We start from the raw sequence: 60948 nt of genomic DNA on the forward strand, positions 1-60948 counted from the left end.
TAAATGTTAGAATATATAGGAAGAGTGATATGAGCTTTGTTGCCTGTTCTGAATAAGAAACAAGGACTAAACTTTGTATGCATGCACATCACTTCAGCATTGTTTTCTTCCTTGGGCGAAGGGAAGGTAGTTTTGTTGATGAATTACCCTTGTCAACTGCTTAATACCATGGTATGCACCCAGTGACTTCTCAATTTATATTAGTTGATACTCATGAAGTTATGATCAGTAAATATATATTTTAAATGCAACATGTTTTTCTGCTTACTCTGGGTGTTTAGACTGCATAGATTTTTAGAAGGTCAGTTGTGAGAGAAGTTCAGTTATTTCTCAATTTTATATTGCATTTAAAGGGAACATAATCCATGACTCTCTTAAAGGTAATTTCCAAAACTCACACTTGAGGGAATTTATTATGCCTTGTGTTTGTTTAAACATGGTCTTCACTGTCTTTCACTTCGTGTTTATTTTTCTCATGAAAATTTCAATCTTGAGTGCTGAGTTTAATAAATCAATTGTTTAATAAAACTGGGATATTGGATGACTAGTGGAAGGCCTCCATTGCTGCAGCCAGAGAAAGAGAGCACTTGCCTTCTCACATGTGACTAAGGACCGCATGCCACACAAAGAGAATTGACTGCAAACCTTAGCTCTATAAATGGGAATCCCTAGTCATGTGTAATGTTTTGGAATAGATACCCCGGCTAAACAGTTCCTCATATGTCACTTTTCTTTTATTGGGAAATCCAAGTTCACATGTGTGGAATCACATTGTCTGATGTGTTGTTATGCATGTCGGATAACAGAGTATAAAAGTTCCATATTTCAGGTAAAATGTCACCAACTTGGGCTCACACTGATACTAACCAACTGTCCATGTATCAACGCCAATATCTGGAACCTAAGAGGGGAAAATATAAAGAAACTTTCATATAACCAGGCAGAAAACATTTGCAGAACCAGAGATGGGACCTCTTAGTAGAAGGTGAGATAAAAACAATAGAGACTACAGTCTATGGGTCAGAAGTCTTGGGATTGAATATTAGAGGTAGGCTGAAGGAAATGAAATTTTTTCTGATTTAGTCGGACATCAGGGCAAAGTAAATAGATGTTTTTATATCTTGTGACAGCTGTTAGACTCCTATATTGATAATGATGCTAGAATACACAGGTGAAGAAACACATTTATTGTCAATTCTATTGATAGTGTTCAGACCCTCTATATTTTTACTGATTACTTTTTAGATAGTTCTACCAATTTTTGAGAAGGCCATTAAAATCTACAATCATCAATATAGATTTGCCCATTTTTTTCTTTAATTTCTGTCAATTTTAGTTTTATGAACTTTGAATTTCTCTTACTAGCTATATACCCATTTATAATTATGTCTTTCTTATAAATTAGCTCATTCATTATTTTGAATTATTTTTAAAATATCTGATAATAATCTTTGTCTTAATATTTTTCACTTTAACTGATTTTAATGTATACACGCAGACCTCCTTAAGCTTACTGTTTGTATGGTATAACTTTTCCCATCTATTTATTCTAATACTAGAGGTCCGATGCACAAAATTCATGCAAGGGGCTCGGCCCTCGCAGCCCCAGCTGCTTTGTGGCCCGCTGCTTGGTGGCCCCTCAGCCCTGCCCACTGGTCATTCCAGGTCTTTCCGGAAGGTCATTCTGCCATTCGGTCTAATTAGCATATTAGCTCTTTATTATATAGGATATCTATGTCTTTATATAAAGCAACTCTGCTAGAGACAAAAAAATAACATCATCTTTTATATGAAAATATCTCTTTTTTATTCTTCATTTTTGAAGACTATTTTTCACAAGAGAATAGAATTCTGGGTTGATTGCTTTTCTTTCAGCACTTTAAAGATGGTTATCCACTCTTTTGGTCTCCATTCTTTTCTATAAAATTCATGTTGATAATTGTTTCTGTATATTTAACATGTGATTTTTTTTCTGATGGCTTTCGAGATTTTTCTCTTTAGCATTGCTTCTCAAAGGTTTATCATGTAATTAGGCATGGCATTCTTTGTATGTATTCTGTTCGACATTTACTGAAACTTTCAGATATGTAAATTAATATTATTCACCCCAGCAATTTGCAGGGTGGAGTGTAAATTACATAGTTAACCTCTGTATGAAGAGCAATCAGAAGGAATGGAGGTTTTAAAAAATGTGTAGATGAGAACTGAGGAGACTGGGAAGGAAGTGATGTATTAGGTAGCTGATTTCAAACATAGAAGGACTATTACATAGAAGAGGAATTAAACTTCTCTGCAGTGCCAGTGGGTAGAACTAAAATATAAAATATACAAGAGGAGCTTTTTTAACTTTGAAAAGAACTTTTCATACATCAAAACTCTTTGAAGACAAGGTAGGCATACCAAATTGAAATGAGTTCCCTCTCACTAGGAGGATAATGGAGAGACATTACAGTTTCTCAGTGAGGATGATGTAGGGGCAATTCAAATATCAGATGCATGGTGGGGTCAATCTCTTATCTTTCCCAAAATATATTCTTATGATAGTTAGGTTTTGAGCCATGTGGAGAATCAGAGAAGGTTTTAAGGAATAGAGAGAAAATGATTGTCAGGAATTATACAAAGGCAGTCTCTGGTACAAATAGTTGAAACAAAATTAAGTGTTTTCATATTCTCTTTTGTTATGAACCAAAATGTATTATTTGTATTCCCTTTGCTAAGTAATGTAAAAATCTTGCCAAATACACTTTGCGTAAAATGAATAACCTGAAACGCAGAAAGACTCTTTCGATGTATGCAGTCCAACTAGTAGAAAACACAGCCAGACCCTGGGACTGCAGCACCTGATGGGGATAGAGCTCCAGGTGCTGTCTGTCTGTGCACAGTGGAATAAGAAGCTGGAACATCTAGGGCTTTCTGTTGCCTTCACATCCGTATCTATTAGCGTGCTTTCAGGAACAAGCAGCAGAATCCACTGAACAATAAAGATACAGAGGTCTCCCCTGTGAATGCCTGAAACCACAGACAGCCCTGAACTCTATTTATTGCTATGTTTTTTCCTATACACACATACCTATGATAAAGTTTAATTTATAATTGGGCACTTCCTATGTATTTATGATGTTGCACATCAAGAAGCCCAGAGTAAAGCAGTTCCAGGTGCGGTAGATCCAGTGGCTAATGCTGTCGGGTATCCAGGTTGAATTCTCTGTGATTCCTTGTGGCTTTTCTCTCATAGCGGCAACCTGGCTGAGCAACACAACCGTGTAAGCGGGCTGAAGCGCTGTATGGATATAGATATGGTTCTCACACCACAATGTCTAAAGGCAAAAACAACAACAAAGTGTACGTACCTGTCTTGTGTTACTTATCAAAACAGAAGAAAACTTTCCTAGGAGCCGCACAGCAGGGTTATGCTACAACGAACAACTCACTGGACCTTGCTTGCCCTGGCACCCTGGCTTGTTTCTTTCCAATGCAGTGTCATCCCCTTGGGCAGGAAGCCAGCTACTAGCTTTGTCTCCAAGCAGGGCACAGGCCACACTTCAGATAAGGCTAAGGAGGATAAGGGACCAAGAACAGACTCCCAGGGCTTTAAGCTTAACGCCACAGAAAACACTGGGTAAAAATTTCCTCCCCGAGAGTTAGAATCAGTGTCTACTCAGGATACAGTCATTTCTGCTATAACCTATTAACACACACATTCCTAGAATCCACTGCACTGTGCAAAATCCTGCAATGAAAACTCGGGGCGTGTGGGGAAAATGGGGCTAGGACGCAACACTCACAAACTTTGCCAGTGACATATGAAAAATAGAGATGAGAACCTGCTAAAAATGGCGACACAGTCTTACACATCAGGGATCCATACACGCTGCGGTAAACTCAGCACCGCACTGGAAGACGGCCCGAAGCGCTGGTCTAAGTGGGCTTTGGAAGGGTTGCAAACACTCCCAGTTGTGTGCAGGGAACAGCAATGCATAGACTTTAGAGTGAGTCATAGAAGAAAGCATCACTTAGAGGATCTGAAGGGGAGCAGCGACATCTCAGCGGAGCGGAGCGGGGAGCCCTCCCCTGCCACTTCCACTTCCTGCCTCACTCCCTTTTCTCTCCCCAGCACTTGTAAGAAGAGCTGCACGCTAACACTGAGAGTGAAGGGCACATGACTGTACCACTGGGGAACCCCTAGGCCATGGGCTCAGTGCCAGTGCCGGCGAGGACCGCTTGTGATGTTCTCAAATCCCCTTTGAAGAAACTTCGCTGCAGGTTTGATTTCAGGTAGCAAACAGGATCTGCAGCAGCCAGTCCTCCCTTTGCCAGTTCTTTCACTGTCGTGTAATCAGCTAACTTTGTAGGTGGGTTTCAATGCCAAGTATGCATGTTCCTTTCATGTGTATTTAATCATGAAATTTAATTTTGCACACTGATTTTTAATGTTTCTTTTAAATAAAAGTGACTAATTTTGTTGTAAAAATAATGAGTTGTTTAAGGGAAAAATTATTACTAGTTAAGATCATGGCTGAGGGTGAGGGTACAAAGGAGACTTTTGGGATTCTAGTAAATATTGTATGTGTAGACAGAGGTGGCAGTTACAGGAGTGTGTTTAACTCTGTGATAATTCATTGAGCTGTATTCTTACAGTTTTGGAGGACATAGCTCAATGTGCTGTCTCTTTATGCATATTTTACGTCAATTAAAAAAATAAAAAGGAGAAGCTTTACCTCCAAAATTCTCCTTCTCTTACTTAAATGTACTTACACAAGTACAAATATATTTGTTTTCTCTTATACAGGAAGAAAGTAACTTTCATTGGGCGTATATTGGAGGCATGAGCTGGGTCTTATTTTCCTCTGGCTAAAGGTGTTTGGATTCCAAACACAAAATTTGAAAGAGACGAAAATCCTTACTTGTCAATCATCTTCTCCCCATAGTCCAACTGTAAACAATAATTTAGAGTCCTTGCTAGTGTGGCTCAGTTGGTCGAGCTTTGTCCCACGCACCAATAGGACGCTGGTTCGATTCCCAGTCAGGGCACATGCCTCGGTTTCCAGCTTCATCCACAGTAGGGGGCATGCAGGAAGCAGCCGATCGATGTTTCTCTCATAGATGTTTCTCTCTCTTTCCTTTTTCTCTAAAATCATTAAAAGCATATTAAAAACAATAATTTGGAAAGGAAAAAATCAGTGAATTAAATAGTATACTTTTTTTCTTTTCTTTTTTTTTTAAATATATATTTTATTGAGTTTTTACAGAGAGGAAGGGAGAGGGACAGAGAGTTAGAAACATCGATGAGAGAGAAACATCGATCAGCTGCCTCCTGCACATCTCCTAATGGGGATGTGCCTGCAACGAAGGTACATGCCCTTTGACCGGAATCGAACCCGGGATCCTTCAGTCCGCAGGCCGACGCTCTATCCACAGAGCCAAACTGGTTAGGGCTAGTATACTTTTTTTCCATGGACAAATAGCAAATACAGAATGGAGAAATCACAACTTCAAAAACTTTGGTAAGAATAGAAAATGTAGACTTCATTAGTCTGTAGAAAAATCAAGATTAAATAGTTAATTCAGATTTCAATAATTTATAATAACAGTGACAAGAATAGCTAATATTTTTGAACATTTACCATATGTCATGTACAGTGTAAATTATGTGTAGCTGCATAACAATATTAACGCAGACTTAGCAAGTTCAAAAAGCACACATGTATAGTCTCAGTTTCTGGGGATCAGAGTCTGGGCATGGTTTAATAAGGTTTTTGGCTTTAGGGTCTCCAAGAACTACAACCAAGGTATCAACCAGGGCTGTGGTGTCATCTGAGGATTAACTGGGGAAGGCTCTGATTTCAAGCTTGCTTGATTCTGGGCATTATTTAGTTCCCTGTATGCCGACAAATTGAGGGCTCAGTTTCCTGCTGGCTGTTGGCCAGAGTTCTTTGCTCTGTGGGCCTTCCCAATATGGCCCCTTGCTTCCTCAAAGCCAGCAAGGAAGAGTTTCCTCTCAAGATGGACATGACAGTCTCATATAATATAATCATATACATATAATCACATCCTCTCATCACCCTTGCTGTATTCAATTGGCCAGAACCAAGTCAGAGGTCCTACCCACACTACAGAGGAGGGTATTGTATGAGGCTGTGAATGCCATGGTGGGCATTTACTCTTCACAATAGCTCTGTAATGTAAGTTCCATAAATGCCTCTATTATACACATGAGGAAATTCTGGTCCTAAGAAGATTAAATACCTTGTCCCTCTATATGTGTTGGAGTTGTGATACAAATAGAGGCACCTAGAAATTAAAGTTACTTGCCTTTATTGGGTTAAGGTTTAATATTCCATAATTAATAAAAATTTTATAATAAAGTATATTACAAAAGTGGAAAATCTTTTTAACTACTTTAGAAAAGATATATTTTAATAGATTATTAATAGATTATTCTTATCTATTCACAAAAGTGGTATATGTTCTCTCACAATTAAAAAAATAAAATTCAGCCTGAAATGATATTTTGTTAGATTATTTGTACTATATTAATGAAAAACACAGATTTCTAGTATTTTATTAACAAATTCATATTGGTTACAAGTGTGTATTTTAATGATACAGTTTCACATATAAAAGATATATTTAAACCAAGAGATTGAACTTAATATCATATTTTTAAAAGGAAAATGAGAGACAGAGAGATGACCTGATTTAAGAGTTTCAGTACTAATTAGCTGTAGGCTACATTTAAAGGGGTGTGATAATACACACTGGAATCATAAGTGAATTTTCACCATGCTAGCCATTTGAGTTCTATGAAATAGAAATTAAATGACAGAAAGAGAGGCCTTAGTAGAATAAATTACACTTGTTGCAAAACACAGTTCACCAAGGTACAACACTCATCAGTGGACAATTAGCAGTATTTTGCTCAAATAACCATTAACAGAAAGTGCTGAACCCTGTGTTAACACTACCTTTCACTGACAGAAAGGATCCATGGGGAACATATTGACAGGACACATGTAGGATTATCTATTTAAATTAGAAAAAAATATTTTATAAATAAATGGCATTACAAAAACAAAACAAAACCCAGCATTATGTTAAGCAGTGAGTAAGAACTTGTCACTGAAAGTAAGTCTCAGATTGGTTAAATGATTTGCTCAGGTGTACAGAGCAAGTAAAAAACACAGCCGGGCTTTAAACCCTGGCGATTGGACCCAGGAAAGCCCTCATCAGCGCTTCTCAACCCGGGCGGTGCCCATCAGAGCCACTGCACGGCCTCGGCAAAATGTGACTGCTTTGGCCACATGTGAGGCTAATTATATTGAAATCCCATGGTCTGGAACTTAGGCTTTTATACAGATTTTTTAAGTACTCCAGGGGATTCTAATGTGCAGTGAGGGTCAAAGAGCCTGGTTTTATGCTACCTATTTTCTTACTCATGCCACGAAATTTTAGTACACTATCAGATTCTCTTAGCTATGTCTCCTTTTCTCCTGTCTTCTTATTTGTTTGTTTTTGAATTTCATAGCTAAAAGGACATAAATATTATGAAGTTGCAGAACCATATTCATTCAGCTTAAGCCACAGACACAAATTGTCATGGCAACCAATCCAACGTAAACAAGAAACAGAATGTGCTTTTTCCTTTTTTAAGCACTACTGTTTAGTTTTGATTAATTTGATTTTACACCCTTTGTGTTCTTTAAAGGACAGATTTTATTTCTCTCGGAGCCCAAATTCATGCCAGTCACATGGATATTTTTTTAACGACAGTGCTCATAGCCTATATAATAAAAGAGTAATATGAAAATTGTCCCCTCAACTGGGAGTTCTTCCAGGAGTTTGACCAATGGGCAGGGCAGGCTGGGGGAAGGTAGGGAGGCCCTGGCCAGTGGCAGGTGCCCAGGGGAAGGGAGGGAGTACAAGTTTTGTACACTGGGCCTCTAGTGTTTTAATAAATGTTTTAATGCTTCACAAAACAAGAACTTATTTAAACTGCCCAAGTCTTTTTTGGATTAAGTACAGTTTAATCATTTGTTGAAATGTCAGCACAAGCTGCAATTTTAGGGCATCTTGAGGTTGTTTAGCTCATTTCTGAGAATTAGATAAAATGATTTTCCTGGCTTTTTGAGAAGAATTTCATGGTCTTATTCAAGAAAACTCTAGGTTTAAATCATGAAAATAGTAATAACTAACTGTCATTGGTGTTGAAGCAACTAAGAACAAAGTTTGCCTTAATTAGTTAACTTCACATAAAAATTAACTAACATATATTAGCAGGTACTGTGCTAGGTTCTTTTACTTATTATCTCATTTATTTCTCACAAATTTTATTCCTGTTTTTCAAAGGTTATTGTTTCTATTTTGTGGAATCATATGCTCTCCTAGCTGGTGCGTGACAGATATATCTAGACAGGGATATTTGGAATAGCATAGGCTATACTTAAATATATATATATATTCTATCTAATAAAGAGGGAATATGCTAATTGACCCTCATGCTGTCACAGAGATGACGGTGCCCACAGCCTATGAGGGAATAAGCTCATTGACTGCCCTGCTCTCAAAGATTGTGGCGCTCACAGCCACAAGATGGCCGGCAGGGGAGGGCAGTTGTGAGCGATCAGGCCAGCAGGGGAGGCCAGTTAGGGGCGACCAGGCCAGCAGGGGAGGATAGTTAGGGGCAACCAGGCCAGCAGGGGAGGGTAGTTGTGGGGGGCCAGGCCTATAGAGGAGGGCAGTTAGGGGTGACCAGGCTGTCAGGGGAGGGCAGTTGGGGGCAACCAGGCTGGCAGGGGAGTAGTTAGGTGTTGATCGGGCTGGCAGGGGATTGATTAGGGAGTGATCAAGCTGGCAGGCAGAAGCAGTTAGGGCAATCAGGCAGGCAGGCAAGTGGTTGGGAGCCAGCAGTCCTGGATTGTGAGAAGGATGTCTGACCGAGCCTAAACCGGCAGTTGGACATCCTCCGAGGGGCCCCAGATTGGAGAGGGTGCAGGCTGAGCTGAGGGACAACCCCCCCCCCCCCCCCAGTGCACAAGTTTTGTGCACCAGGTCTCTAGTATATATATTCAAATGAAAAATGATTCTGAGAACAAGAGCAAGAATTCTGGAAAAGTCTGTTTGAGGAAGTACAATTTAGAAAGTTCAAGAGAAGTAAGGCTAGGAATGCTAACTTTCTGATATTTGGAGATTGTTATGATTTAAATAATTATCTATAACAACATGAAAATCATCCCCAATACCAAATTTGGCCTTGACTTATTTTTGATCATTATGATTCTTTTATTCCAAGGATGTCAAGTTGCACAGACTCAAGCTGAGTTATTCTAAAACTATACCCTAAAAGATATAAAATATTTAGATCTTTAAAAATGGATTTGAATCTTAATTTTCTACATGAAAGGAAAGAGATACCTCATTCTATCTCAGTTTTCCACAATTAACTTGAGAGTCTTGTACAGAATATGACTGAAGTGTGCAGTGGTAATTTTAGAGCATCATTAAGGCAAATTTGGGTAACCAAGTACCATTTTCAGATAAACTAAGTGCAGTTTTCACATTGTAATCCCCAGGATTATGAAGAAAGAAAAAGTGATGTCAAGTTCTGTAAAATCTGCTGAAGTATTTGTTAATGCAGAGGGGAAACGCAATCAGTGAAAAGTGCATTATTTAAAAAGTTTTTAAGCTGAAGAGAAAATAAGATTGACCTAGGTCAGTGATGGCGAACCTATGACACGCGTGTCAGAGGTGACACGCAAACTCATTTTTTTGGTTGATTTTTCTTTGTTAAATGACATTTAAATATATAAAATAAATATCAAAAATATAAGTCTTTGTTTTACTATGGTTGCAAATATCAAAAAATTTCTATATGTGACACGACACCAGAGTTAAGTTAGGGTTTTTCAAAATGCTGACACGCCGAGCTCAAAAGGTTTGCCATCACTGACCTAGGTGAACCCTAATTAAACCCCAATAAAGAAAATAGTTCCATCTGTATTAAAAACAACCTCAGCTCTGCCATCTAATCATGGCTTTTAATATCTAAATCTACAACCTTGTCGTCAATCTGTTTTTCTCAGTATTGCTGAGAGACTGGAGAGATAATTTTGCTTCATATATAATTAGTAGATTTTAATGTTGGTGAAGATAGTTACAACTGACCCTTGAACAACTAGGGTTTGAACTGTGCAGGTCCACTTAAATGGATTTCTTTTTCCAATAAATATCTGTACTATTACTATGTGCTTGATCTACGCCATCTTATTTCATTGACTTTGGTATCTACCAGGTCCTGGAACCAAACCCCTGCAGATACTGAGGGACAAATTAAGTTTTGGAGGACTCAAAAGTTATGCACAAATTTCTGACTGCATGGAGATCGGCTCCCCTAACCATTGTGTTGTTCAGTGTAATATCTAGATGATAGCAACTTGTCCATTTTTATGGGTAATTTTTGTTAAAGGCTGGTCTAAAGTGTAATGACTAACAAGCATCACAAGATAGTGAACTACTAATTGCTCTTGGGTTACATGTCCAAGAAAGTGATGTGTATTAGTTTTTTATTTGCTGCAAGTGACATAAGTTGAACTCACACCAGTTTTAAACTTAGTGAGACATTTTTCTTGACCAGTATATGGGCTATTTGGATGCTATTTTCCATGATACTTTACACAAATATGTATTTGAGCTACAAATGTCAATAAAGACAAGTTGGTTGCTTTGTTCTTTAAATCTTCTGGAACTTATGGTTTCTCTCTACTTGTTTTATAAGTACTCTGAAGAATGTTGAAATAGGCAACTGTAATTGTATATTTTTCTTTTTCATTTTAGTTCTTTCAGTTTTTGCTTCATATATTTTAAAGTCTTTTTGAAGCATATTGGGCACATATGCATTTAGGATTAGCATGACTTCTTGATAAATAGAACTACCTTTGTGTTAGATGTTCCTCTTTGTCTATGTTAATATTCTTTGTTCTGATGTCTGTTTTGTCTGATATTAGTTTTTATTAAATTTTGAAAATTTTCAGACATTATTTCTTCAAATATTGTTGCTGCCTCTCCTTCTCCTTCTGCACAAATGTTACACAACTTGATATTGCTCCATAGGTCACTGAGTCACTATGCAACTTTAGCTTTGTTTATTTTTTAAAATATATTTTTATTGATTTCACAGAGGAAGGGAAATAGAAACATTAATGATGAGAGAGAATCATTGATTGGCTGCCTTCTGCATGCCCCCTCACTGGGGATCAAGCCCGTAACCTGGGCATGTGCCCTTGACTGGAATCGACCCTGGGACCCTTCAGTCTGCAGGCCAATGCTCCAGCCACTGAGCAAAATAGCTAGGGCTAGTTTTATTTTTGTTATTTCTCTTTTTGGCTAGTTTTGGTTGCTTTACCTTCAAATTCACTTTTTTTTGTTTTGTTTTGTTTTCCTGCAGAATATAATTTGCTGGTTATTTCATCTAGTGAAATTTTTATTTCAGATACTGTATTTTTCATATCTAGAAGTTGCCTTTTTTATATATTCCATTTCCCTCTTAATTATGACAATAAGATATTCCCATTTACATCCCTGAGAATGTTCAACATACTTAAAAGATACTTAATGCCCTTGTCTGCTCATTCTATCATATTTGCCATGTCTGTGTCTTCTTCTATTCATTGATTTTCCTCCTGGTTAGGGGCCACATCTTCATCTCCCTCTGTCTCCTTTTGACCCAATGCCAGATACTGTTGAGTGCCTGATTTTGTTGTATGCCTTTGAATAGTGTTATATGAGTGCCTGATTTTGTTGTATGCCTTTGAATAGTGTTATATGAGTGCCTGATTTTGTTGTATGCCTTTGAATAGTGTTATATGAGTGCCTGATTTTGTTGTATACCTTTGAATAGTGTTATAATTTGTTCTGGTAGGCAGCTGAGTAACTTATAGGACAGCTTGATGCATTTAAGGCTTGCTTTTAAAATTTTAAAAGCTTTCCTAACTTGTTTACTAGTAGAGTATCCTCTACCCTAGGCAATTATTATTACCACTTCTAAGACATGACCATTTTGGAATCTCTATTGCAGTGGTTCTCAACCTTCCTAATGCCGCGACCCTTTAATACAGTTCTTCATGTTGTGGTGACCCCCAATTTCATTGTTACAAATTGAACATAATTAAAGCATAGTGATTAATCACAAAAAACAATATGTGTTTTCCGATGGTCTTAGGCGACCCCTGTGAAAGGGTCGTTCCACCCCCAAAGAAGTCGCGACCTACAGGTTGAGAACCGCTGCTCTATTGATTGTTCTAGTGAGTCCTCTAAACTCCGGCTAGTTGGAACGCAAGTCATTCTCAGCCCCTGCAACATGGGCTCTGGAGAATTTTCAGCTGACATTTCTCTGGTAATTGTTCTCTCTAAGGAAGTGGTTCTTTTACTGTTCTCATGAGGTCTCACTATGCACGCACAGGTTGGTGTTTGATCAAAGACTCAAGAGACCCCTTTGCAGATTTTGTAACTCTTTCACTGCGAAGCTCCCTTTTTACCGATATTCTGTCCCATAAATTCTTGACCTCCCCAAACTCCGATCACGGTTTCCTCATCTCAATGAGGCCAGGGGACCATGCTTAGAATTTCCCGCCATCTGCTGCACTCTGGAAGCTTTCTCTGAGAAGAAAGCTGGAGGAATCCTAGTGCTCACTCATTCTGTTACTTGCCATCAAGGACCCCAGTCTTGCACTGTCTGTTTTCTAATCTATAAGTATAGTTGTTTTCTACATTTTGTTCAATTTTCTAATTGTTCACAGCAGGAGGGTAAATTCCAAACTCTGTTGCTTCCGCATAGAAATGGAAATGCTGCTCTCAGTAACATTTTCTCAATGTTTTTCTTTAATTCTTTATAAGCCCTGCATTTGCAAATTAGGGACTATTTTTCGCCCTTCTAACACAAAGGGTGCTCACGTCCACTTGTCATAAAAAATGGAATTAATTTATTTGGATTTTTTCATCCTCATACTTCCTAAATGGCTGGCACGTTTCATTTTTCACTAATTTGTGTGGAATTCTTTCTGTTGTTTTGTAAGAAACAATGAAATCTTTATCCTTCTGACTAGATTATTTTTAATATTCCAGGGGGAAAATGGGATATCCTAAATCTTCTTTTAAGTATGGGAACTTCAATCCACATGTTTGATTTTTCATGAGTATATTTTCTTCTCAAAACGTTAAGCTTCATTTCATAGTTACTCTGAGAATATTAGAAATTGTCCATTTTTATGCAAAATTAGAAAACTGGATTATAAATATTTGCTTGAATATTAACATTTTGTCCTTATATTTGACATTTTGAATTATGTGATACGATAGATAGATAGATAGATAGATAGATAGATAGATAGATAGATGATAGATAGGTGTCTGGACAGATGGATAGATAGATTCTCTGTGATAATGACATCTATAAATTTGAACTAATACTTTATGGTAATTTAAATAAATAAGCAACCTAATAGTGCTGAGATTTATCAAAATTGTGAGCCATTTTTAATAAAGTTAAGAACATAAATTTGCCGAAACCGGTTTGGCTCAGTGGCTAGAGCGTTGGCCTGCAGACTGAAAGGTCCCAGGTTCGATTCCAGTAAAGGGCATGTACTTGGGTTGCCGGCACATCCCCAGTAGGAGATGTGCAGGAGGCAGCTGATCGATGTTTCTCTCTCATTGATGTTTCTAACTCTCTATCAATCTCCCTTCCTCTCTGTAAAAAATCAATAAAATATATTTTTTAAAAAAGAACATAAATTACACTATTCTCTCAATTTATATGTCTCACACTCTTCATGTGCTGTGCCTATTTGTTAATCTGATACCTCTCAGTACATATTTATGGCCTCATGGGGGCAGTTCTCTATGACAAAGTGATGAAAAATATGAGCTTACTGCCCAAGTTATTCTGCATAATCATTTGGCTCATCCCAAAGTGAAATGTTTTAGCATTCACCAGCTGAGGGTGGCCCTGAGAGACAGCCTAGAAGGAATTACCTCTGTGTTAGAGACACTGTGTTAAATCCTGATGATACAATTTCAAACAGAACACCTGGTTTTCATGGGTTTTCAGGTAAGAAGGGATGTCCAAAGGCATGAATCTATGTACATTTATGAGCAATTTCTAATGATTTTTGAAGGATTAGAAAAAATAGTGATAAGGAGATTTGCAGGAGGAAGGTATCAATGGATATCTCAGGAAGGGACTAAGTGGTGAAGAAATCTGTGAACCATGTGAAAGCTTGCTCAAAGACTGGAAGCAACCAATAATCAGGTGGATAAGATGACCATGCTTGCTTAATGGGTTATGAACAAAATGACTTTGGTACGAATTAAGGTTACACATGGACTCACCAACATGAACTGCCTTTGCAAAACACTACATATCTCAAAGCCTTAAATTATTTTGCAAGAATTTCTTTAATATTTGCTCCTGAGCCTAAGGACACATGGTCAGCAAGGGTATTAAACACCTCCAAGTTCTTCCAATCCATCTGTAATCTCTAAAAGGTTGTATTAGTACCATTTTACCTGCGTAAACTTATCCTTTGATTTAACAATTCTACCCACAGAAATCTTAAGAGTACTGTTGGAGCTAATTACTAGTCAGAAATGTAGGGCACAACAAAGAACCCCACCTGTTTCTAGTTCCCTCCTTTTATAATGTGAATGAATAAATCTTTTTTATTTTCTATTGTGTTTTAAATAATCAAGGGCATGCTACAGTCAACTTGGAGCACAGGAAATTATTCTGCATTATCTACAATCTGGGCAGATTTCATAGAAGGTAAAACAAACAAGCAAAGAAATATTTTACTATACCTTGGTAAAGGCAGACAGAATGCTCAAACAAAGTTAGAAAACCATGTTCTAGATGCATTAATGTAATTGGTCCCCAATTTTTCCTGTGGGCAATGCCTCACTCTTGAGGCACCATGTGAATTGCTTCTACCCAGTAGAAGAAAGCAAAGGTGATGAGTGATCTCTTCCATGATTATTATTACATAAGATCAAAACTTCTCTTTTGCCAGCAGACTCTTTCCCTTGCTGGCTTTGATGAAGTAAGTAAGCCTCAAGGTAGAAAGGCCCATGTGACAAGAGAGAGTCATGTAAATCTGTGGACTTCGGAAGTTACATATATCACATTGCAACTTAATTACTTTTCACACCTCAGCTCTTTAATCAGATTTTAGGTCCTTTAGGGCAAGAATTGTAATTTATTTATCCCCTTATCTAGTGACTGATGAAATATGTCCTTGAGTCAGAAAAACATTGACTTTTCTTAGCAGTTCAGGAATACCTACTTTCTTTGCAGTTTAGGGATATCTCCTTTTCTGAGCAGTGGAGAAGGGTGACTTGTGCTTAAAGAGGACGTAAAGGAGGCAGGAGAGACATGTTCAGTCTAAGAGAAGTAAGAACTAACTGCATGAGGCAACGATGAATCAAGAAGTAGGAAATTGACAGAGACAATAAGAAAGGAGAAGAGAGTTTCAATAATTTGTGTAACAATAAGTTAACAGGTTAAAAGAAGGAATATTTTGGTAGACTACCTTTTCATGTTCACAAATACATACAAATGTGCAAGATACATTGATTTACATCTGTGTTAGAGGCACTGTGTTAAATCCTGATGATACAATATGATAAAAACACACACAGAGCCTGCCCTCAAAGTCTCAAGGAATAGTTGGGAAGATATTTCATCAAGTAGTAAAATAATCACATAAAAATGTAAAATTGGAAGTGCTACAAGTGTTGAAAAAACACAAGCGACTAAGTTTTCAGATAGCCAGGCCAGTGTGGCTCAGTGGTTGAACATAAACCTATGAACCAGGAGGTTATGGTTTTAATTTCTGGTTAAGGCACATGCCAGGTTTCAGGTTCGATCCCCAGTGATTGGCATGCAGGAGGCAGCCAATCAATGATTCTCTCTCATCATTGATGTTTCTATCTCTCCTTCTCCCTTTCTCTCTGAAATCAATAAAAATACATTAAAAAATACTTTTAAAAAAGTGAATCTCTGACTTCTAACTAGAAAGTTGCCGAAACCGGTTTGGCTCAGTGGATAGAGCGTTGGCCTGCGGACTGAAAAGTCCCGGGTTCGATTCCGGTCAAGGGCATGTACCTGGGTTGCGGGCACTTCCCCAGTGGGGGATGTGCAGGAGGCAGCTGATCGATGTTTCTCTCTCATCGATATTTCTAGCTCTCTATCTCTCTCCCTTCCTCTCTGTAAAAAATCAATAAAAAATATATTAAAAAAAAAAAGAAAGTTAATTAAGCAAAGAGATGTATCCCCAGGAATTTACAACAGATATTTATATCTTCAACTAATTTTGTCTATGGAAACAAAATGTAGTATTACATTAAATTAATATGAGCAATGGGAAGGGAAGAATTGTCCAACAATTTCTGAAAACATCAAAATTCTGAATAATTCAGGTAATATTCTCTCTCTCTGTCATTCTCATTTATTTAGCCTTTAAAAATTTTTATTTTATTTTTATTAACTTTATTGGGATAAAATTGGTTAATAAAATTATATAGGTTTCAGGAGTACAATTCTATAATAAATCATCTGAATATTGTATTGTGTGTTCACCACCCCAGATTAATTCTTCTTCTGTCATCATTTGTCCCCTCTTTATCCTCTCTACTTCTCCACACTCCTCTTTCCCTCTGGTAATCACCATATTCTTGTTTGTGTTTATGAGGTTGTTATTTTTTCTTAATCCCGGCACCTTTTCACCAACTTCCTCCAACCCTCCTTCCCTCTAACAGCTGTCAGTCTGTTTTCTGTGTCTATGAGTCTGTTTCTATTTATTGGTTTATGAGCAGGATGTCCCCTTAGCTTAGTGCTTGTCAAAGGTAGACATACATTTGAATTATCCAGGAAACTTGGTAATCGCAGAGTTACCCCAAAAGACTCTTTGGCTGCAGTGTCTGGAACGGAGTCCTGGAATCTGCATTGTTAGGAGGGATCCTGGATGATTTTAATGAAGGGACCCTTAGGATCACAGTTTGACAAACATAGTCCTACTTTAGATAATTGTATTCCACATTTGTATTTTCTCCACTATGCTTATCTCAATATAATCTTAGTATTATACCCATGTTACAATATATAATCCGTAACAGGAGGTAATATTTGCATTTTCTGTATGCTTTCCCTGTGACAGATAAACTTAATTAAATAATTGGCATCTCCAAACAAAGCAATTACATTATCAGATTTCTATGTACTAGGAAACAAAGAGCAAGATGAATGAATCAATCAAAAGCCTTATTATAGCTTATTTTTTATACTGCCACAAAATAGAAGAAATAAAGATGCCAGAGGACAGAATTGCCAGAAGACTACACAATTCTATATTATTTGCTCTTAGTTATTAGTCTTGAAAGAATAACTCAGTAATAATAAAGAAAAGTAGAATAAATATCAAGACATGAAATTTTTATTTAAGTGTGGTCTAGATGTTAAATGACTAAATTGAACATTTTAGCATTTATTTCCAAGAATTCAACAAAAAACCCTGAATGTATCACCCATGCATAATAATATAATTTTTAGAAGTTTAAAATCCTAAAATGGAAACAAAAGCAAAGTACACACCCCTTTTACATACTGTCTGGGGCGTAACATTCCATAGTTAGAACACCATTCTCTCAGCTACACTTTTTCTGCTAAAATTTTTCCCATTCTGGCTACTGATACCAACAGCAATTTAGTATGAGAGAGTGCTTTGATTTTGCTTGTTCTTTTTTGAGAAAAATTAAAAATTATATTCAGCTTGAGTGTATGATTCAAAAGCTATACATCAAATTATGTCTCTATATGTTACAAGGATAAACACATAAAAATTTAAGTTTTCAAAAGGGTGCATACTTCAACTTTAGCCCTGGGCCTTCTGTGCACGTTTCAGATAATCAAATGAAAATTGACATTAATTAAATTCTGAATTCCATTGCAAATGTCCCTTCCTTTGTTCTACCTTAAAATTTGAACTGTGAATCATTTGCATTTAAATATCCTTTTAGATTTAGATCCTTACCAGTTTCAATATCCATTTGTCTGATCACTGAGAAATAAAAATATCAGTAAAACGTTGCATATGTTGCTTATAATCCTGCATAATTACTTTGAATATTTAAAATTTCAAAACAAAAATAAAATCTCTAAATCCACAGACATGAAAATCATTGCAAATGATATCTATGCCCAATTTCAGATTTAGCATTCATTTCACTTTGAATGATTAGCTGCTGTTCTTCAATGAGACACCTGTCTTCTTCACATACTGCACACAAACATTTGCAGAAACTCTAGCCTCTCAATTTGTTTAATTCAGTATTTGGTGGCCATTTCTTGCTCATTCACACATTTGCTGGTCCACTTGTTACAAAAAAACAAGTTTGTAATGAAGCAGAAGGAAGTAGAAGTATTACCATCAAAACAAGCATGATTAGACTAGCTAGGTTTTTAAAAATTAAGTTTTTTTTTGTTTTTTTTTTTTAAAGAGAGACATTTTAAAAGTTATAACACTTCCAGATCCATTCATATAAACTGGTCTCTCTAGTCTTGTCTACTTGATGCAACCTCATCATATCTGTTCAGATATTATGTCTCATTGTGCCTTCTCCTACTGGAAATGAAAGGTGAGCACAGATCCAATAGAAATATATCAATTGAAAATCAATATGATAGCCAAATGGCCTATTGACCAGGATATCTACGTTCCATAATTTTTACTATAAAGGAGTGTTACTGAAACTTTAAAAAGAATTTCTGTAAGATGGACTTAAGCCTAAGGATAAATAATAACTAAGTTTATTGAACATTTAAATAAAGCAAGACAGAATCTGTGTCAAATATACTAAACACTGTAACTACCAGTTAAGTTAGTTTAATTATTACTATTTCCTAACTGAAGACTTGTTAGCAGGCTTTTTTTGTTTACTCTAGGTTATTTTAGAGCTTCCCTGAGCTTTTCTGACATTACTGGGGTTTAGAGAATCCTTTGTGTGGGCTTGCTGCCCTCTCTCTTTTGGTCCTTGTTGTGCCCAGATTTCAAGATTCCTAAGAACCCACAGGGAGCCAGCGAGTCCAATGCAAAAGCAAAGAGTCCTTCATTTCGAACTAGTTCAGCTCCCCGACCACACTCACCGATGCAAAGGTAGCCCAGTGGCAGAGAGAGCGAGGCCTGATGGGATTGTGGGTTTTATAGTAAGGGCAGGGGAGGGGACTGCGGGCCCCGCCGATTGGCCAGGTGCGAGTTGGGTCTTGTTACACAGGATGTGGTCATCTCTATGGCGCGCACGTCCCTTGATTGTCATTGGTTAGTTTAAAGAAATCCTGGGCGTGGCCAGCAAGGGCCTGGGCTTCCGGGAAGAAGGCACTCTCCTGAGCACATGGCGGCCGCCCCAAAAATGGAGGACCCAGGGCAAGATGGAGGGCGCAGTCCTAGCCCCCCCCACCCCCCCAGGGTGAGCTGAGCCTGGTCTCCAGGGGCCAGTCTGGTTGCCGGGGGTCCAGCAGATCGACCAGTTCCAGCCCAGACAGGAAGTCCACGTTCTCCATCTCGTTCCCGGGGGCGCCGGCGATCGCCTCCTCCTCCATCTCCTCGGCAAGGGCACACGCCCCGCCCCGCCGCCGCTGCTGCGTGGGTCCGGTCCGGGGGCAGCGGGTGGGTGGCCTGCGCCGGGCTCCTGCCGTGGGCTGGGGAATCGGTGCCCGAGGCCACCAGCAGCGTGGTCAGGCTGTGCCTCATGGGGCCCGGTGGCCGGCCCACGTAGGCCCCGCGACGACTCGCCCTTTCAGTCCTATGCTCCTCACCCCTTCCTCAGATTCCTTCCTCACGCTGGTATCTTGACTTATGGAGCTTCCTTCTTTCTTCTTCTAGAATCAGTTTCCACATTCCAGCTGCACTACGCTATTCCTTTCTGTCTGTGATTGAAGTCAGGTTGCTCTGGATCGAAGTTTATTCAATAATCTCTCAGGAAACTGTGACATAAACCTGAGAAGAAAACTGGCTTCTGGCAGAAGGAAACCAGGAGGACATTCCCCCAAGAATCAAAACATACTTATTCTTTTCAGTGGCTTTTAAAGTAATTAAAAGTTAGCAGTCGGCAGTTGCACCAGCCACACTTCAAGTGCTCAAAGGCCACGTGTGGCTGGTGGCTACCTTATTGGATGGTGCGGCCAAAAAACATTTTCATCACAGTAGAAAGTCCCACTGGGCAGCATTGTTTCAGATAATGTATATTTCTTTGCTCCTTTTCCTTTATTTGTATTGTTGACACTATTACAGAGGCCCCCACTCCCCCCTCACTTGCTCTCCTCCCCTCAGCTCTTTGCTTTTTTGTTTTGTTTTTAACTTATACAATGGCTATAAATTACTTTTATTATCAAAATAACAATGAGATTATTTACACCTTGAGGGAAGCTTCCTTGCTTTTAAAATAAATTTAGGTGAAAGGAAATCCATATCATGATTTATTTTATCTAAAAATATATCACAGCCCTAGTTGGTTTGGCTCAGTGGATAAAGTGTCAGCCTGTGGACTGAAGGGTCCCAGGTTCAATTCCAGTCATGGCCATGTACCTCAGTTGCAGGCTCAATGCCCAGCCCTGGTTGGGATCCCTGTGGGAGGCAACCAATTGATATCTCTCTCTCACATTGATGTTACTCTCTCTCTGTCTCTCTCTCTCCCTTTTACTCTTTCTAAAAATCAATGGGAAAATATTCTCGGGTGAGGATTAAGAAAAAATTTTTAAAAATATGTTACTAATGGTGTTCTATATGATGTTATCCAACTTTTTCTTGTTAAACAGTGAGCTTCTCAGAATTTTCTTCATTTTAACTATCCAAAATACCAAATTGTTCAGCTACTCACTAGGTCCTTTACTTCAGAGTCTCATTGAGAACATCTACTCAACCAGAAGTGGAAAAGAAAATTACTTGTTTGGCAATTAATTTTTAGTTGTATTCCTTTTATATGTGCACAGAAGAATGGTGTATGCATAGGGTAGAAGAAATGGTAGTAGAGGCATCTTTGAGATATTTTAGGAAGTTTGTCAAATATCACATACTAATATCAGAAGCTTCAATGTTGGAGACCCAGGGGTCATGTTGCATCTCCTTATTTATTTTGGTCTGCATAGATATGGCCCACGGGGGGGGGGGGGTAACTTATTAAAAATTAATTTCCCTCATTTAAAATTTGGAAAAAAATTAAGAACATGGATTCTGCTTAAAATGTCAGATCTGACAATACTGGATCTAGGGTTGTGCAGGGCAGCTCAGTGGAATATGAGAAGCAGCCTCCTCCTTCAACAAAGTATGCTTTTGTGCTGTCCAAGGTGTCAATACCCCACCACTCTGACTGTCTCCCACAGCCTCATCTGCTGGTGTATTTATGTCATTGGCACCAGCTACATAGGCATCTGAGTTTGAGTCTGTTCCTTATTAGAAGAGCAGTCAGCACTCAGTCTGGTTAGATGTGGTAGTGCCTCAGGAACTAACTGATTTGATGCAAGAGAAATCAGGCAGCGATAATCCTGTCCTATCCCAATTCGGATTAATCAATATTTCACCACCACTTCCACAAACTTCTATCAGTGTCGTATTTGGCTTTATGGGTGTTCATCAAAGTGGCTCACTGTTACCATAGCACACAGTATATGCACATTAAAATATATGCACAAAAAATATCATGAGTTTATAGTTAAAACTATCCATGATAATATGACACGCAATAAAGCAACTTTAATTTCAACAGATTTCGTTACTCATTCAATTCTGTTCTTTGGAAGACATTAGTCAAAGAGGTCACTTACTCTTAGGGCTGCTGACTAGATGTCTGTGGAACTATGTGAATCATCTAAGACACACATATGTCGATAAGGAAGTGAGCAAACATCTGTGTATGATTGATTGCCAAGATGCTTTTAAAGGAGGCAAAAATGTTTTGTGCAATCAATGTCAGTGAAAAATCAGGTGAGTCCCGCCAAGCCGTTACTCTGAAGGCCAGCACTCACATGGCCTCCTGTGTACTGTATTTGTTTTTGTGGCTGTTGTTTCAAGCCACTCATACTTTGCACTCCTTAGTACACAGCTCTTTCTTCACTGGTGCAAAGATATTAAGAGGCATGGAACCTGTTGCACAAGACACGTGTCTGAGCAGGGAATACTACCCAAGGTAAAAAAAAAAAAAAAAAAAAATCTACAGAAACATTCTAAGCGGAGCCGTGTAGAGCATCCTGGATATATCCTGTTCTGTTTGCTTGTATCTCCGGGTAACGGAAAAACCCAAGCTGCTGCATTCCGGAAGTAATTTCTGTGCTGCTCTGGGCGCATTTCCGCATTACGATCCTTTTCAGAATGGGCTGTGTAGAGATGCCTTACCAATGCAGCATTATCAGGGTGGGTAAACCGGCATGGGATTGGAAATTCAATCCTCTTGAGGTTAGGCCTTAATACTTTGGAGAGAGTATTTTTTTAGTAGTTTAATCCCTCCCCCTTTTTAAATACTTCAGAGAAATTCCAAGTGAACCAGTGTGATCATTCTCATCTCAGAAACGAAGAGACTGATACACAGAAGGAAAGGAAGGTTGGGTAAAACCCCAACAGGGCAGAGTTAAGAAAGAGGTTGGTTTCCAGTCTCAGGCTTTGGTTTTCCTCACTTGACAGGGTCTGCTGTCCCCTCCGAAAATGAACATGGGAAAGAGAGACTGGCTGCAAACTTCCAGAAGGAGTGGCTCCGAATAACGAGTTTTGGGGAGGAACACCGAAGACACAGACCCCATGGCTCTGTGGACTGGCTCCACGATCCTGCTTTCCTCCGATCCACTACCAGGCTGCAGGCGTTAGCACCGGGCTTCGGCAGGAGGAGACAGGCGCTCGTGGGGGCAGTCAAGGTTTGGGAAATGACCGAAGAGCGAAGGATCTGGAAGTCAGCTAACTGGCTAAAGCGCCCTTTGGTTTTCCTGGGGACCCATTGTTTTCCTCTTCCTACTCCAGCCCCTGCCCGTAGCCAGAGCGCACACCACGCCCACTGCTGCTTTAGCGTCGGCAGCCGCGCTCCCGGCTGGACTCGTGGGCAGACACCTGTTCAGGCATCACCGATCTTGGGCTACAAGGACCTGAACTCGCTTCACCTCAGCGACCCCCGTTGAGAGTGGCATCAGCGCCCTGCGTTCCAGCCTGGAGCTGAGCGCCCAGGTTGCCAGCCGCGCAGTTGTGCGGCGCTTTGCCCGGTCTCCGCGCGGGTCCCGCGCTCTCCCTCGGCTCCTGCCAGCGAGAAAGGAAGCAACTTCTGCTCCCCGCCTCCCGCCTCCCGCCCCCCGCCTCCCGCCTCCCGCCAGCTGGAGCTCTGCCCGCCGCGGGCCGCAGCCCCTCTCCCGCAGCTGGGTCTGGCCTCCCGCCTGCGCGCAGACCCGCTCCTTCCCCAGCGGATCTGGTGAATCCCGACCCGCGCCTGGGGGGTCCATCCTTCCCGGGTCGTCTCTCGCGGAGCAAAGCGAGGGAGGGGTTCGTGGCAGGGAAAGGGGTAGCGATGCTACAAAGGTTTCCCAAGAAGAGCATCAAACTTGAGAGTCGCCCGGGGGAGTGAGAGCAGCAGTTGGGGCGGCGGTGGGGACCCGCGAGGAGGCGCCGCGTAGGGCAGGGCCCTGCCGGGAGCGCTCGCGAGCCCGGGAGGCGGCGGAGAGACGGCGGTCGCGGTCCCCGGCTCCCTCGCCTCGGACCCTTCCCATCCACGCCTCTCCCCTGCCGGCCCTTCGCCCCCACCTTTCGCACCGGTGTCTTTTTCTTCGCCGGAGGGGTTCACAAGCTCTCCACCCTCCCACCACTTCCTCCGCCGCCGCCTCGCCTCCCCGCTCACCCCACCGCGGGCCCTGGCTGCAGACGTCCGCGGCGGAGCCTCCGGGAAGGACCCAGCCTCCCGGCGACCTGGACGGAGGGGCGCCTGCCCTGCGAGGTCAGGACGGACGGAGCTGGACTTGCCTTCGGGGACCTTGCAGTGCCTTCGGTCAGGCGTCTTGCTTGTGCTTCTAAGCAGAAAGAAACTCGACGGCCGGGTCAGTGAGTGTAAGTCCTAACTCTGATTCGCCTTCTGGGGAGAATATCCCACGAAGAGGCGCTCGGGTGCTATGAAGGGGACATGGGGGGAGGGCCTCATGAGTGTAGGAGCCTTCCCCCCTCGTTTAGGTCAAAGGTGATGCCATCCCCAATTGCTATCTTCTCAAGATGCTTGACCATTTCCTTTTCCTTGACTCTTCCTTCCAGAATAGCAAGTTGTTATGGTTCTTGCCCCCTTTTTTGTTTTAAATATACTTTTATTGATTTCAGAGAGGAAAGGAGAGGGAGAGAGAGATGGAAACATCAATGATAAGAGAGAATCATTGATTGGCTGCCTTCTGCCCGCCCCCTACTGGGGATCGAGCCCACAACCCAGGCATGTGCCCTTGACCAAAATCGAACCCGGGACCCTCCAGTCTGCAGCCCCACGCTCCATCCACTGAGCTAAACCAGCTAGGGGGTTTGTTCTTGCCTCTTCTCTTTAAAATGAAACCCCTGTCTAAAGGGGAAGGTCGTATTGGATACTCCCAAGCTGTTCGAGAACAAACACATTTATTTAAGCACTCACTGGTAGGAGCATATGGGGGATGGAGGAGAAAGAGGCAAAAGTAAAAGCCTTAAGACTTTTTTTTTTTTGCCAGAGGAACACATTATTTAAACTTAGTAACATGAAACAGACAATGCTGTTTTCAAAGAAAAACCACAAACTCAATTGGAAGAGAGATATTCAAGCCCTTTGGCAAATGTTTTCAACTTTTTGCTGATTAGGCAAACAGCCATGTCTTGTGTGTAGCATTCTTGAATGTCCACTCCTCTCTCTCTTGGGACCAGCAAGTATAAGGCACTTGGCATGGTTTTGGGGCTTTTCTTTTGGGAGAAATTCCTGGAAGGTTTTGTGATTGATAAGGTGGTAAGTTTTATCAAGGCCAACCTGTGACAGTAAGCATACCATTGTTAAAAGTTCCGCACACTTAAATGTGTAGTTAAAGCATAGCCTGGTTTCTCACTGAGATAAAGTTCTTTGAATCTCCGGGGGGAGGCGGGGGGGGGGGGGCATGAAGCTATTTTCTTGTTCTATAAAGAAATATCACTATAACAGAATGCCTAAAGAGTCACTTTAAGGAAAATATTCAGTTTTCCTTAAGTGTCTTGAACAATGAGAATCGTGTGTTTCAAGGAAAGGGTTTTCCCTTGTCTACTTCTCTTTTAATTTTTGTGCTCCTGAGTTTTTAACCTGGCAGCTCTCTCTCTCTCTCTCTCTCTCTCTTTGCTCTTGTGCGTTTCCACAAGTGTGCTCATGAGGTAATACATTCCCAGGTGAGCTCTGACCTGGCTGAAGTCCAGCACTCGTATACTAATAGCTTGACTGTTCCTGCAGAGAAGCTTTAAATAAAGGGGCTTTGAAATAAAGAAAATGGGACTATAAAGGAAAAGAGGTTAATAAATGAAATATGGTCCTAATATCCTTCTACCTCAGGCTCACTCTCAATTTAGTTTGCTGCACACCTCTAACTCAGACCTCTTGGAGTCTTGTTAGTTCTGTTAATGAATTGTCAGGATTGACTAATCCACTCTGTAAGGGCTCTCTTAGTCTAAGGGAAATGGCACAGCCTATCAAATACACACGCCAAGATTTGGCTGGTTAGTTTCCATTTTCCCTAATTACTAAAGAGGGGAGGCAAATGCAAATGAGGACCCGGGCTTCTTGGAACAGTCTATTTAAAATTTATACGAAGAGAACTTGAATATATTAGTAAAGCAAATATGTGAGTACATGGACATCTCTCTCTGCATTATGGCTCCTATGTGTGTGTGTGTGTGTGTGTGTGTGTGTGTGTGTGTGTGTGTTAAGCCCTTGAGATAGAAAGTTTCCTTCTGGGTATACCGACTGACAATTTTTTAATGTTCTAATCAGGGATTGGTTTAAGAGGGATCTTGGCATCTTGGGACAACTTTCTTCTAGAAGTGGTTGCCTGACCAAGAACAAGAAAATAATTACCAGGATGGCATATCAGAACAAGGAGTTCTGTACAGGCAATTACAGTTAGTAAAGGAAAGGATCAAAATTACTTGGTGTTTTGCTGCTCTCAATTATTCAGCAAGATTATGTTTTCCTTTAGCTTCGTATTTGTTTTGCCAAAGTATTGAGCACCTCTAATGTGTTGGATGGTGTGCTAAGAATTAAACAAGGGGTGGAAATGACCCAGTTTCTGTCTCCCAGAGATTGCCGTGTGGGCCGATGGGAGGGGAACACTTGCAATGTGACACGCAGAGCTTCAGGGTTAGAAGTGAGCACAGGTTGTCCGGGGAACAAGAGGCTTCCCACTTCTGGGCAGGGAGGGCAGAGAGACAAGAGAAAGGCTGATGTGCTGCTGGAATTGGGAGTAGTTTAGTACAACGGAAGCATGAGTATATCCTGGGAAGTCAGGAGAGATGAAGCCAGAGGGGTAGGCAGGGATGAGTCCAAGGAAAGCTTTGAATGTCATACAATGGCGTTGGGATTTTCTTCACATTCCAGTGTTATCAACCTGTGCGTGCAGAACCTTTAGTGGGAGAGCACATCAATGAAAGCAGCAGGTCCAGCGAAACAAGCTATTCAAGAAGCAAAAGAGAAGGAATTACAGGCAGCGAATTGGTTATATAAGTAATGAAAGCCAAACAGGGGATGTTGAGGCCGCCCAGGGATTAGCAAGAGCAAGGAGTCATTACTACCTCCAGGCAGAAGGACATGGGGAGGAGGCAGTGTGACTGAACCCCAGGGACCAGGGCCATCCACTGGCAACAGAGCCACTATGGGTCAGCCCTGTGCCAACCAAAGCCATGGATGGGCTGCTGAGGCTCTGGTGGGAAGAGAGAGGGAAGGAGAAGAGTATAGTGGCTTCTGCCTTCCTCCTGCCCTCTAATTACCTGCCAGGAGTTCCCATTGGCCATTCATTCTGATGAATCATGGGCCTGAAAGTACAGCCTACAGCAGTCAGCCATCCAGAGGAAGGGTGGGATATGGGGCTGGGGCACTAAGGCCCAGCCAGCCATGGTCTGTGAGGTGAATAAATATAACTCACCAATATAGGTAGATGCTGTTATGATGAATACAAAACAAATTCATTTAAAGGGGGTTCTAAATTAATGGTGGAAGCCTTTTTTTCATTATGAATATATTCAATAGGTACCACTACTATGATGTTGGGATCTGAGTGTTTTTATAGACTTGAAAGGGGAACTATTATTAATAACCAATATATTATATTCTTTTAAGAAATCTGGGGACATATGGGAAGTAATATGATCACGTTTGAATTTCAGAAACCCCATTTTATTATCCAGTAAAATGTAGGAGCCTAGAATAGAGGTCCCATCCTGCTGTCTTTCCCCCCAGCACAAATTCTTATTCCTGGCATAAGATTTTAAATGCTTGCTCAGTGCAAGGATGGAGCTATGCCTGGCATTTAGAACAGTGGTTCTCAACCTTCTGGCCCTTTGAATACAGTTCCTCATGTTGTGACCCAACCATAAAATTATTTTCGTTGCTACTTCATAACTGTAATGTTGCTACTGTTATGAATCATAATGTAAATATCTGATATGCAGGATGGTCTTAGGCGACCCCTGTGAAAGGGTTGTTCGACTGCCAAAGGTTGAGAATCACTGTTATAGAAGATGCTCAATTATATTTGTTAAGTGAATGAATGAATGAGGAAGGAAGGAAGGGAGGGAGGGAGGGAGGGAGGGAGGGAGGAAAGAAGAAGGTGAAGAGGGAGATAAGATAGAAGACTACTAGAGTAATTATGGTAAGAGATCAAGGGTAGCAATGATAAGAGGACCCCTGGGAAAGATAAGTGAGAGATCAGTCTGAGGGTTTCTTAAATGTGGGGGCTAAAGGAGATGAAGAAGCCTAGAATGGTAACTTGCTTTTGAAGTTTACTTGGCTTAATGGATGGAGAGAGTATTGACTGAAGTTGGGCATGCAGAAGAAAAAGCCTGGGATTGGGGGGCTGCTATTGGGGAAGCGAAGTGTGAAAACCTTAATTTTTAGGGGTTAGAGAGAGATGTAGTTCAGATTTAGACATAGTTTTTGCATAGTTCCTAAGTAGGATTCTGCTGTATGTCAGGCAGAATGTTTATTTTAGAACATGAAAAAAAATCCAACTGCTTTGAACAGGTTACCTGTTTTTAACACTAACCCCTACACTAGGAATAGTGGCAAAAAAAGAGAATCCGCTCACTTTACCTTAAATATTTTATACTCCCAAAGTTCAGGCACCAGGCCAAAGGTTTCAAAATTTGTCTCTTTCTACGTAGTTTGTTGCTATATTTGTAAATTTAGAACAGTCAAGATATTGAAGGACACCTTTTCTAACTTAAAATTAATTTGATGAATTAATAGAAGTTATAAAATTAATTGATAAAGTTTCTAGCATTCATCTCATAAAATGGGTTGAATCAGTTTAGTGGCATTCACATAGGAATTACATTTATACATAGGTATTACATTTTACCATTGTAACATACATGTCAAGGACCTTATTTAATTCATCCATATTTAGACTTAGACAAAGAATAGACACATTAAAGGGCCTGTTTTATTAAAAGATTACACTATGGCCCTAACCGGTTTGGCTCAGTGGATAGAGCATCGGCCTGCGGACTCAAGGGTCCCAGGTTCGATTCCGGCCAAGGGCATATGCCTTGGTTGCGGGCACATACCAGTAGGGAGTGTGCAGGAGGCAGCTGACCGATGTTTCTCTCTCATCGGTGTTTCTAATTCTCTATCCCTCTCCCTTCCTCTCTGTAAAAAATCAATAAAATATATTTAAAAAAAAAAAGATTACACTATGTGCAACTTGAGATATCAGAGGATAGGCACTTTGAGCCCCACCACAATGAAACCAATCCTTTTGTGATATTCCTTTGTCTCACCCTTGTTTCATAGTTGTTGTTGTTTTTTTTTTTTTAATTTTAGATTCTTGAGCTAGTTCCTGAAAATGGGCCCAATAGGTGCAGAGGCTGATGAGAACCAGACAGTGGAAGAAATGAAGATGGAGCAGTATGATCCAGGGCAGACCACTCCTAGAGGTGAGCTGGCCCCTGACCCTAAGCCAGAGCTTAGAGACAGCACCAAGCTGATGGAAGTGCAGATTGTCCTCATCTTGGCTTATTGCTTCATCATCTTGCTTGGGGTGATTGGCAACTCCTTGGTGATCCATGTGGTAATCAAATTCAAGAGCATGCACACAGTAACCAACTTTTTCATCGCCAATCTGGCTGTGGCAGACCTTCTGGTGAACACCCTGTGCTTGCCATTCACTCTTACCTACACCTTAATGGGGGAGTGGAAAATGGGTCCTGTCCTCTGCCACTTGGTACCCTATGCCCAGGGCCTGGCAGTACAAGTGTCCACGATCACCTTGACAGTAATTGCCCTGAACCGGCATCGTTGCATCGTCTATCACCTGGAGAGCAAGATCTCCAAGCGAATCAGCTTCCTGATCATTGGCTTGGCCTGGGGCATCAGTGCCCTGCTAGCAAGCCCCCTGGCCATCTTCCGTGAGTACTCACTGATTGAGATTATCCCTGACTTCTCGATTGTGGCCTGTACGGAGAAGTGGCCGGGTGAGAAGAGTGTGTATGGCACTGTCTACAGTCTTTCCTCCTTACTGATCCTGTATGTTTTGCCTCTAAGCATCATATCTTTTTCCTACACGCGTATCTGGAGTAAACTTAAGAATCATGTCAGCCCTGGAGCTGCTAATGATCACTACCATCAGCGAAGGCAAAAGACCACCAAAATGCTGGTGTGCGTGGTGGTGGTGTTCGCTGTCAGCTGGTTGCCTCTCCATGCCTTTCAACTCGCTGTGGACATTGACAACCAAATCCTGAACTTGAGGGAGTACAAGCTCATCTTCACCGTGCTCCACATCATTGCCATGTGCTCCACTTTTGCCAACCCCCTTTTCTACGGCTGGATGAACAGCAACTACAGAAAGGCGTTCCTCTCTGCCTTCCGCTGTGAGCCCAGGTTGGACACCATTCACTCAGAAGTGTTCGTGTCATTCAAGGCTAAAAAGAACCTGGAAGTAAAGAGGAAATATGGCCCCAATGGCTCTTTCACAGAGGCAACCAATGTCTGAGGAAGCTGTGGTGTGAAAATGTGTGGATGAATTCTGCCCAGAGCTATAAATCTGGGTGGGGACGGCGCCCAGGTACATCCTGATTTCCCATTTTTAAGAAGAAAAAGAGCATCTGAATGGATGCTCTTTGGTGTCATCCACGGAAAACGCATCGGCAGAGCCGAGGTGAAAACACACCTATTGGAAGATAGGACAACAAAGCATTTCACGTACAGTTGTATGGCTGGAAGGTGGAAATACGGAAATGCTCGTGACAGTTTCCCAGAGTGAAGGAAACCTGAACAAGGAACTGGCGTTATCAGCATCGCTAAAAGGTGGTGGCTAAATAAATTGACTTTCAAATCACACTGGGGAGTAGGTTGGGGATGATGTATAATTAACTGCTCTCCCCTCCTCTGATGAAAAGATGACCAAACACCAATTTCCCTAGGGAGCCACAGGCTCTCTCTCTTTTATTGTATTTTGTGTGTGTGTCTGTTTTAATGAATCTTCCTATAGATTAAATCCACTAGGAAATGCTGCAGGTAACTGTTACCACCAAATTGTAGGACTTCAAGGAAGTAAACGGAAATTTGCCATATAATTAGTGTTTTGGAAAATGACGGGGGAAGTTCTTAATGCTCAGCTAGCTGATTATTCTTAAAACCAAATGCACGTTTAGTGAAAAGTTGCTTCAACTCAGAATCAAAGGTTGAAGTTCTCAGAATTATGGAAATGTAAACCATCATTTGACTTCCCATTTAAGTTGTCCCTGCTTTCTATATATAGATACCATTTAGATAACCAATAAGCTTGCAATGTAATGCATTTAGTGATTTAATTAATTAATATTAATTATTATATCTTTTGAACATGTATTATTCCTATGTTGGAGTGAGTTTGTCTTCACTAGAAATTAAACCACTTAGAAAATAATTTTGTGGCATTTAAAAAAAATTTGTGGTTATTTGTAAGCAATATTTGCACAGGTACATAGCTCTAATGTGTTCACAGAACACTAGTGTTTTTTTGAAATTCCTTTTCAATGGACTCATTCATGAAACAATATAATTTCATCTAAATGGAACCCCTCTGATAAGAAAGCTAAAGACATTGGACTCATTCCATTTTGCAAATGTTCTGTTTGGACCAATTTCAACATAAATTATGCTCTCCTCAAAGTTATTAACTGAGTTATTTTAATAACATGAGTATATACCTAATAAAATTGTACCTATACAACCAAAGATGCTTAAAACCCTATTATGTTCATGACAAATAATTGAGATGTTAAAATAATTGTAGTTCTTTGAATGCTGTTGAAGAAGTTTCATTGCAATCATGTTTTTGTAAATAGAGTCTTTAAATTAAAAAAAATTCCATGAGTAGTATAACACTCAATTACAAATATTAACTTTTTGAACTGGAGAGTTTTATTTTATTGACATATTTAAAATTCATGCTGTAGCTCTTACTGAGTTACTTTCTTGCGAGAAATGAAAGACTGGTCTTGAAGAAGACAGGACTTTTGGAATACAGAAAAAGAATGAAAAATATAATTTAGATTAGGTGAAAGACTGGTTTAAAAGTAAACAAAAATACTACATCTGTAATATATCATATAATTAAAGATTTTTCTGTTGCACTTGACATATATGTCCAGAAAGAGATTTTTTGCCCTTTAAATAGCAATTACTTTGCATAAGCTATCAATAGAAAATTGTGGTTAAAAGTCTTTTTGAGAATTCTTACACTGTAGGAAATGTGAATGGTACCATATTATCAGTTGTAATAGTAAATTATTAGAATTTAATTAATGATTCAGTAAATGTACATGATCTAATTAATTCTGTTAACTCAGTAAAAACATCTTTTTGTATAGTGATTTCATCTGTTGAAATAAATAGAATCTGGGAAACTAGAGAAATTGAGTGGTACTTTATATAAGTTCCTATTCAAGACGAGGTCGTAAACCTCTCACATAGTTAAAAACAGGAAATGAATGGTGGCTTCTCAACAGTTAGTCTATCTCTCTTTCCATTTTAAACATGAACCTGAGTCAATGGACACACTCTCATGCCTGAATCTTTATTTTCATACCAGACCTCTCATCTGAACTTGTATTTGTATCAGCTGACCTGACATGTCCACACAGCTATCTCGTCAGCAGATCAAAACCAGGATGTCTGAAACAGAACCTTCCACGGTGATGCACATCCCAGCCTCCTCCACTTTGTTTTCTTGTATTTCCTGCCCCAGTCACTTCACTACTATCTTCCCAGGTGCCCAGAGCCTTACACTTTAGAGTTACCCTTGACTCTGTCCCTTTATCACACATGTCCAATTAATTCCCACAGTTCCTTCTAATTCCTAGATGTTTCTTGAATCCATTCACTTTTCTCCATCTCTATAGTCCCTAGCATGTTTCAGGCTGTGATTATCTTCCCAGACCACTGTTATCTCTCATCTGGTTTGATGTAGCAACTTCCTAATCAGTCTCTATATCTTGTCATCTTCCCATCGAATCCAACTTTTACCCCCTAGCCAGAATGATTTTTCAAAAACTCAAACTTTATGCTGTTTCATTGTCATCAGACAATTCTGGCAATCTTGAGAATTGCCCAAATAATAATTTCTAGTTTCAACCTCATCTGAAGCAGGGGGTCCCTCGGGGTGAGGACGACGGAGCCCCAACGCGCTAGGGCGTCTGCATGCACGACTCTGGAGACCAGGTTCAGTGACGCAGATCCGTTTTATTGTGGAACTACAGGGGTACATATAGCATGAGGGGACCAAACAGAGGGAGACACGTTGCTACAGGCGACCAATGGCTGAAAGGCTAGGGTACTGTGCATGTGGCTCTAGGAGTTTGTTCCGGCGGGCGTTGCTACTTCCTGGTGTGCCGAGGAAGCATGTCATGGTGGAGTGTGCTCACACCATTGCATCAGCCGCAGCGCTGAGACATACTTCCCGAGCTCTAGTACACTCATCCTCTCATCTCAGTGCTTCGTTGGATTATGCAGAATTGCAATCATGTGGAAAGACTCCATTTCAGTGATGGCGAACCTTTTGAGCTCGGCGTGTCAGCATTTTGAAAAACCCTAACTTAACTCTGGTGCCATGTCACATATAGAAATTTCTTGATATTTGCAACCATAGTAAAACAAAGACTTATATTTCTGATATTTATTTTATGTATTTAAATGCCATTTAACAAAGAAAAATCAACCAAAAAAATGAGTTCGCGTGTCACCTCTGACACGCGTGTCATAGGTTCGCCATCACTGCTCTATTTCTTTTTCTATTATGAAAGCCAATGTGTTAAAGATATTCTCTAAACCTGAAGATATTAGGGGTGTTAATGGCACCTAGCTAAGATGAAAATTTGTTAAGTATGATTAAACATTTCTAGCACATATTTAGGTACCTATCATTAAGCCTGAGTTTCTACATTAAAGAACTTTTTGAATGATATATAAATCTCTTCAGCTTCTTCAGGCTGAGATCCTCATTTTCATTCACACCAAAACTACAATATTATTTTTAATCCACCAGAAGCAAGTTATAAGATACTATGAATCAACCCATTTGCTTGAATAGCAACACCAATCAAAAATCCTTTAACAAACTATTCAGTTTTGATTTATGCCAGATGTATAAATGATAATTTGAATGCTTAATATGGAACTTAAATGGAAATGCTGAAGAAGTCTGTAATGGCAGAAATGTAAGATGCTTTACAGCTCATTTTATGAAATTCATTCTAAAGTACATTCTTTCAGCCCATTTATTTATATGGTATTGTAACTCTGATCTCAAAACCTATCCAGTCATAATAACCCTTTGTTCATTTTACTTCATGTACTGTACTGTTTTCTGCCTTCATCTGTTTCACTCTGAGACACACTCTGATTAAGATAAATACTTTCAGGAAATCAATTGTTCTAAAGCTCTCTCTCTTCCTCCCTCCCTCACTTTCTCTCTCCCTCCCTCCCTCCCTGAATATATTCTCAATTGTGCTGCTCTAGTAGTCAATAATGACATCGGGTTTTTTTGTTTGTTTTTTTACTTTTCATATCTGCAATGCCCTTATAAAGACAAGAATATACATAGTTTTTTCACAAACAGCCCTTCCCAGGGCAGCCTCACCGCTGCTCCTGTCCTCCCTCAGGCCCAGCGGTCCTAGGACAGTGGCTTTGCAGCTTCCAGTGTGCCCTTCCCACCAGGCTTCGGGAATGCTGCCTGCAAAATCCTTCTGCCCTCTCTTTCCTTATTTGATTCCTACTTTTCCTTCGTATTTTCAGTGGCATCATCACTTTCTTAAGGAAATTATTTTGCCCTTGAACTAATGTATCTTCTCTGTTACATGCTTTCACAGTGGCATGTACTTTCCACAGTCATAATTTTAAATTCATCTGTGAGATTGACTATGTCCCTCAGTAAACTGGGAATCTCCGAGAGTGTTAGCACTGTGCTTCTCTCCCACCTGGCCTTTTTCAAAACAGACAGACCATGTTTGGTTTTCTGCTTACCAGTTTATTTCTGAATACTGAGCACAGTGTCTGGCACACAATAGACCTCAATAAATATTTGTTAAATTAATTTTGACTGGATAAATCTAATGGGTACCAATTTTGAAAATATATGACTGTAAAATTCTGAGCTACATTTTTATAACATTCATTTAATCTTTATAAGAAGCACATCAAATGAGAGTTATCCAATTTTAACGATGAAGGCATGGAGACTTGGAGACGGTGAATAAATCCACCGAAGTGTCACAGCTGATAGGAGAGCTAGATAGCTCCGGCCCAAAGCACGTGCCATTAACCAGCGTGAAGTGTGATTTTACCAAGTTGTTCATTCACTGCCCAGTTTTGTCCCCCCCCCCCCTTCAGCCTAGATTAATTTATCTCTTTATTTTTAAAGGACTTTCACTTGCAAAATATACTTGAGTGACTCAAAACAATTTCCCTCATAGGTACATGTTTTTTCCAAATGACATGTACATCCTCAGCAAAAATAAGTGCTGTTCTTGGTTCTATGTGTATTCAAATATATACTTACTAGAGGCCCAGTGCACAAAAATTTGTGCACTCGGGGGAGGGGGGGGTCCCTCAGCCCGGCCTGTGCCCTTACGCAGCCTGGGATCCCTCAGGGGATGTCCACCTGCTGGCTTAGGCCTGCTCCCAGGGGGATTGGGCCTAAGCTGGCAGTCAGACATCCCTCTAGCAGCCCAGGAGCCCTTGGGGGATGTCTACTTGCCAGCGGGGAGCAGGCCTAAGCTGCAGTCGGACATCCTTAGCACTGCTGAGGAGGCGGGAGAGGCTCCCACCACCACCGCTGTGCTGGCAGCCTTCAGTCTGGCTTGTGGTTGAGCAGAGCTCCTCTTGTGGGAGTGCACTGACCACCAGGGGGCAGCTCCTGCATTAAGCATCTGCCCCTCGGTGGTCAGTGTGTGTCATAGTGACCAGTCATTCCCAGTCATTCTGCTGTTAGGGTCAATTTGCATATTACCCTTTTATTATATAGGAGTGCCTGGCCAGCCTGGGTGAGGGGCTGATGGCTGTTTGCAGGCTGGCCAAGATCTCCAGCAGGGACCCTCACCCCATGGCGGTGTGGCCAGCCTGGGTGAGGGGCTGATGGCCGTTTTCAGGCTGGCCACACTCCCCAGTGATCCAAGCTCCCAGCCTTTCCTTTTTTTCTTTTTGCTTTTTTTCTGGGATTTATTTATCTTCTATAATTGAAACTTTGTAGCCTTGAGCAGAGCCCAGGTCCAGCCATGGCAGGTGGGAATCTTGGCTTCCTCTATCGCCAGGGGCAACCCAAGCCTCCTGCTTGCTCCAGCTCTGTGGCCGTGGCCATCTTAGTAGGGTTAATTTGCATACTCGCTCCTGATTGGCTGGTGAGCATGGCTTGAGCATAGCAGAGGGATGGTTAATTTGCATGTTTCTCTTTTATTTTATAGGATATCTGTATATCTGTGCCTGTGATGGAATATTTAGACCATAAATGCCAGAAACTCATGAAGGTTGATAGGATTTATTCTTTATCTACTAGTATATATGTAAAAGCCTAAGCAACCATTCAACCTGTCAACCGTTCCACTGTTCCACCAGTCACTATGATGTGCACTGACCATAGGAGCTGCTCCCTGGTGGTCAGTGTGCTCCCACAGTGGGAGAACCAACTCAGCTGACCAATGGGTGCCAGACACAGGGCTCATAGCTGGCCACCGCAGCCTGGAGACCGCATCGGAGCGGCAGCAAGCCTACTGAGCAGCGGCAGCAGGCGGGCCAGGATGAGTAGGAGCAGCAGGCAGGAGCAGCAGACTGCATTGGACTGCTGGTTTCGCCTGATCTCCGCAGGCCACACTGAGGGACCCCATGGGTGCATGAATACGTGCACCAGACCTCTAGTCCCAATATAAACTAAGAAGAGGCAGAAAAGGATTTATTTTATGGTTTAGCTTCTATATTGTAGATAAATCAATAGCAATGCTAAAAATCTTGAGCTACATAATCCTATAGAAAAATATGTGTTTCATCTCCAATATAATTTCCAGTACTGGTTCATTACCAATAAATGTGATTTTCAACCCTTAATCTGTCAACTGTTTAAAGCGAGAGAACACTAAAGTACAGGCTTACTAGTTTATATTCTTAATTTTAAGTTAACCAAAGCAATGAAATCCTCCCAGGCCACTTTACTTGGAAAATACCAATCTCAATGCATTTTTAGAGACTAAGAAGTTAATTCCAAGCCATTCAGAGAACAGTGTGATTCCTACAAGCATGCTATCATGAGCCAAGCCCTCTTTTTTAGTCCATGGGAGCATAGCCACCTGTTGCAAAGAACTGGAGCCACCACTAATTCCCTCAGTCAGTGGGAGTCAGAATACTTGTGTCTGAGGCTGATTCCCCACCGGGCTTGGTGGTAGCACATGTTCAGCAAGGTGAGTAGTAATTAAGCTGTGTGAAGTCCCATTTCTCAGGCTGAGAGGAACAGGGCCTGCAAGTCATTTCAAACCCATTAGCTGGGGGAGCAGCAGCAGGTAAACACTTGACTGCATTGGGCTCTGCTTGATATATGTTGGGGTGAATGAAGCCACAGGGGTACTGCATTAGCTCTAATGAAAGGTCTTGGCTAAGTAACCTCAGTCTGCATTTGCCAAATGGTTAACTGCTCTTACAGCCATTTCATAAATGCTCACTCACAAGGGGCACACCGAGTCCATCCCCTTTTGCTCTTTCATGCAGAGATTGTCTTACCATCGCTTCAGATTTGAAGAGGAGGAACCATCCTTTACGGAAAATGCAATATTTCTTCAAGGGTGTGGGAAATGCTCCTGGGAGGACTCCTGCCACCCTGAGCCACGCTGACCACAGTCACTGCCCCGGGCCCTTGGTGCCCACATAAAAGCCAAGGTGAAATAGTATCTTCATAAATGCAAGGCTGGAGTCACTAGCAATACTCTTATTAAAATACAATCTGTTTGCAATTATACTTCAAGTGTTCCGCTGTCCTCGCTGCTTACGCCACCTGGAGCTGGAAAGGAATCCTTTTGCAATGAGCATTAGCCCTTTCACCTCACGTAGATGGTTCTCTGTTCATTTGTAGACCTTGTAAACTGAGGATTAAATTCTCAGTAGACCTAAGGCAACCAAAGGCCCGGTCCTCTATTTTTCAGATTTTTTTTTTTAAGGGGTAAGGTTCCATGTAGTTGATAGGGTTAAGTGCCATCTCAAGGACTCCAAATTCCTTCGCTCTGTGAGGGGCCTGGTCTAAGTCAGGAGGGAGGAACCCCCACACCCTGGGGCCAAGGTTCAGACAATGAGATGGCATTGACTGACAGGATGAGGTTTATTGGGGTCTTGGAGACACTGGGGACTGGGATGAGGGGGTGAGATCAAGGCTCATGGGGAGAACCCCCTAGCCAGACCCTCCTTCCCCTTGGGGTTGGAAGGAACACAGAGACAGACAAACCAACTGAGATGGGAAGACCAACAGGTGCTAGAACAGAGTGGGAGGAGACCCCAGTGTCCGCCAGCTCCCACTCAGGTGAGCTAGCAGGTCGGGAATGACGCAGAAGAGGAGGGGCGTGTCTGCTGTGTTCACTGTGAAGACGGTGCAGCGCAGGCCACAACAGTGCCAGCCCATTCCAGTGGACAGGAGGCTGCGCATCTGGACCAGTCCAATCTACTGGGGGGGGGAGGGGGATGCCCAACCAGCCTAGTCTAGTGTTTGGGGGTGGGGAGATCACTAGGATTGACCCATTCCGCAGTAGGGGAAAGCAGCCTGATTGGGAATGGGCTGAGGGCAGGGGGATCTACCCTGGTCCTCCTTCAGCACAGGGAATGCAACAGGGAAGGCAGATTCTGGCTCTATCCATCACCTAGGCAGCGGTTCTCAACCTGTGGGTCGCGACCCCTTTGGCGGTCAAATGACCCTTTCACAGGCGTCGCCTAAGACCATCCTGCATATCAGATATTTACATTACGATTCATAACACTAGCAACATTACAGTTATGAAGTAGCAACAAAAATAATTTTATGGTTGGATCACAACATGAGCAACTGTATTTCAAGGGCCAGAGGTTGAGAACCACTGACCTAGGGTCACCAGTGATTGTGGGGGGTGCATTTGGAAGGATTCAGGGAGATTGGCGGCATGGTCCCCCCCCACTCTCCAGACCAAGGTCCTTGGGAATGATGGCTCTCAGGGAGGGGGCAGGCTGCCCTTGGGGAGGGGTACCCATCTTTTATTAGGGCCCTAGAGGTGACAAGTACTTGTGGAGGCCCATTTCTTGGTTCCCCAGCATAGGGGCCCATTGATTTTGGGGGGCCTATATAGGTTTCTGGTGGCTCCATCTCTCCAGCCAGGGCCCCCTCATCTCAGAGTCCCTGTCTGGGTTTGGGTGGCCCCCTGGGGAGACCCCGAGTCCAGCCCCAGGCGGCGGGGCGTGGTCAGTCTGAGCTTCGGTGCAGCTTCAGGTGCCTGGAGAGGTTGCTGAGCGTGATGAAGCCCTTGCCGCAGATGTGGCAGGGGAAGGGCCACTCGGTGCCGGTGCCCTGCAGCAGCCGGTGGCGCTTGAGGCAACACTCATGGCGGAAGAACTTGCCGCACTCGAGGCACGGAAGGGCTTCTCGCCCGTGTGCACCAGCACGTGCCGCTCCTGGTCCCGCGGGCCCGGAAGAGCTTCTCGCACTCGGAGCAGCCGAAGATCTTGCTGGGGCCGGAGCTGGCCGCGGGCTCCCGGACGCGGGCTCCCCCTGGGGGGCCGCCGTGGCTGGCATGTCGGTGCTCTTCCAGAGCCGCCAGGGCCGCGTGCAGCGCCCCGCAGTGGCCGCAGCCGTAGGTGGCTGGCCAGCGCCGCGGCCGAGGCGAAAAAGGTTCCACAGTTGCACGGCTACAGAGTGTCCTCCCAGGTTCCGCCGCGGCCGCCGGTGGTGGTGGTGGGGCTCCCCGCCGCCCACCCCCCGAGGGGCAGTCCCCCCAGCTCGGGCACACCGCCCCCACGCGACCCAGGAGGAGCCCGCCGTCCCAGGCCGGCCTGGCATCACCAGCCTCCTCGGCGCCACCCTCCCCAGGGGGCTCGGGCCCGCACCAGCCCCCGCGGCCCAGGCCTGCGCAAGAGGGAAGGGGGGGGCCTGGGGGGGATGGGGGGGTGCGCCGGGCCCTGCAGGTCGTGCGTCAGCTTGTGCCGCTCCAGCAGCGCCGGGGCGTTGAAGTCGCGCTCGCAGCGCGGACACTGGACGGGCTTCACGTCGGTGGGTGCGGCCCAGGGGCGGCCAGCTCCCGGCCGTGGTCGAAGCGCCGAGCACAGGCGCCGCACGCGGATGGGGGCAGCGAGGCCGCTGCGGCCGCTGCCGCCTCCGCCAACCCCCGGCTGCCCGGGCCCACCCCCTCCGCGGCCTCGCCCCGCCAGCGCCCGCGCCCGCGCCCCCGCACCCGGAGCAGGGCCCCGCGTTGCAGCACCCGGAGCAGGGCGCGCTCAAGGCGGCAGGCGCGGGCCGGGCCGCAGCGGGGACGGGAGCACCGCGGGGCTGGCGCTGGCGGTGGCGGCCCAGGCTGGAGCGCGAGGAGAAGCGGAGCTCGCGGCCCGGCAGCGGCAGGGCTCCTCTCCGGGGTGGACCCCCTGGTGGTGCCACAGGCCGGCGGAGTCTCGGAAGCCCGTGTGCGAGCGCAGGTGATGGGCCGGATGGAAGCTGTGCTTGCAGCCCTGGCCACAGCGCGGACACGCGTGGGGCTTGAGAGCCGTGTGACGCGCGAAGTGGCGCCGCAGGTCCGAGCGGTAGCGGAAGCTCTTGCCACACTCACCGCAGTAAAAAGGGCCCGCGGGGGGCGGCGGCGGCGGCGCTGCTGGGGCCCGGCGGCCGGGCGGGGACAGGGCGCGCTGGCCGCGGGGCGCCATCCTTGGTGGTGAGGCGTGAGGGCGGTGGCGGGCGGGGGCTCTCTGGAGCAGGGGAGACATGGAGGGAAGGTGAGGGGAGGCACCTCCACGAAAATGGTGGTTTTTATATTTTTTTAACTTTCTCATGTTGAAGCCAAAGCACTTTAATCCTCCTAGGCAGTGGTTCTCAACCTTGGCTGCACATTAGAATCACCTGGAAATCTTTTTTCTTTTTTAAGTATATTTTATTGATTTTTTTAAAAATATATTTTATTGATTTTTTACAGAGAGGAAGGGAGAGAGATAGAGAGTTAGAAACATCGATGAGAGAGAATCATCGATCAGCCGCCTCCTGCACATCTCCTACTGGGGAAGTGCCGGCAACCCAGGTACATGCCCTTGACTGGAATCGAACCTTTCAGTCCGCAGGCCAACGCTCTATCCACTGAGCCAAACCGGTTAGGGCCTGGGAATCTTTTTAAAATCCTGATTTCTGGGCCTCATCCTCCGGAAATTCTGTTTCTTTGTTACTAATGTTGTGGCCCCACCACGCCCAAGGCTAGGAAAGCTGAGGGTAGAGAACTAAGGTGACACATGGCTTCTCCAAGGACCTCTTCCCGTTTCTCATGGAGAACTATGCTTGAGTTTGGGCATGAATTAGGAACCATATTCCAGCAGATGGCAGCAAAGTATTTAGCACCTGAGATTAAATACCAGGACATAATCATTAATATTTTCAAAAGAATTTACTTTGCTTAGAGTCTTATTGTTTAAGAAATACATTTTTACGGAGCTCCAGTGGCGCAATCGGTTAGCGCGCGGTACTTATAAGAAATACATTTTTAATTCTTTATTGTTGGGAGTATTACAGCTCTCTACCCTTTTTTCCCCATTGTCCCTCTCCATCAGGTTCCCACCCAGCCCCATGCCTTCACCACCCTGTTTATATGCATAAAAATTCTTTGGTTAATCTCTTCCTGTTCCTCTTCCCTGCTTCCCTCTGAGATTCATCAGTCCATTCCATGTTTCCATGCCTCTGGTTCTATTTTATTCATCACTTTATTTTGTTCATTAGATTTCACATAGGAGTGAGAGTATGTGATATTTGTCTTTCTCTGACTGGCTTATTTCATTTAGCCTAATAATCTCCAGGTCCCTTCATGCTTCTCTCTCTCTCTCTCTCTCTCTCTCTCTCTCTCTCTCTCTCTCTCTCTCTCCATAATATTCCATTGTGTAAATGTACCACAGATTTTATTTTTTAGCCATCCCTCTTCTGTTGGGCACTTGGGCTGTTTCCAGATCTTCGCTATTGTAAATAGCACTGCTCTGAACATAAGAGTACATATATTTTTTCTGGTTGGCATTTTGGGATTCTTAGGATATATTCCTACAAGTGGGATCACAGGGTCAAATGGCAGTTCAACTTTTTTTGAGGAAACTCTACACTGTTTCCCATAGTGGCTTTATCCACAGTAGAACTTCTTTCAAAAGTTGAAATCAATCCTCTGAAATCCTACCACTGCTTTATCAGCTAAGTTTATGTAATATTCTAAGATTGTTGTCATTTCAACAATCTTATTAGCACCTTCACCAGGAGTAGATTCTGTCTCAATAAACTACTTTCTTTGCTCATTCATGAGAAGCAACTCCTCATCTATCAAATTTTTATCATAAGATTGCAGCAATTCAGTCACTTCTGCAGTTCTAATTCTAGTTTTCTTGCTATTTCCACCACACGTGCAGTTATGTCCTCCCCCGAGTCGAACCCCTCAAAGTCATCCATGAATGCTGAAATCAACTTCTAAACTCCTTTAATGTTGAAATGTGGAAAACCACTAAGAAATACATTTTATAAGGCTAAAGCTGCCACAGATAGTGACTCCTCTGATGGATCTGGGCAAAGTAAATTGAAACTTTTTGAAAGTAATTCACCATTGTAGGTGCCATGAAAACATTTACAATTTATAAGAAGAGGTGTCCCAGCTGGTGCCCCAAGCCTCAGTGGGGTGGGAGAGGTGTCTCTCACTGAGCAGAGGTAGTACATCCTTCGGGTTAGAGCAGCTCCCTCCACGCCCACTCCTCATCCCCATCCTTCCCACCAAAGCTCCCAGCAGATTGGTGCATACAGCTCCCAGGGAGCTGAGAGGATGGCTAGGAGATGGGATGAGCCACCATGGTCCCCCTCCTCTTCCTTGCCCCCATAGGCGTGGAAGGACAAACCCTTGTGTGGAGGATTGCCTTTCAATAGATCTAGATCGCAGTGAAGGAGGTGCTCTGCCCCGGAGGAAACCTGACCAGAAACAGGTTGTCTACAATGGTTTAGTACTAGGTTCCCCAGGAACATGTGTTGTGTGATGGACAGGGGGCACGGGGTGGGAGGGTGGCTCCCTTTCCAGCTGGCCCTGTTTTCCAGACTGAGGCACCCTCGGCATCAGACCCCTATCTGACCCCCTGCAGGGAACCAGCCATGGGGCCAACCAGGCTCCAACAGTCCAGTCCAGAGTCCCTAACTGGCCCTACTTAGTCAGCTCAATGAGCTGCTGCTGCTGCTGCTGCTGCTGCTTGACCAGCTTCCCTTCGAGCGACCACATAGCCATCTGAGCTTGCTTTCTGGACTTCCTGTTCCAGCAGGTTTTAGCCAGTGTTCTTGGAATCACTGTGGTTGGTCACATCTAATACACCCCCCACGGCCAGTAGAGGATTTCCCCATATATGGTGATTTCAGCCCCTTTGAGAGCCTTCTTTCTATCCCCTGCCCTGGATATGAAACCAGTGGCTTCCAGTATATATGCCCTTCCCTGACATTGTTCCAGTATTCTGAATACTTAGCCACAGTGGTCAATAATCCCCAAAATCTGTCCTTGGATTTCTTTCTCTGGAATCGCAGTCTGGAGTACACATAGGTACTCTTTCTTTTCGGATAGAGTTCACACTTGAAAATATCTTTTGGCCAGAACCTGAGGCGGATCACCTGACTCAGTGCCACAGGCCTGCTGATGGTCTTTGGAGAATGTCTGAGGAAAGTGGCCATGTTTACAGCTGTTGCAATTTCAACCACATGGTGCAGAATGGAAAATCAGACCATAGTCTGGTGACAAATGGAGTGTATGCCTGATTCTAGCATCCTTTGGGTGGTTTTACTAGAGTATCAGAACACCAGTGATGCTGTGCAACCCTGTCTGTGATGTTGGCTATGCTCTGACAGTATGGCAAGTCTCTTGCCGCCAAACAGAACCTTTCCATACCTAGACCTCCCCATCTGTAGAATGGGGTCAATACCACATACTACCTCACAGGGATGTTGTGAAGACTTAGAGGAATGTCAAATGTTTTTAATATTTAGATGACATTAATGGAATCTATACTGTGTAAGAATTACATGAAAATGGACATTAGGTAAACTGTACCAGACACCAGAAATGTGTTGTTCAAAAGAGCATTTTAATAACAGTATTAATTTATAGACTTCATGGCCTAATTAATTTTTTCATTATTACATATACCAAAAAGGAAAAGAGAGAGAGAGAGAGAGAGAGAGAGAGAGAGAGAGAGACTGCCCTTCCACAATCAAGGAGGAGCTCATCACAAAGATGATATCCTCAGAGGACACCTTCCCCCTCCAGTGCTAGAACCTATTCTCCCCCAGTAATGACATCTTCTACTGGTACCAGGGTGACTTAATGCTCATGGAAAATTCATCAGATGAAATCTATGCTTGTGGAATGATCCTCATCAGATGAGTATTTGTTGAACACTAGTGACCTGCGCATAATTGTGCCCTGTGTGATGAGGTCTGCATAGCCTTCTTGGTGGGAAAAGGCATAGCTTGAGCGACGGGCCCGTGGCACCCCAGCCGTCTCCTCAGTCGGGACCTCTTCCACCTCCTCTTCTTTCTCCTCCTCCTTCTCTTCCTGCAGAGTAAAGGGGCAAGCAAGGGTCATCAAGATCTCACACTGTGCAGACTGCTCTTGGGTTACCTGCTCCCAGTGGCTACCATACATTGACCAGGCTCTTCCATACCTAAGTTGACCCAACTAGAGTCCTCAATGGGACCTGATTCTGGATCAACTGCCAAGTGCCTTAAGTGCGCTCGTATGTCAAATGCAGGAGAAATTAACCACGGGGTAGCCATGTCTCCAGCCTGTGTGACAAAACATGGCAGGTCTGTGGCCATATCTTGGTACACTATTCCAGTCAATTCTGTAGCCCAGCCCAGCAGCTTGTCCTTCTAGGTTTGTTACCTGAGACAGTTTAAGTCCCCCAACATTTTTTCATTGTGGTAAAATAGACATGAAATGTCCCATTTTAACCATTTTTAAGAGTATAGCTCAATGGCATTAAGCACATTTAGTCACACTGTTATGCAACTATCAACTCCCATCCATCTTCAGAACTTCATCTTCCCAAATCCAAGCTGTTCCCATTCAACACTAACCTCCCAGCACCTGCTCCCACTATCTACTTTCTGTTTCTATGAATCTGACTCATCTAGGGACCTTCTCCTATGAATGAAACCATGCAGTATTGTCCTTTTGTGATTGGCTTGTTACTGAGCATAATATCCTCAAGGTTCATCCACATTGTAGCAGGAGTCAGAATTTCCTCCTTTTTAAAGACTGAATAATATTTCACTATGTGGATGAACAACACACTGTGTTTATCCATTCATCTATTGATGAACAGACACATTTGGGAGTGTTTTTAATCTTTTGCCTAAACCTTTTCCAAGTCATTTCTGTTATCTCAACCCCCAAGTCCTAGATAATTCATGGTGGAAGTCTGACGAAGTCAGTGCTGGAACCAGATTGGCCACCTCCACTCCAGGAAGTACGGTTTTCCTTTCTGGGGTCCCAGAGCCCATTACTTGGCCTCCCAAGAGGGCACTGGGTATGCATCTCCAAACCCCTAACTCCAGCTCTACATCTCCTTGGAGTCCCTGCTTCCAGCAACGTGCAGTGGGGACCCCAGCCACCCTCACCTTGAGAGGTAGCTGCTTGAGGGCTTGGTAAATGACACGGAAGGCCAGTACAGGCAGGGTGTTTAGTGACACATTCAGCATGACCACCAGCAGGACGTAGGGGTGAGATAGCACGTTTTGTTCAACAGCTGAAGGAGACAGGGCAGGGTCATGGCCTGCCTCAGGGTTTAGACTCCCTAGAGCCTGCTCCAAACCCCCTCTTCCTGACACCCACCTCCTTCCTCACCCTTAACCCCCAGGGTGCCTTTGTGCAAATTCTCTTACAACACTGGTCCCACCCATCTCCAGGGCTGCCCCCCCCCCCCCCATCTCTTACTGGAAGGCTCACACATAAAAGGGAAGGTTATGGGGGAGATTGTGAAGAGCCAGACACTCTGGCTGGCCCTAGTTACGACTATGTAGAAGCAGAGGCTGAAGAAAATGGCCAGCACGCTCAGGATTGTCCAGTACTTGATGATGAGGATGACCTGAATGGGAAAAAGGAGGGTTAAACCAGGAGGGCCAGAATTCCAGGCAAGGCTATGTGGAGGAGGTTGAAGGGTGGCACCTGCTAAGGCCTCTCAAGGAGGGTCATCAGGTGATGAGACTTCCATGGTTGGTGTCCAAAGTCCCCCTGGGAGTGGGGAGGGCAGCAGCCCTGCCTACCTCCATGGTGACTGATAGCAGGCCCGACAGGGACATGACAGTGGCAAAAGACTGATAGTCACTGATGGGCCCAATAATGTCATGGCTGATCCACAGGGTCATGAAGAAGTTGACCAGGGAGGTTCCTGTGCCATGGACAATGGCTTGGAAGAAGACCCAGTAGTTGAAGAGCTCATCCTTCTGGCCAGCAATGTACAGCTCAGGCAGCTCCAGACTCTGCTCATCACTCACATCCTGGAGTGGGGGTGGTGGTGGAGGAATTCTGGAGGTTGGTTTCCCAGGAACATGCATGCTTGGCATGCCTGAACCATGCATGTGAGAATGGTGAGATGGTGAATTTTGCTACTGTTTTACCAGTTTAAAAACTTAAAAAAGATGAAATGCTATGTCTCATTCCTCAGGTCACACCAGGAAGCCTCAAGTACTAATTGTTAGCCCTCTGTGGTTGGTGGCTCCTGCCTGAAGAGCATAGGCATGAGGCACTTCCGTCATCCTAAAGGATCTACTGGACTTCCGTAATCTGGATTACGTAGCTAGACCCCTATTAAAGAGGAGAACCATCTTTTCTAATCTCCTCCCCACTGTGAGATTGAGACTTGTGGGAGGTAGCTGGGCAAGAGAGCTTCATCCACTATCAGGTTGGGCTCTGGTGGGAACAGTAGTACTCTCCCAGTCCCATCCCCACCCTAGCCCAACACCCCTGGAGGAGAAGGTGGGGCAGAGACAGGAGCATCTTCAGGGAAGGAGGAAGCAAGTCCTTGGCCTGCTCACCTGTTCAAACAGTCCGATGTACAGAACCGGGAGGGTGGTGTACAGCAGGTTGAAGAGCGCCAGGAACCAGCTTTCATAAAGAGGCTAAGGGTGGGAAGGGATGGGAAAATGTGGTTAGTGATAAGCCTTCAGATGCCAAATGGCCAGAAACCAAAATGTTCTTTACCTGAGGAGACCCACTCAAGTTAGCTATGCACCTGGGAAGGATTCCTAGTGTGTTAGGAAGTTGCATTATAATCAACGGATGATTAAGTTTGGAAAATAAAAGAGAGAACAAGCAGAAGCTAATTATTTTAAAATAGAATCATTGTGTGTTTAATATGAGAACTGCAAGTAAAGAGCTATAGGAAGAAATATGGCTAAAAAGTGTGGTTTTTGGTCATTTTAGATTTAGGGAGACACTGATGGGTAAAAAGGAGTTGGAAGAGACCCCAGCAGACAATGAGCTCAACCAATTCTCTTTCTAATGCCTGTATCCAGTCCAGTTAAAGTCTATGGAGGAGAGAGGGGTTCTGTTCCAAAAACCATTTTTAAAAATGTGGACAAATAGGGGCCACATGCTAACCTGACAAGCTTAGAGATTGCCTATGTGGCAGTCTTGCAAACTCAGAGATCTAACATAACCACAAAGAATGGTCTAAAATGAAAACTTTTAAAACTAAAAGCAGTTTATGGTGGGTAGTCATGTCCTAGACCTACATCTTCCCTGACAAAGGTCAATCTTTACCTTAACTGAACCTATAGTCTTTTTGCATGTATAGCATGTCTTTGGAATGTCACAGTAATTTTCCACTTTGTGGAGACCACAAATCCCCCCATTGTTATAATTGTTGACTGTTAACTATCCTGTACCCACCTATGTAAAAGATGTGTCTATCATTTTACTTTTCATTCAATTCCAGAGGTTTCCCTGCTTTGCTTTCTTTCATGCACCTCCCAATTTATCACTAATAAATTTCATGTAACCCACTTGGATCTGCTCTTTTGATTGTTATATATAAAATGAGGTGCAAAACTGCCATTCTCTGGAGCATTTTCTTAATCTGCTGAAATTTTGCTTCCTAGCAATTGTCTTCAGTTTGGTTCAAATAAACTCACAAAAAATTCTCTACAGATTTGAATGTTTCTTACATTGACAGAATTTTTTAAAAAATATTTTATTGATTTTGAGAGAGAGAGTTAGGCAGAGAAACAGTAATGTGAGAACAAAATATTGATTGGCTGTCCCCTGCATAACACCCACCAGGAATCAAGCCCAAAATTTGAGCATATTCCCTGACACAGGAATTGAAACAGCAACCTTTCGGTGCATGGAACAACACCCAACCAACTAAGCCACATTGACCCAGAACTCAAAAACCATTTTATGCGCATTCTGCAAGCAAAAATATAATGATCAAGAATTTTATATGAATCAAGTTTCTCACTGCTGGAGAAGTGTCATAAATGAGTACCTGGAAAAGGCTAAGCTGAGCCTTGTCTTGTAGAATTGGAATCAGAACTATCAGTGTGAACTCACATAATTTTTAATATACACAAGCTAGATGGGTAGACATATAAATAAAAAATAGACATAGAGATGCTTCTATCCATGAGCTAATATGTGTACATTTCCTAAATTTGTCTATTGAGAGGGTAATAGCACCCAGTGGCCCTAAGCACACACTGAGCACTTAGCTCTTAGTGTCTAATACTACCCTTCTCTGATGAAAAGAACCAGGTTTCCTTATTAGCCTGGAACCTCTTGTAGCGCCAAAAATGAAGTTATGCTCAGGGAATAAAACAGGCCGGGGACAATCGGAGCAATGAAATACACAATAAAAAATACCCAGGAGTCCAAACTGATAAAAATAAGTAATTTCATAAATAAGTGAGGGAGAAGGAATGGTTGGTTCTTCCTACAGAAGCATTCCAGTTAATAAGTATTGAAAGACAGAATGATGTCCTCAGTAAGACTAGGAAAAAAACAAAGATGCCAACCCTCACCATCTCACTGGGAGTTCCAGCCAGAGAAATTAGGTAAGAAAAGGAAATAAAATGCATCCAACTTGGAGGGGAAGAAAGGGAAAACACTATATTTGCAGATGACATGCAGGAAATCCCCAGGGATCCTCTAGAAATCTCCTAGAGTCAATAAAAAGAATTTAGCAAAAAACCCCATCTGTTTCTACACACCAGCAATAAGCTATCTCAAAAGGGAATTAACAAATTCCATGCACAGCAGCATCTAAATGAATAAAATATTTGGAAACAAAAAAGTGAAACAAACAATTGTACTTATTCAAGGGTGCCCTCTGGTAAAGCTCTCTCTCAAATGCCTGGATAGCAATGACAGCAGCTTATTCGCTATCACAGCCATCTATTTTCAAACAATTTCCTGATACTCATGGGAAATCATCTTCCTAGGACTCTTCTCAGGCTCTAGGAGGCACACTTATTCTTCACCACAACACTGTCAAGAGTGTCTTAAAGTTAGACCCAGACCCCATAGTCTTATCTTCTCTGGGGTTCAAGCTTTCCCTCTTTCCCCTAGAAAGATTTACCTTTTGGAGCATGTGCTGTCCTGCCCTGCCTTCAGAGCTCAAATCTGTCAAATATCCCTGAAAATGTCAGGCTCAAAGCTAACTGGGCAGAAACCATCCCCTCCCTTTATCTATTATACTCTATACCTCTATGAGTGCCATAGAAATTATTGATTGGCCCTGTGACCTCAGGCAAGCCCTGCTCCATGAGGATCCTAGAGTGGAGTAGGTAGTGCCCACCACCCTTCTGCAGGCTATGGGAAGGGCACAAAACCCCAGAACCCCAACACAGAGAATCCCCAAAGGGCTGTTGCTTGCAGTGCACCTGAGCAGTGAAGCCACTGTAGAAAGTGAACCAGATCTGAACCATCATGATGGCCAGCGTCTTGTAAATGAAGTAGCGTAGGAACTTGCACACTCGCATGTAGGACCAGCGCCCGTGCACCAGCAGCAGTCGCCTCAGGAAGCGGAACTGGGCCAGCATGTAGTCACTGTTCTGCACCGCCTGCATGCCCTCCTGGCCCGCCAGCCCTACACCGATGTCCGCAGCTGCAGGGACATATGCAGCATGTTGGCCCGGGCCACCCCCAGCCCACCACATGCCTTCCCCCCAGAACCGGTGCCCACCACTCACTCTTGATCATGTTGACATCATTGGCACCATCCCCGATGGCCAGGGTTATTACCTTCTTGTATTTCTTGACCAGTGCCACAATCAAAGCCTTCTGCTTGGGTGTTACCCGGCAGCAGATGACTGCTTTGCACCTACAGGCCAGTTCCACGAAGGTCCGTTCCCGCCACACCTCCAGACTCTGGGGGGTGTTGGAGTCCTTATTCTGCTTCACTGGCCCTGCTACACTCTTCATCAGCTGGTCCTGGTTAGCAAGGGAGGGTGGGGGCGAGGGGGCACATCACTCTGCCTTCACCTCTCCCCTTAATGAATGTCCCCAACTGGCCTCTGCTCCCTCCTGGCCTTCTGCCCCAAACCCCAGTGTGGACTTGACCACATGGGCTCCAGTTCATCTGAAAACCATCTCCTAGCGTGGCTTTCATTTTGGCTTTTCCAACAGTCTACCCCCACCCCGTCCTCCCAGTTCCCTCCCCCATGTTAGGGACCCCAGTCAAGCCTGAGTTGACACTGACCAGAAATTCTCCACTAACGATCATGGCAGCCATCTCGACCTGAGGCAGGTTGTTCTTGGTCTCCTGGTAGGCTTCCAGGATTGCACTGCAGGGACCCAGTTGGGGCTCAGCCATGCCCAGAAACAAGCTTCCTTCCATCCTCCACCTCCAGCTGTGCCTCAGTTTCCCCTTCTGGGAGTCCAGCCTGGTGGAGGCTGAGGACACTCTGCTGATCCCCAGGGCCACACCTAGGTGTCCATGGGTGTTCACTATCCCCCACCCTGACCTTGCCCCCAACCAATTCACCTGCCCCCACCCCCAACTCCTTACATTATCTGCTCCTCATCCAGAATGTGCATGTCCTCAGACAGCAGCTGGCAAGCATAGCCAATGTTCACCGCGGTCTCTGCAAACCAGCCCAGCTCAGCCTCTGCCTGGGGCCATGCCCAGGCACTCAGCCCACTTCTGGCTATGGCAACTGGTTCAGAGGAGGGTACAACCCAGGCTGGCCAATGAGAGCTTGCCCTGAGATTTTGGCCTGCAGCTCTGAGCAAAGGGGCCTGCACTCTAGCTATCTGGGGCAGGAGCCAAGGGATCATTAGACTTATCAGGCTAGGGCCCATGGGCACTTTTAGGAACCCACCAAAAGAATTTATTTTAAAATCTGAATAAAACTTATGTTTTCCAGCCTTGACATTTGTCTTTATAACAACACCGCTGTAAAACGTCATTTTAAATATTTTGTGTGTATGTGCCTCCCACCCACAGAAGCACTAATTCAGAACCTACTGGCAACCACCTGAGGGAGGTGCCAGCAGTTTTAATCATCCCATCTTCCCTTCCCCAGGACAAAGTGGGGGGCAGGACTGAACCCAGACCAGTGGGATAGGTTGATGGTATAGTGCTTGGGGCATCTATAAGTCCTTTCTCCCACATCAATGGCCACCCTAGGACCTACCTTGCTTGTCCCCTGTGAGTACCCATATTTTGATGTTCCCTTTCTTGAGACACTGGATAGTTTCAAGAACACCATCCTGAAGCCTGTCTTCAATGGCTGTGATTCCCAGCAGCTGGATGGGGAGTGAGCAGGAATAGACTGACTGAGCAGGGACCCAGTTAACCCCAGCACAAGTGGGAGATCCACGGTCCCATAGCCAGGGTGCTGGAGCCCCCTCACTTCTTGTGCCATGCTCACCTGGAGGTCCTGCTCTATATCTTCATACACCTGGTGCAGGGCTTGGGCTCGGTTCTCAAGAAGGATCTTGGCTTCCTGGTGCCGCTGGCTCCACTCTTTGTACTGCTCCTCTTCTACCTTTTTGTAGGCCAGGCACAGTGTGCGCAGGGTCTCCTCAGCAAAGGACTGGAGGCCGGGCGGGCAGGCAGGTGCCACCCTGTCATCTCTGCCTCCCTCTGCTTCTTTCAGCCCCTTCTCCCTGTGCTTAGGCTCCCTGAACCTTGATTGCACTTCCCCAGTTCTTAGAAACTAGTTACCTGCCCTGGACTCCTGCTCCTGACAGAGCTGGGCACTCTGAGAAGTCCTGAATGAGACGCCAAGAACACTCTTTGCACAAACCCTGATCCCTGTGCTGGGTGAGGCTGAGGATTCAGCAAAGCCCTTGGGCAATCTCAAAGGGTCAGAGCTGGGCCATAGAGCAGTAACCTGGCATAACATGTCAGCCCCATGTTAGGGTCAGGCAGGAAAGTCTCTCTGGAGGTGGCAGAGCCCTGAGGACCAAAAGATCCTGAGTGACAGAGTGGAGGAAGGCATCCAAGCAGAGGGAACAGTGTGTGCAAAATTCCTGGGGCATCGCATGAGCATGGGGAAAATTGGGGTCCTGGAGAATGCCCTGTGGGCAAGGGAGGTTAGTCTAGAAAGGGCAGCAGGACACAGCTTCGAAAGCTTAGCTGAGACATTTGGGGTTCACTCATGGAGACAAAAGATTTGGGGCAGAGTGTGTCTCAGAACCCACACCTGACTAGAAAAGGTTTGAGGGGGCTGGGAGCATCCAGGCCAAAGCCTAACCAGAGAGGGTCACTTGTGTCACTTAGAAAAAATGCTCCCTCTGTGAAGGGTTAAGGGCATAGCCTGGCCAACTGCATATGACTACTCTGTGTACCTGAGGCCATTTCTCTGCACACCTTCCCTTCTCTTTACCCCCTCTACCCAGCCTCCCTCCCTTCTCACAGGACTCACAGTTAAGGCCTCTTCTGTAGCTGCTTTCACGATCTGCTCTTTCCTATACATGTCTTTCTTATGCAGGCGTTCGAAAAGGACAGTGTCTGCGCCTTTGGTGTAGAGGTAGATGGAGCCCTCGGGGTTTCGGACTGTGGAAGGAGAGGCCTGGCTACCCATAAGTGCTCCCCTTCCTGCCAATCTCCAACCCTGGGCTGAGGGCGCTCACCCAGAATGGACATCCGCTTTCGGATGCTATTGAAGTCCATCAAGGCCAGGACCTGGTATACCCGCTGCTCCCCCAGCTCCATCACCGTGATGCTGTCCTGTGTGCGTGCCAGGAACACATAGCCGAAATTCCGGGCTGCTGTGACCAGTGCCTCCTCATCAGGGGATGCTGCCTGGTAGAGTAGCTGGTCTGGCAGGGGAGGGGCCATGGGATGGGATGTGGGAGGGGAACATTTGCTGAGGACGTGCTGTCTTTTTGGGAACCTACCACCCATCTCCAATGGACACAGTTGGTGCTCACCAGATATAAGACAATGGTCTCCTGGGCCAGTACAACCTCTAAGCCAAGTAAAAGAAAGTGGGCACTTGGGCCCCCATCTTGGGACCTCCCCTTCCCAGCTCAGTAACAGATCTCCAGCCTCATGCCTGAGCACCCTCTAAGGTGGGTAACAGGAGCCCTGGGGGTTGGGATGGACAATCTCGAAGGCCAGACCACCACCTCAGAAGCTCCAGGGCCCATGTAGCCAGCAAAGCACTCACTGTCTTTCTCCTCCACCATCACTGTGTGGCAGATGGCCAGGAGACGCCAGAACTCCCGCACCACCTTGTCCTTGTTGGTGCGCACAATACTCAGGAGCTTTGAGTTTCTGAAGAGCAGCTTCTGATCAGCAAATACGTTCCAGAGGAAGGGGTTCTCCTTATATATATTCTCCTGGTCTGGGCTGTAGACAATGCCGTTGATGCAGCACTTCTTGAAGGTCATGATGTTCTGTGTGAGCGTGCCAGTCTTGTCCGAGAAGATGTAGCCCACCTGGCCCAGCTGGACATTGAGACTGGTGCTACGGGCTTTGGCAGGCAAGTCCTGGGGAGCATAGTACATCTCCACATCCCAGTCAATGAAGATACTGTTCCCCAGGTAGATGAATTCAGCTCTGCAAACACATGCCAGGTCACACCCTGTCCCGTTGCCTACCTGAGCTTCCACTTCCCTCTAGCTGAGTAGTGCCCGGGACTCACGTGATGAACATGGCCATCGGCATCATGACACTGAGCAGAATGACGAAGCTCAAGAGTATGAAGATAGACTCGGTGGTCAGACTATGCACGTGTATCATAGGCACATAATAGTGCCTGGTCTTGAATTCCGTCACCTTGCTCCAGAAGCCCAAGGTCAAGGCCACAGAGATCAGCACCACGACTATGCAGATCTGCTCAGCAAAGGGAGACAGTAGAGCCTGGGGGAGAACCCAAGGCAGCACAGACACACCACAGTGTAAAAGAAACAGGGGAGGGGAAGCACCCCCACCCATCAGGATGGGGGAGGAGGGCTGAGAAGAGGTGGCTGGCAGTCCTAGGGGGAGGGAACTTGCAGGGGTTTTGCTGAGTTCTATGGCTGCTATTATACAAATTATTACAGTGACTTATTTAAAAAGACAGTTGATTAGGCAAAAAGTTAAGAATTGTTAAATAAATGTCCACGGAGGGTAGGTGAACATTTTATTGTCTCCTGTAGGTTTGAAAAAATTTCAGAATTGAGAAATTATTTAAAGATTTTGATTACAAGAATATTTTCTGGCCCACAGACCTCTGTTTGTAGGATCAGGCTGCACACATTATGCAGAGGAAGGAAACTGAGGCCTGAAAAATGACAGCCTTTGTCTATGGGAAGGGCTCCTTCCCTTCCCTCTTTCATGTCCCTCAACCCCCACCCCAGGGCAGGGGCTCTGTGAAGCTCACCATGATTACCAGCTTGTTCATCAGACGGTCTATCTTGGTCCTCTTCAGATGGATCTTGCCACAGTTCCTCATGATCTTTGTGTCAAAACCTGCATGGTTTGCATCCATCCACCTGTCCACCTGCCTGTCCATCCACCTCATCCTTCATCCCTCTGTCACCCCACCCCTCTACCCATCCATCCACCTACCTGACTAGCCACCCATCCAAGGGGGATGGCTCAATATACTTATTTCCACAGTTTTAGAACCCAAAGCTCCATAGAAGCTGTGCCAAGAGCCCCACATCTTGTGGCAGCAGACACTCAGCAGGCAAGCCCTGGCCTTGTGAGTTCTTGACAACAACTTGAGGGTTCTCACCCACCCCCACCAGGGCAGCTCATGCTGCAGAGGCTTTAGAGTGGTCATACCAGCATAGATGACCATTCCATAGCAGGTGTCTGTGTTTCGAATCTTGCAGCCACGTAACAGGATGTTGCCACTGTCCAGGGAGTATTTCTTGCCCTCCCACTCCAGGTGCCCGGTAAAGTAGTGCATCCGACTGTTGGGTTCCTCACACACCACCTTGCCTGTGAGTAACAGAGCAATCAAGGAGCTGAGAGGCATGCCTGGGGTAGGGCCATGCTTCTCCAATGCAGGGTAGAGCAGGATGTGGGGAACACTCCCCATCACTTTCTGGCTCCAGCCACCCTCACAATGCCCAAAACTTGTCCCATTGGTACCTCAATCCTCCTGCCATGCAGCCTCCTCTTCTGGATGCTCCAAAGCTGGTTCTATTAAGCCTCAGGGCCTTTGTGCATGCTGTTCCCTGTGCCAGGACTTGCACCTCCTCAAGAAAACGCTTTCTTCTGATCCTTCAGGTCTCTCCCCCCCAGCCCCCCCACCGCCCACCTCCGTTAATCCCCCTTCCTCCTGGTTACAATCCTGAGAGGACACTAGACACGTACTCCTGCCAGTGGTGTCTCGAATACCTGTGAGTTCCAGCCTCATCTCCATCATCCTGGGGACTTTGGGAACCAGAGCAGCATCTGGCAGACAGTGCCTAGCTCTCCATGTAAGCTAGGCTTTTCCTCAGATATCATGAAAACAAATGCAGCCAGTGCTTGAATATCAGGAACAAAAGGGTTGTGGTTCAAGAGAAAAGATTCTGCTCCAGCACCAATTAAAGTAACTGGTTTTTGCAACAAGACAGGAAAAAAAAAGGGGTCCCCTTGCTGGGCCTTGGGCAAACAGTACTTGTAACCCACAGGTGTGAAATGCCTCACTTTCCAGGTGGGAAATAAAAATATACTGCAATGGGTGAGTCAGTTCCCTATCTCTGTACACACAACATGCTGCCTTTTTGATTAAACAACCAAAAACATTAGATGTGATCAATGTTTTAAAAATAAAAATGCCTGATAAAAGAGTGTTGCATGTTTTGTAACAATAACAGAAAACACCCCAACTGTTACATGGATTCACAGGCCTGGATAAGCTGGTCTGTTAAAAGCTATTTCACCTCCCTCCAGCAAACACTATTGCCATTCCCCCAAACCCAGTGATACGGGGACATTTCATGCCCACTGTACAGAGGGGCAGACAAAGGCCCAGATGGGTGGATGGTGAACGAACTACTACCTCTTACCTTGGAAGGAAGCCATACTCTTTATAGTGGTCAGCTCATGATGCGTGACTAACAGGGCCTGCCTATACTTCAAGTTGGTCTCCCTGATGATGAGAAGGGGAGGGGGTAAGAGGTAGGAACAGATACCTCACTCAGTACCCAGGCAAGACCTCTCCAGCCCCTTTCAAAAGTCGCTCAGACATTTTCACTGAGCCCCTACTATGCATGCCAGCTGCCCATGAGGAGTCTGAGACCCACAGAAAGCAAGCTTTGCCCAAAATCACACAGGGCATTTTCAAAATGGCTGAAGCCAGACCCCAGGCCTTCTTTTGGGAAGGTGTACCTGGAGCACAGTAGGGCTTCTAGAAATGTTGGTGCAAAGATGGGTCCCTTCACCTGATTTAATGTTATTGCCCCCTGCCAGCTTGCAAGTGCCCCAAAAATGCTCCCAGAATGAATGGCCTAAATATCCCAGTGGGCTTGGGGATCCACATTTTGTAGCTGTTGGGGAATGAGGAAGACCTTGCTGGCTCCTAGGTCCCCAAACCCCTACTGATAACCCACATCTCACCCGTCGATGTCAGCTGTTTCCACATAACACAAGCTGCTGGGCTCCGTGCTGGACAGCAAGACCATATCGGCCTGGGGTGGGGAAGGTAGGGGTGGGAGCAAGGAAATAGCATTGCAGGAGTGGAGAGGAGAAAGACAAGCGGGAAGGCAGGCCCTCCCACCCCGACACTAGAAGTGGGAAGTTCTGGGCTGGCTGACAGCTCACCGGGACAATGTTTGTGTCATGCAGACGGACCAGGTCCCCCACATGCAGGTCCTTCCACTTTTTACACAGAAACCTATGGGGGGGGGGTGGCAGGTGTAAGAGAGGGCCCCAAACTGACCCATCTTTGAAACCCTTGGCCCTCTTGCCATCCTGAAGCAGAAAGAACCTCAGGAGGTTGGGGCTATAGATGACTTCATGGTGCTTTGCTTCCCTGTGTGCCCACCTACAGGTTTTTGGGGTAGGGGGTTCTTAGCCCACACAAGAAGTCCAACCTTCCCTAACCTTGCCCCTTCCCCCAGTTTGTGTCCAAGTCTCTTCAGAATTTCTCTGCCTCCCTTTTCCGCTGAACTTTCAGGCCTGCAAGGGTTAACAATCAGGTCCTCAGCCTCTGTCCTCATCACAAGGCACATCCCAGGCCTGGTAGACAGCAGGCATCTACTAAATAATGGCTGGGCCCCTGTCACACATCAGACTCAATCAAGATGTCTGGGGGGCATGGAGGGTTCTGGGCACTCTGCTGGGCACTCCTCCCTGATATGTACACACACACACACACACACACACACACACACACACACACACACACAGTTGTGCTGGAGTTTCCTTCCTCAGGATGAACTCCCCAACACATCACTAGAGGCCTCACCTCTCCCCCACCAGCATCTCGCAGGGCCTGTTGTTGACGGTGCTGTCACTCTTATGTCGCCCCTGAGTCAATAGGGATGGGTTAGAGGGGTGGCCCTGTCCCAGCCTTGTGCCTTGCCCCCACCCATCCTGCCCCCACACCACCCTGGTGAAGGGCCTAGTTGCAGAGCAGTTCCAGCTCATACACATGGCCCCTATAGTGAATCCGCACCAGCCACATCTGTCCAGGGACCGTGGTGGGGGAAGTGGGAACTGCTGGGACAATAGCTATTGGCAGCAAGGGCCAAAGGGCCATGTTGTGCGTGCACCTGTCCCTTGTGGAAGCAAGACAAAGACCCCATCCTGCCCCCAGTGCCCTCCCCAGCAGTTCCGTGACTTTACTTACGATGTCGTCCACCAGGTCTCGGATGGCCCGGATGAAGAGGAGGCAGACGAGTGGGGCAAAGAGGGTGAACCAGGGCATCGTGGAGATTTCAGGAAAGACACCCTGACAGACAGGGGTGGTTCACACCAAACCACCACTCCTGACACTCCCCACAACTGCCTCCCCCTGCCCTCCCATCCAGACCCTCAACCTGGCATCCTGCGTCCCACCTGCCACCACCACCTGGGCTCAGGGCCAGCTACCTCCCCCCACAAACCTTGAGACAATGGCCTATTTCCACCCCCTGCCCAGAACTCCCCCCCACCCCCCCCCAGCAAACTCATCTCCCTTTCATGCCCAGCTCCCATGTCACATCTTTCAGGTACCCCAAGCATGTTCCCTCCTCAGAGCCTTGGCTTTACTATTTCTCTCCCTATAGTTCTGCTTTTCCAAGTCACCCTTCGGGCCTGAGTTCCAAGTGAATCACAGACAAGCCTGGGTGGGAGAGTGGGTCCCCTTTCCATCACTGGGCCCTGCCATGTGGTTTAATGAGAGTGGGTGTCAGGGCAACTGCTGGGTCCTCCGTTTCCAGCATTGGACCTGCACACAGTATGTTCATGGGATCGATGAAGAAAAGGAGAGGGTCAGACCAGAATGAACTCTTGAGGGTGAGGCGGGGGGGAGGTCAGGGTGCTCTGAAAACTGCCACCCAACTGAGACAGGCCGACACCTGCCCTTCTGGCAGGGTCAACCAGGTGCTGGGAAGTAGCCCAGCAGGTCCCTAGAATATGCTCTCAACCCTTTGCTCCTCACCCTTTGGAGTCAGCTGGGTGGATGGGGCCAAGGGGGTTATGTGGCCAAGGCTGTCTATCCTGGGGAGAGGCTGCACCCTCCTTGGATCTGAAGGAGCCACTCACGCACCTTCATCGCTGAATGTGTATTGAGCACCTCCCGTGTGCCAGGCCCTGGGCTAGGCAGGGGGACTCAGCCATTTCCCAGTGTGTGAAGAGGAGCCAGACACTGCCCCACCCCTGCCTCCCCATCCAACCAAACAACCAACCTCACAGACAGACATACATCCTCCCACCCCCACCAAGTGTCTACACAGCCATGTGTCAAAGGTGGTCAGGTAGGGCTTCCTGGAGGAGGAGATTCCAGCAGGTGGAAGGAATGGTGTGTGCACAGAGGCTGACCCCTGGGGCCACCCCCACCCTGCCCTACCTGGAGAATGATGACAAAAAGGAAGTAGGAGTTGGATATTCGGTGGAACTGCTCGTACAGGTTCAAGGGCAAGAAGGAGAAGAAGTTGTACTTGGCTGTGCGAATGATGTTGCTCTAGAATGAGAGCCAGCATGGGGGCACTGCCCAGGCCAGGACTCCACCTTGGCCTCACCCACCCTTTAGCTACTATCAGCAGTAACTGAGCACCCAGTGCAGACAAAGTCTCAAGCCAGATGTACTGAGTGCTCGCTGAGGGCCAGGCCTTGAGCCAGCATTAACTGAGCCTCTACTGAATGCAAAGACTCACCGAAGAGGGCTGTGGCCCCGTATTTCTCAAAGTGAGTCACACACATCAAAAGATTTTAGGTAGAGCCTGATGTACTTTGAAGGTTTAATATTAACTGATTTTAATGGGACTGGGGTGGGGGGCTGGCAAGGAAACACAGGACATTCTAGCACCAAACTGGTGACTTGATCATGATTAAAACTGGGGGCGGGGGTAGGGGGAAAGTGTGGGGGGAGGTAGGAGAGGCCGCCCACCTTGTACTTCCTCCTCTGCCAACACAGGAAGGCCTTCTCCTTGAACTGGTTGTTGTAGGTCCTGTCGTTGGCCTTCACTTCCCAGGTGAACACTGAAGCCATTGGGGGGGAAGGGGTTTGCAAGGGGTGTAAACCCGCCTAATGATCCCCCCGAGGAGGGTTCGTGGCACCTGGGGAACCTAGACACGGGGTCGCCTGGCTCTTGGCCAGGGTGTGGGAGCTGGTCGGCCACCACCAGCCTGGGCCAGGGCCAGGGCCAGTCACCAAGTGTGGACACAGGCCCGCCCTTCTGCCGGCGGGGTCAGAGCCCAGCGGCTCGCCCGGCCCGGGCAGCCCGGCCCCTTCCGGTCTGCAGCCCCCAAATCCAGAGTCCAGCACTCAGTCCCGGGGGCTGGAACTGCTGGGACCCAACGAGAACCCCACGGCGGGTCTGCCGGATGGGTGTGGGGTCTCCCCGTCAGAGAACCTCTGCATGGCTCCTGGCTTCCTCCCGGGACCCCCCAGCGGCCCCGAGCACGCACCTGCTTTCTCCTCCTCCTCCTCCCCCTGGGCCTCGCCGGGGGCCAGGCTGCAGAAGCTGGCCGAGCTGTGGGGAGGGCCCGGGTCAGCCGGGGGCCAGCCTTTGCCAGACCCGACCATTAGTTCTGCCTCCCGACTGTCACCTCCCGCCTCACGGCTCCCCTCCTCGGGCTCTGAAGGCTCAGCCTCTGGCTCTGGGTCCTTCCCTGGGTGCCCCCAGGATGAAGGACTGTAACCCCAGCTGCCGCTGCCCCCTCCACCGCCACTGCCCCCCACTGCCCCCCGCTGCTCCCAGCTGCTCCCCACTGCTCCCCACTGCCCCCCGCTGCTCCCAGCTGCTCCCCACTGCTCCCCACTGCCCCCCGCTGCCCGCCACTGCCCCCCGCTGCTCCCCGCTGCTCCCAGCTGCTCCCCACTGCCCCCCGCTGCCCGCCACTGCCCCCCGCTGCTCCCCACTGCCCCCGGCTGCCCGCCACTGCCCCCCGCTGCTCCCCACTGCCCCC

At 45.2% G+C, this 60948-nt stretch overlaps 2 protein-coding genes and 1 pseudogene across 2 annotated transcripts; 1 reads left to right on the forward strand and 2 right to left on the reverse strand.

The window, feature by feature from the left end:
• Positions 1–23476: 23476 nt before the first annotated feature.
• On the forward strand, positions 23477–31139 carry NPY2R (neuropeptide Y receptor Y2). The gene is made up of 2 exons (XM_036314400.1): positions 23477–24110; positions 29062–31139. Exon 2 carries the CDS (start codon positions 29084–29086, stop codon positions 30227–30229), a length of 1146 nt encoding a protein of 381 aa, XP_036170293.1. The 5' UTR covers positions 23477–24110; positions 29062–29083; the 3' UTR covers positions 30230–31139.
• Positions 31140–39175: 8036 nt separating this feature from the next.
• On the reverse strand, positions 39176–40623 carry LOC118658459 (annotated as a pseudogene).
• A 3677-nt stretch (positions 40624–44300) lies between these two features.
• On the reverse strand, positions 44301–60565 carry LOC118658460 (phospholipid-transporting ATPase IK-like). Its single transcript, XM_036314010.1, has 25 exons — positions 60448–60565; positions 59927–60018; positions 59387–59500; positions 58187–58288; positions 57803–57864; positions 57157–57229; positions 56953–57023; positions 56403–56485; positions 55186–55344; positions 54779–54867; positions 54059–54249; positions 53582–53973; positions 53043–53231; positions 52835–52965; positions 51836–52000; positions 51599–51710; positions 50971–51046; positions 50662–50746; positions 50153–50393; positions 49844–50067; positions 46997–47080; positions 46226–46459; positions 45909–46047; positions 45581–45708; positions 44301–44513 (listed from the first exon to the last, which is right to left on the reverse strand). The coding sequence occupies exons 1-25, from the start codon at positions 60563–60565 to the stop codon at positions 44301–44303; spliced, it is 3567 nt and encodes a 1188-aa protein (XP_036169903.1).
• Between the last annotated feature and the right edge of the window lie 383 nt (positions 60566–60948).

Source organism: Myotis myotis, unplaced genomic scaffold (genome assembly GCF_014108235.1).
Source record: "Myotis myotis isolate mMyoMyo1 unplaced genomic scaffold, mMyoMyo1.p scaffold_m19_p_6, whole genome shotgun sequence".
In the NCBI taxonomy this organism is placed as follows: domain Eukaryota; kingdom Metazoa; phylum Chordata; class Mammalia; order Chiroptera; family Vespertilionidae; genus Myotis; species Myotis myotis.

Bases quoted from the DNA above. Each gene is read 5' to 3' on its own strand.
- NPY2R (XM_036314400.1), top strand. From the start codon at position 29,084: ATGGGCCCAATAGGTGCAGAGGCTGATGAGAACCAGACAGTGGAAGAA.
- LOC118658460 (XM_036314010.1), bottom strand. From the start codon at position 60,565: ATGGTCGGGTCTGGCAAAGGCTGGCCCCCGGCTGACCCGGGCCCTCCC. The intron at 59,501-59,926 runs GTGGGCGGCCTC...CTCTCATTCTAG, and splicing joins GGCAGAGGAGGAAGTACAAG to AGCAACATCATTCGCACAGC. The intron at 52,966-53,042 runs GTGAGCGCCCTC...CTCCTTCCACAG, and splicing joins AAAGCGGATGTCCATTCTGG to TCCGAAACCCCGAGGGCTCC.